The sequence below is a fragment of the Chenopodium quinoa genome, unplaced genomic scaffold (genome assembly GCF_001683475.1).
Source record: "Chenopodium quinoa cultivar QQ74 unplaced genomic scaffold, ASM168347v1, whole genome shotgun sequence".
Classification (NCBI taxonomy): Eukaryota; Viridiplantae; Streptophyta; class Magnoliopsida; order Caryophyllales; family Amaranthaceae; genus Chenopodium; species Chenopodium quinoa.
Genome location: NW_018742390.1, coordinates 6,663,757 through 6,735,640, shown reverse-complemented (window position 1 = coordinate 6,735,640; position 71,884 = coordinate 6,663,757). Strand labels below are relative to the sequence as shown.

Below are 71,884 nucleotides of genomic sequence, written 5' to 3'. Positions count from 1 at the left end.
TTGCTGCATATTTTTTCTTGAGTGCTCTTAAGCCGGGTGTTCCTTTGTCCTTTCTTCCTCTTACTAATGGGGTTTTTAACGGTAGATTCCTTCTCATTTTCAACTGAAATTTCAGCAACTTCTGCTGCTTCTTCATTATCAGCTTGTATCACATCAATAGGCTCCAATAAATTTTCAGTTTTAGAGCATTGTGCAGTAGCTTGTCCATCTGTGTTTTCTTCACCATCTCCTACTTTCTTGTCATCATTTCTCAACAAGACTTCAATTGTACTAGTACACTCAGCAATGGCTTCCTCAATTACATTACATGTACTTAAATCATGCTGCCCACGATCAACTAATTGAATGAAAGTCCTTACTTGTTGTAGTCTCCAAATACTTGAAGGGGTCACCCCACGCTTTTCAACAACATGATCATCCACCCTTGTGCACATGGCAGCCTTAGTCCACCTTTTCATAATGTATTTCTTAGGAATGTAGTTAATGTTGTTGATATGTAAGACACAAAGAGAATTTACAAAGTAATCCAACTTCACTGAAGTTCTTATAAGTACACTCAACCGTAGCATCCGACTCATCAAAAGTTACTGTATGCATAATCAAGTCCTTCTTTGGATGTCCAACATGATACTCATAGAGTGTAGACTGCATTTCAATAACCTTTACAATGCATGGAACACCATTCACAAAATTGTCTACAAATTGAAGATAAACTTGAATGGTGTAAGTTTTTCTAGCATGCTTTAACAAACCCACATATGCCCACACTAAATGGCGATTCCCTATCATGTTGTCTTGTCATGGCCATTTTCCTTGCTCCTCCACTCATCAACAACCTCAATGAATGACTTTTAAAAATCACAAAAACCATGGGAAAATTGAAGTCTACGTGAAATAGATTTATTTGTAGTTTAACTCCTTTGAGAAGAAATAATCTCTTTACTGAAAAAGTCTTTTGAAAATTCTGGACACCACATCTCTCTTATATTATGCAAATTGTTGAGCCATTTGTTATCATTGCATTTGTATTTTGCAATCATTCTGAATGTATAAAATAAAGAAGATCATTCATAATAAAATGAACATTGTATTTAATCAAAATGATGAACATACTGTGTAATTATAAAGCACACATTTAATAACAAAAAAACAATAGCATGTAGGATTATTTAAAAAAGAACATACAATATTACTTAAAAGAACATATTATACTTCTTAATAGAGTGTAAATAAAAAGAAAATACTAGAAAATAAAAAAAGAACATACAGTAAAAAAAAAAAGAACATACTGTAAAATAAAAAAGAATATACTGGAAAATTTGAACATGAACAATGAACAATGAACAAAGAACAATGAGCTTAAAAGTAAAGACCATTACAATAAAAATAAAGAACATGAACTTATAAAAAAAAATAGAGCTAAATAATAAAGAACAATTTAAAGACATACCTTGACCAATAATGTTCGAACTCAGCAATTGTATCAGTGTATTTTAGGACAATATCAAATAAGTCATTGAAGCCTTCCTTCGCCTTTAGTCCTTTGATGTTTTTCTTGGCATTTTCACCAATGTGCCAAGTGCATAATCAATGTCGACTATCAGGGAATACAATCCTAGTAGCCTTGGCCATTTGATGCATCTTGGTTAGTCATTATGGTAATTGGATGTTTGTCATTCAATGATCTTAAGAAAGTATTGAAGAGTCACTGAAAAGATTCCCATTTTTCATTGATAAGTAATCCAATACCAAACATTACATTCTTATTATGATGGTTCATACCCACGAAAGGACCACATATCATATCATACTAATTAGTACGATTTGTAGTATCATGGACTAACAAATCACCAAAAGCATTATAATCAACCTTCATCATCATCATCATCAACATCATAATAAAAGTCATACTCCATAGCCTTCCTTTCTTTAAAATAACAAATAAGCTATTTTGTGTCACAACCATCAAACTTCTTTTTTTTTTCTCACCAGCTAATGCATTGTAAAGATCTCTTTGAAGAAAGTTAAGATTAGCTTCACCACCCTCATGAACCTAAAACATCATCACATACATGTACTTTAGCAAATAATACAATGTTCATTAAAATACAGTACTATGTTTTTTTATATAAACAAATTGTACATTATTATATATATGAATAATGTTATTTATTAGTGACCAACCTTTTTATGAGATCTTATCAAGTGCCTCTTTGAAACAGGAACCCCCTACTATGATTATGCTCCATTTCAAGTTTGACAACATGATACAAACCAGTTTCCTTAACAACATCAAACTGAATAAACGCTTTGCAACCTGTATGATAATCCTGTTTTTGGTTCACAGAATCGGACTTCACTGTCTTAAATCCAACATAACTACAAACAAGAGTTCGCAAACGAATTGTCGTTTTATCCTCCCTTGTTTTTTAAGTGCTTTGTGTGTACCAAATCCATGCTTAAAAGCATATGAATTGTACTATTCACATGCTTCTTTGTCTGACATTACTTTTCTAAACAATAGCTAAAAAGTAGTAGATTATGTAAAGTCTGTGCATAGCAAAATAATAAAATGAACATTAACCTGCATAAATATAAATGAACATTGTAGTGAAAATAAAGAACAGTATAGTAAACTTAAATGAACATTAGCCAAAATATAAATGAACATTTTACATTATACATTGTCTCCAATATATAAATGAACGCTGTAAATTGATAGAAAAAAATAACATTATATATAAGATTCATTATATTCAAATTTATGATTACAAAATAAATGAATATTATATTCAAATTTATGATTACAAAAACAACATTATATATAAATTTATGATTACAAAATAAATGAACATTATATTCAAATTTAACGAACAATGAAAGAGAGATAATGAACATCATAGTCAAAATAAATGTACATTGATAAAAATAAAATTTAAAAAAAAAAAACAACAATATTATATATAAGATTCATGTAATGTACATTATATGTAACATTAAAAAACATTGAAATATAATATAATAAACATGTGTGCTGATTTTAAAGAACATCATCTTCAACGTGACACATTATAATTAAAAAAAACAAAGCAAAACATTAATCCTTCCAGAAATCAATGCAATCAAATAATAATTCTATAAATCAATGCAATAAATCATTACTCTGAAAAATAAATATAATTTTAATAAATTAAACTGTAGAAATCAATAAATAATAACAGATTATCATCACATTCAATGAAATTATAATTAAAAAAAGGATTTTTTGACTTTTACCACAAAAAAAAAATCGCGAAATTGTTTTTTACTAACAAAAATTTTAAAAGTTTTATTTTACCACCAAAAAAATTGTTTTTTACCACCTGGCCTGCCGTAAAAAACCAAACAGAATATTTTAAATTTTTCGATTTTTGTGCCAAACACATCATATTAAGGTGTTTTGGGGGGCATTTTGGTCCTATGGATCCAATTTGAGGTCAGAATCGACAAAAATTGATCGGAAATGCTTCTTTTTTGCGTTTAAAAAAACCTTAGTTTCCGTGAAACACGCAAAACGAGGCATTTTTATCATTTTTTGTCAATTCCGACTTCAAATTGAACCCATAGGACCAATATGCCCCCCTAAACCTATGAACAACATGTTTTGCGCACGAAAATCGAAGAGTTTTTCTTTAAACCATTACATTTAACGGTTTTCTTGACGGTAGGTGGTATAAAACATTTTTTAGAAATATTTTTGGTGGTAAAATACAACTTTCAAAATTATTGAGTAAAAAACAATTTCGTGATTTTTTTTGGTGGTAAAAGTCAAAAAATTCTAAAAAAAATCATGAAATTCAATTAAATTATAGAAAAATAAAACTAAATTACCTTTTCCTTCTGTAATAATGTCTTCCGTCTCGCCGAAATCATCATAATCTTGATCATCAAAAGCAAAATGGCGATTTGAATCATGGCGAAATTCACTGTGATTGGCCATGTTCTTTAGCTTCTCTCTCTTAAAGTTTGATTTCTCCCTATTTCTCTCTCTACAAATTCACTCAAATTTGAAAATTGAATTCTGAAAATAAATAACCTGCGGGTAGACAATATATATATATAAAGAAGATCCAAAAATCAAATAATTAATATTATCCAAAAAAACAGAGATTCTTTTTAAAAATAAAAAAATAAGAAAAAACCTGTGGGAAGAGGCGGATGCACCAAGCATGGTGAATTCGCCTCTAAGAAGAAAATTTCATATTTCATCATATATTATCTGATTTGTAACGTAAATGAATAAAATTTACCCGCTATTAATGTTATTCTTTTATCTTTTGTATATGGTTTGGGTTTTTAGTATGTGCATATAATATATGAAGTACAATTCTCATTAATAATATACAGGTAATAAAATGTTGATTATTATTCTTATGAGTTAGTTCTTATAATGTACAATTTTCATTTATACTATAAAAATCGTAAGTTTCAATTAGTCTTATCATTTATACTATAAAAATCGTAAGTTTCAATTATTCTTATCTCTTACATTGAAGCTAATATTTTTAGGTGGTAGTGCGACACATTGCGCATTTAATTGGTCTAGATCCGGGGCATCGCCCGGGGAAGTAACTACTTATCTATAAAATTAAGTTCTTTTCTCTAAAATTGAGTTTTTTTCCATTAAATTATCTACTCGACCCCATTAAAATTAATCAAATACTAGTAACTCTAGATGATTCTAGAACTCGTTTTAAAAAATATAAGATTTTAGAACGTGAATTTAGCCCGATCCACATTTAATTGCTTAACCTAAACTTAATGAAAGTGAAAAGACAATTTTACCATTAAGGAAAGGGAAGGAGGAGAGAGGAAAGAAGAGAAAGGTTAGTAACAGTAGGCGTAGTTTGACGTGCGCCTACGTTAAGCATGTGTGAATATGCTTAGCACTCATTGGAAGTGGGAATTGACATAATACGATTAGGGACAAGGAAAGTAGGGAGACACCAACAAGTTTTTAAGGAACTTGTAAACCGTTCACGGATCATTAAAGACAACCACGATTAAGGGACAACGATAGGCAGCAACGATTGACCCGTGAAGGTTACACCCAATTCATAATCCATGAGATTACTAACTCCATATGGTTCGGAACCACAAAAAGAGGATTGAGAATGATGGTACGAAGTGAGTCATGTAGTCACATTCACCCGTATTGGCCTATACTTGATTTTTATAATGAAAAGTGATTTATGCGATCGCAAAGGCATGCAAACAAAGATTCAATTTGTTCCAAACTATTATTATGCTAAATTGGTTGAATATTAATGCACACATATAATTCTAAAACATTTGTGATCACTTAATTAAATAACAAGATTAAAAAGGATCCTAAATCGGTTGTCCAAATTATCTTATTAGTCGTGATTTTCAATTACATATTCCCTTTAAACATGTAATACGGTGATCAATAAATATAATAAAATCAACATTAATATTGGAAGCAATTTAAAAACAATATCGTTAATCAAATCAAATAATTATAAACTTAATCATGATACTAGCAATATTAATAATAAAAGCAATTAAGTGAATTAATTACTCACTTTCTATGTTGCCTTGAATTGCTACATCATGAATAAACAGTTAGTAACTTCAACAAAAAATATAAATCAAATGAAAATTAAATTAAATAAATGTAGAGTTGATTTGGCCCAAACCCTCAGTTATTTGTACCTAGCTTTCACACCTTGGTTTAAGGATGGAACCTCGGGTCAAGTATGTGTTGGGGTTTGGTGAGTCCGACTCACCGCGGAAACAAACCCCTACCCGAGGAACCACTCGCAATAATTAAAATCATAAAGGATAAATAAATAATCACAAAGAAAAGATAATGAATATTACCCTCGAAGCGAGCTTCGCCCAAAAACCGGGGCTCTTACTTGAAAGCTACGAGCACGTCAAGCGCCGCGCCTCCGACGGTATCCACCCACAAAAGGCGAACACAACTTTAAGGTCCGCTACCTTGGGGTTAGAAAGGTCCGACCAAAACCCGAGTGTTATATGAGTTTAAGAGTTTTCCCAAAAATTATGGAATGCTCTTTAACTCCCACTCAAGCATCATTTCCAATGCCCCAAGTTGGGTATTTATAGGGAGTGATGGGAGTATGAAAATCTCTCCCATCAATGTGGGACAATAAGATTTTCACATTTTATTTTAAAGCTAAAATAAAATTATAAAGCAAACTAGTAATAAATCAACAAGTGTCAAGCATACATGAGGTTGTAGGTGAGGACCACTTGGAGATGGGGACCAAACTTGCTCCCCACTCTCTCCCTCACCTTGCGCCACATGGCAACCCCCACTTGGGCACCAAGGCACCCAAGTGGGCTTCTCATTTTGCTGCTGCCCCTAGCCTCGGCCTAGCTATCCACGCACCACAAAGTGCGGGCTGCTTGCTAGCACCTTCGGCCAGCAGGCCCCTGCACTTGCGTGCGTGCTGCTGCTGCCGAGGGCTGCTGCTAGCTTGCCTCGCACCTAGTGCGGGTTGCTAGCTGCAGCATGCTAGCACGCCACGCACTAGGTGTGGGCTGCTAGCCGTAGCTTGCTAGCAAGCCCCGTACTTGGTGCGGGCTGCTAGCTCGGCTATACACCCTAGCACTCGATGTTCAGATGCTAGGGGTATTTTGGTCATTGTTGATTTATTACTGTTTTCTCGTCTCGTCTTCTTATTATCTTCGACTCGACTTCCGACGATCGGTTTCGACGCTCTAAGCTCGAATTACCGACGTCTAAATATTTAACACTCGGGCGACGAATTAATTTCTTCCGACTTAATTCGTCGAGTTGGTTCGTATATTTTGCTTGGGTGTGACCCGAAGGGTTCAGTCAAGATTAAGCTGTAATATTAATTATATTAATATTACTGATCGGAAGCGGCCTCCACCCAGGCATTTCGATCACTTGACCTTACTGAATACATTAGCTTTCTAATAATTTTGATTCCGTTATCATAATAATACACTTGTTCGAAGGACACCATTCCTTTCAATCTCCCACTTGTCCTTCCGGACAAGTGTGCATTTAGTGTATAGCCCTTATCCTATGTCTCTTCATGTCTCTTCATGAACTACAGAGTAAGATTACTAGTCATCTCTGTTACGTCCAAAAGTGTTTCTCGAAATCCGAGTTTGACTGTTAATAAGCAGATGATTTCTAAAATCCATCTGAGCACGGCCATGCATTTTTCACAGTCTCGCTCTTCGAGAGGCCTTGTAAACAACAAGACATGTTCCCTATTGTTAGTAGGGGGACATTTCCAATATTGTAATGTAGCTTCTCTTACTAAGAGGACTCACCCGCCCGATATCTGTCTTTATAATCTCCAGTTACGGCAGACGTTTGGCGGATACCAAAGCGGACCAGTACTCAAACAAGAGATCTCCCACTACTCATGGTCAAAGGAAAATAGTTCCAATAGTAATAATGAGAAAATACTTATGACGATTTTTAAATCTCTTAAAGTATCCTCATAGGTCGATCCAGTATGGTTCTAAACCAATACCTGTGCAAATGATTTATATCCTCACAGCACAAGAAACGGTGCTACAAATCATACTACACACTAATCTCTGATGGTCATCAATCGTCCACAAAATATGACCTTGATTAGGGATAATTTTCGATTAAAATATTCAATGTTCACTTAATAGGTGTTTCTTTATCCAAGCCATTGACTTGATACCCTATTTTGAATATTTATTAAAATCGAATGGACTCATTATTTAATTCTAAACCACAATTAAATAGAGATGGAGTGATTTAAATTGCATGAAAATTTTAATTACTCCAAAACTGAATGGTTCATCATGGTGCTTTACATTAACATTGTTCAAAATTTGATTAAAACACTATAAAATGGAATTCAAAGCCAGTTCATGACATGCTTGATTCCCATTGCCTCAATGTGTTTGTTGTGCTTCACTTGAGCAAAGGTTTAGTAAGTGGATCGGCTACATTGTCATCCGTTCCAACTTTGCAAATTCTGATTTCACCTTCTGACTTCCATTCTCGAATCATGTGAAATCGCCTCTGGACATGTTTGACCTTCTGATGTTCTCGTGGCTCTCTACCCTGAGCAATAGCTCCATTGTTGCCATCAATGAACTTGCGAATCCAAACTGCCTCCTTGGCTGCCTCAGATGCTGCCAAGTACCCGGCTTCAGTTGAAGAATCAGCGGTTGTGCTTTGCTTTGCACTCTTCCAACTAAACGCTCCTCCATTGAGACAGAATATGTATCCTGATTGTGACTTGAAGTCGTCTCTGTCTGTTTGGAAGCTTGCGTCGGTATATCCCTCAACAACCAATTCATCTTTACCACCATAGACCAGGAATTTATCCTTGTTCCTTTTCAGGTACTTTAGAATATTCTTGGCCGCAGTCCAATGCGCCTCTCCTGCGTCTGATTGGTATCGGCTCGTAGCACTTAAGGCATACGATACATCTGGCCTAGTACATATCATGGCATACATGATCGATCCAATAAACGAAGCATACGGAATTCGACTCATCCTTTCTCGCTCACCAGGTGTCTTTGGACACTGCTTCTTGCTTAAGGTTATGCCATGTGACATGGGTAGGTGCCCTCTCTTGGCTCCTTCCATTTGGAATCGAGCCAGTACCTTATCAATGTAAGTACTCTGACTCATTCCAATCATCCTTTTGATCTATCCCTATAGATCTTGATGCCTAATATGTACTGAGCCTCTCCCAAGTCTTTCATTGAAAAACATTTCCCGAGCCAAGCCTTTACAGACTCTAGCAATGGAATGATATTTCCAATGAGCAAAATGTCATCGACATATAAGACTAGGAAGGCGACGTCACTCCCACTTACCTTCTTGTAGACACAAGACTCATCTGGATTCTTGATAAAACCAAACTCACTGATGGCTTCATCAAATCGCAGATTCCAACTCCTGCTTGCTTGCTTTAATCCATAAATGGACTTCTTAAGCTTGCATACCTTCTTAGGATTATTCTGGTCGACAAAACCTTCAGGTTGTGTCATATACACAGTTTCTTCCAAAATCCCATTGTAGATGGCGGTTTTGACGTCTATCTGCCATACTTCATAATTGTAATATGCAGCAATAGCAACTGGAGAAAAGGTTTCATCATAATCAACGCCGTGAATTTGCCTGTAACCTTTTGCTATCAGTCTTGCTTTGTAAATAAATACATTTCCATCTTTGTCGGTTTTCATCTTGAAAATCCATTTACATCCGATAGGTGTGTAACTTGCGGGTAAATCAACCAAGTCCCATACTTGATTTTCAAACATGGAGTACATGTCGTATTTCATGGCCTCTTGCCATTTTGCAGAGTCGGGGCTCGTCATAGCTTGCTTGTAGGTTGTCGGCTCATCTCCATCCACTACTAGGATGTCCAGATCTTCGGTTAATACAACACCGAGATATCTGTCAGGGTGAGATCTTGGCCGAGTCGACCTACGTAGGGTAATAGACTGAGCATTTTCATTGTCGGGTTGACTTTGCATATTTTGACTTTGACCAATGTCAACAGCTGCTTGGTAAGCACTTTGATTGTCAACTTGTTCTTGTTGCTCGTCCTCTCGAACTTCGTCGAGTTCGATTTTCCTCCCACTTGTCATGTTGGAGAGATGCTCCTTCTCCAAGAAGACACCATCACGAGCAACAAACACTTTGTTCTCGGATTTGTTGTAGAAGTAATACCCTTTGGTTTCTTTTGGATAACCCACAAAGTAAACCTTGTCAGATTTCGGATGAAGTTTGTCAGAGATGAGTTTCTTGACATATGCTTCGCATCCCCAAATCTTGAGAAAAGACAACCTTGGCGGTTTGCTTGTCCATAATTCATATGGAGTCTTTTCCACTGCTTTTGACGGAGCACGATTTAGTGTGAGTGCCACAGTTAAAAGTGCATGTCCCCAGAAAGAGATTGGAAGTTCACTAAGACCCATAGTAGATCGGACCATGTCTAACAGGGTTCAATTCCTCCTTTCAGATACTCCATTCCATTGAGGAGTTCCCGGAGGTGTCAACTCTGAAAGTATTCCATGTTCTTTCAGATGGTCATCGAACTCTTGGCTCAAATATTCGCCACCTCGATCCGATCGAAGCGCTTTGATTTTCTTGCCGAGTTGGTTTTCAACTTCTTTCTGAAATTCTTTGAATTTATCAAACGATTCAGATTTGTGCGACATTAGATAGACATAACCATATTTACTAAAGTCGTCCGTGAAGGTTATGAAATACCGATAACCACTCCTTGCGGGTGTACTCATTGGTCCACATACATCGGTGTGTATTAGTCCCAACAAGTCACCGGCCCTTTCTCCTAACTTGGAGAATGGTTGCTTTATCATCTTGCCTAATAAACATCCTTCGCAATTCTCAAAGGATTCTAAATCAAATGAGTCAAGAATACCTTCTTGTAGAAGTTTCTTGATGCGTTTGATGTTAATGTGGCCAAGGCGACAATGCCACAAGTAAGTTTGACTGGACTGTGTAGTCTTAGTTTTCTTTGTATTGGTATCAAATATTTGTCTAAAAACACGTGAAAGTGTCATTCCATAAATATGTTCAAGACATCAAAACAAAAGGTCTTGATTTGATGAAAATGACGTCCAACGTCGGAAATACATCAAAAGTATGGTAGATAAAACTAAATAAGTTCTACTTCTTTAGACAAATCATGAGATTACAAGTTTCTCTTGGATAGATCACTTCCATCCTACTTGCGAACTCGATTCCTCTTGAAAAAGCACCGGTCACTTAGTTCCTGAAAAAGGAGTGTGTTGTGAGTCAATTTTCCGGTATCTAATACCTTTTAAAATTGCTTATATTCAAGTGTATAAGATGATACCTGAGGTTGAGGTTACTTTTCCTTTCGCCTCATCATCCAGATACATGCCGCATTCTCTTTTGTAGTGTCCGGGATTACCACAATAGAAGCAGCGCATCTTTCTCTTGTCTTTGAACTCCTTCTTCCTTGGTCTAAGGGTAAAGTTAGCCTTCTTGCAAGAATAGGTCTTTTGGAGCTCTTGGATGACTTCCCTTAAGGAAAGTGTATCCCTATTGGCGGTGAGACGCATCTTAAGCCCCACATACCCCGAGTGAAGAGAGCTAAGAAGCATGTGAGCCGCTTGCTCGTCTTCCACTGGTTTTCCAATTAGCTCCAGATGGTTGAATAACATTGTCATGTTAATTACATGAGCTTGAAGTGGCATTCCGGGCCTAAGTCTCGCACTGTAGACTTTTCCCCATACCTCTTGTCTTTCTTTCGAGAGACATCTTTCTTGCGGTGGCTTGATCCTCATTTTGGAGAATGACCTAGTCACATTCTCCACATGACCATCATAATTGCCCCTAGCACTCTTGGTGACCCTCATATTGACTACATCCTCAAGAGCTTTGAGCATCATGTCCGGAAAATAGCCGGAGAAAACCCCTCTCCATTGATCCGGGATGGAGTTTGCCATGAGTTTAGAAACTCTCTTGCAATCTATACTCCATTCTTCATGAGCTTCATCACTCATGATCCCTTTCGAGTAGAAACTCGGGATCGGAGTGTCCAAGATATGCTCCAGGTAGCAATTACTGAGTGTCTTTCGGAGTTCATCTTCCCATTCCTTGAAGTTCACCAAATTGAGCAAAAATGGTAACTTTTCGGGAAGTTCCGGGTACATAAGGTCGTTGTCATTAGTTGAAGACATGATTCTACAATTGAAAGAATTTTAATGAAAAACCATTCAAAAATACTTAAATAAGATTGAACTTTATTCATGCAAATTTTCAATACTTATTTAACGTTTTATTCACACGTAAAATATGTCCCTATTTTGTGAAAATAAGGCGATTCCAAGATCCGAAGAAACAAAGAGTGGTTAAGCATGCTTTGGCTTGTCTTAAACACTCAATCTTCTTGGGTAAGCATTTCCTGGCTAATGGCTCTAAGCCACTCTTGGTTAGATAATCGTCGCATCTAATGCATCTTTGACGATGTATCTCTTTTGCCATGGTATGTGAGGACTCCTCACTCATACCGATGAGTTAAACCAAAACCAACGTGCACACCCGGTGTGCCTTATGCCCCTTGGAGAAGTGATGGCACCTCTCTTTGGCGTAGCCTACCATCACTCTCGTTCGGTTAGTAAGTGTTGTTTTGGAAAGGCAAGTTTGACTCAATATTATTAGGGACCTAGGATTTCTATGTTGGTTGATTTAAGTGAACTTAACTAATCATCGCAACATCAAGAAAACCTAAGCATGAATCTAACGAATAATTCACACATATATATATAAGCATAAAATATAAAGCGAAATTATAGATGCATATTGGCAACTAGCATAACCCCTTGAATTCTTCATATCTTCAAAAGGTCTTCATTTGCAATTCAAGGCTTTGTTTTCCAAGATACGCCGTCTTCAAGACTTAACCAAACTATGCAAAAAACTAGTGTCTACAACTAGGAATAATCTAAATATTAAAGTACAAAAATACTTAACGGTGCGTAGACCGTATTTAGATTTACAAAAATACATAACGGCACGTAGTCCGTATTTTATATCCTAGTCGGGTCCCACTAGTTGCCATTTCATAAAACCTGTGAGAGAGAATATATATATTTCATTCATCCATTCACTATTTGTGAATGGCCCATGCAATTTACAAATTAAAATAAAGTAAAAAATATTTAAACAACGCGCGCACTAGTAACTAATCTAGGTGGTTAATCCGATTAACACGCCTAATTAAAACTAGTCAAAGTTGTTTGACCGATTATATAATTTACGTCATTAATAATTGAAGCTCCCACTAAATTCCGCATTTCCTTAATTAATATAATTAATTAAGTCGGTAGCACCCAAATTTGTCAAAATGAAATTTTGCCAATGCCGCTCAAAACCGAGGCCTAGCCTCCCAAAATTTTAATTAAAATAAACAAAATTAATTAAAATAAATAAAACGGCAAAATAAGCAATATTACGGCTAGTCACCTCACCGCACCAAGCATACGCACAAGCCAAAAAACACGAACACACGACCCACGGCACACGGCCGCGAGCTGCTGCCACGGCACAGCCGCGCATGGCTGCTGCAGCCCGCGTGCTGCTGCCGCGCGTGTGGCCGCAAGCAAGGCGGCGCTGCCACCTTGGCTGCCACATATGGGCTGTTGTGCAGCCCGGCTCGCCAAGGTGATGCATTGCCTCGTTTTGCGTGCCACGGCCTCGGGATTTGATCCCTTTTCGCGAGACAATAATAATTAATTCTAAATTAATTTAAGAACTAATTTAGAGAGCAAAATAAAATTTTAAACAAGTCTAACTTAATAAAATTTTTAAAATGCAAATAACCAAAATAATTCCAAGAATTATTCTTAATTAAATTGGTTTAGCTTGGTGCAACATAAAATTGAGGCAATTTCTCACTTTCAATTTAATCAATTTAAATTAAACTTGAGAATTTGACAAAGTAAAGGGAAATTAGAAAAATATGAACTTTAATGTTCATAATGAAAATTCCAACATCTAAATTTTGTGAATCCTTGAAAATTATAGGCTAAATTAGAAAATAACACCTGTTAAAAGACCTAATTTTGTTTTTAACACCTTAAGATTTCGAAGTTTAATTATAACACCTGTTAAAAAATAAAAATTTTGCTTTCACCACCAGATAACAGAAACTGTGACGGAATTTTTTGGTGGGGCCCACATAGTCGTTTACCCTCCAAATTCCATCCCCTTCAATTCGAATTTATCTTCTCTGTCATTTATTACCACCCAACTAATTTTGCTTCATTGAATTTCGTCTGCAAATCTTGAACAACCAAAATTACTGCGAACATTCAAACCCTATACTGATTGTTGTGATTGAGAAATTGAGTTGGAAGAGGAGGTGTCAATATTGGAGCGAAACAAATCAGCGAGATTCCGTCAGCCATTTCCAACATCCAAAAAGCTTGGACTTTTTCGTGGATTCTGACAGCAACAGGAGTAAGATTCCAATACAGGTACCTTTCGAACCCTTTAAAGTAGTTTTCAACAAGTACTGTGTGCTGCATTATGCCATTTGTGTGGGTGTAGTAGGGTAATTTGGGAAAAAAATTAGGAACCCTAAGAACAGTAAAATGGGTTAATTTGTAATTAAAGTTGAATTTGATTAAATTAAGTATGATTTGGTGTAATGTGTGAATTATTTAGTTTAAATCATTGATTTTATTGACTGTTGACTGGTTTGTCATTGTGTTGGTTTAAATATGTTTGATTTTGTTGATTAAAGTATTGCGGTTGACTGTGTAATGGGGTTAGCTATGTTGGGTTTTATTGATTTGCTATGCATTTGTTTATTAGGTAGAAAAATGGCCGACAACGAAGATGGATTAATTGATATAGTATTTAGAGTAGGGGGTGCTTTTGTTACTAAACAAGTGTCAAAATCAAAGCATTTGCTTTGTTGGTGTGGTGGGTTATGTTATTGGAGGAGGGATGTGGTAGTGAATAAGATAGATTTGCATTATTTGAGGGTAGCTGCTGTGCATGGGTTTGTGAACTTTAATGTCCATGTCCCACCTAACTACAGACGTTGGTATAAAGAAAGAGGTAGGACCTTTAACACAGGGAGAAGGGAGTTAGTAAATGAAGAGGAAGTGAAGGGGCTGCTGGAGACAGTGAATGGGGAAGGGTATGTTGAAGTATTTGTGACTGCTAATGAAACATTAAGGCCCATACATGAGATCCAGGCCCAGTCCACTCCAGTAAAGGCTGAGAGAAAGGGGAAGAAAAGTTCAGGTAAGCCTGCTGTAGTTAGGAAGAGCCCAAGAATTAAGAAAAATGAGCCTAAGGTGAGGGAGGGTGAAGAATCTCCTAAACCTAGATCTAGACAGGGGATAGAAAGGGTTGAAGGGGTTTCTGCTGAGATTAAGGGGGTTCCTGGTAAAGGGAAGTTGTTGAGTAAGGGGAAACAAAAGGGTAAAGCTAAGCTTGAAAGGGGTTCTGGCAGTGTGAAGGTGTTGGATAAGGGAAAGGGAAAAAAAAAATCTGTAGGCAAAGGATTGATTTTTGAGGATAGTAGTGAGGGCAGTGAGACTGGGAGGGAAGATGATTTTTCTTCAAGTGATGGGAGTGAGATTGACATAACTTGGGAGCCTGGAGAGGAGGAGTATGACAGTGGGGATGAGATGTGGTTTGTGCAGAATTCTGAAGAAATTTTAGCTAAGGTAACAAGAAGTCTTGGGAAGCAGTTTGATGTACATGATGAAGGGGTTTCCAAGGATCCAAAGGCAAGGTTGACAGATAACTTGGATGTGAATGAGGTACAACTACAAGAAGAAATTGAGGGAGAATCAGATGACCTAAGGAGCTTGGATGGTTCATCTGATGAAGAGGACAAAAGTCCATGGTTTAATGACAAATCTGACTTCTCAAAGCCTGTTGTACTTGTTCATAGGCTTAGGTTTAGCAATGCTACAGTGTTGAGGAAAGCTTTAAGAGTGCATGCCATACAGAATAGGTATGAGTACTATTTTTTACACAATGATAGTACTAGGATTACTATTCAGTGTAGGAATAGGTGTGGGTGCAAGTTTGACACAAAGACAAGTAGGATGCCTTTATGTATATGCAGGGGTGGAGTGAAGCGTAGTTTCAAGATCCATGCTACTAAGTTAAAAAGACAACAGACTTGGCAAATAAAAACCATGAAGTTGGAGCATAAATGTGTGAGAAGCAGGGAGAACAAGAAGGTCACAGCAGAGTTCATTGCTGAGAGGTATCTTGAGGAGTTCAGAACTAACCCATCATGGAAGGTTAAGAAAATCAAGGATAGGGTGCTTCATGACTTGGGGGTAGAAGTGACCTACTACAGGGCTTGGATGGCAAGATGTAGAGCTAAGTTGATCATTTTTGGTTCAGCAAGAGAGCAATATGCTAGGGTATGGGATTATGGGAAGGTTGTACTGAAATACAACCCTGGGTCTGGTTGTAATGTTGTGATTGATGGCATTGAAAAGCCTGAGCCTCCCTTGTTTATGAGGATGTTTATTTGTTTAAGGCCTTTGAAGGATGGGTTCTTGAAGGGTTGTAGGCCAATTATAGGGGTGGATGGCTGCCACTTGAAAGGAGGTTATCCAGGCCAGATTTTAGTTGCAGTCTCCAAGGATGGGAACAACAGCATTTACCCCATTGCTTGGGCAACTTGTGAGGTTGAAAACAGGGAGACTTGGGTATGGTTTCTGGAATCCTTGATGCAATGCATTGGAAGTGCAGATGGGGCAGGCTTCACCTTCATGTCAGACAGGCAGAAGGTAATATTGTTTTGATTATTGTAGTCTTATTTTCTGTCCTGTTCTTTATTGTTTGAAGTGTGACAAGTAATTGTTGATGATATTAAACAGGGACTGGTTGAAGCTCTGTCTGAAGTTGTGCCTACTGCAGAGACTAGGTTCTATGTTAGGCACATTTGGGCAAATTTCAAGTTGAAGTTCACTGGATCAGTTTTCAAAGAGCTCTTTTGGAGTGCTGCAAGAGCAACAACATTTGTAAGTCTCTAGGTGACCTTAAATTATTTTGAATAAGTAAATGCATGATATTGTTCCTGTTCATGTACCTACTTCATGTAATAATGTTCCTGTTGTGTATAAAAGCAAAATAAGAGCAACAACAGCTGTGTATGTTATTCTTTCATGATAATGTTCCTGTTGTGGTTGTAGGTTGAGTTTCAGATAGCCATGCAACAGATTAGGGAGCTTGATGAGGATGCTTACAATTATTTGGAGAACATCCCCACTCATCACTGGTGCAGACATGCATTCAGTGACAGTTGCAGGTCCAACATGTTACTAAACAACATGTGTGAGACTTTCAACTCTGTTATCAGAGATGCAAGAGACAAACCTATCCTCACCCAAATGGAATGGATGAGGAGGTACATGATGAGGAGAAATAATGAGAAGTGGGAGGACTCCAAGGAAATCACAACCAAGATCACTCCATATGTGCATAAGCTATTTCAGAGGATGAGCTATGTGGCTAGGAATTGCATAATTGAAGCTGCCAGGGATGACACTTATGAAGTGCAGCTGAATGATGACCAGGTTCTAGTTGACTTGCCAAATTGGTCTTGTTCTTGCAATCACTGGCAATTAACAGGCATCCCATGTATTCATGCATTTGCATGCATAATGGATCAGAGGGTTGATGCTGAGCAGTTTGTCCACCCCTATTACACTATGGACACTTACAGAGCAGCATATGAGCCTGCAATTCAACCTATGCCAGGCCCAAAGCATTGGGAGAGAGTGAACATGAGAGAGCCTCATCCACCAGCATTCAAACAGCAGCCTGGAAGACCTAAACAGAAGAAGAGGAAGCTGGAACCTGGGGAGGGAACATCTGCAACAGGAGGGGAGCAGGGAAGAAAGAGGAGGAAAAGTCAGTGTAGGATTTGTGGTGGATTTGGCCACTATCCCCAGACTTGCAAGGGCCCACATGAACCTGAACCAACTGAGCAGAGAACTGCAGGAAGGCCTCCTTTAAATTCACCTTGGGTAGTTGAGCAAAGGAAGAAGAGGGAGATCAAAGCTGCTAAGAAGGTATGTTGTTGGATTTGTAACTTTTCTTTTAAAATTTGTGATGAAATTGGATGTTGATACTTGTTTATTGGTATTTGTGTTTAATAAACAGAGTGCAATAGGGGCTCTCAAACATCATTGGGAATAGGACTTTTCCCCAAGAGCAACCTGGCTGTGAACCATTAAGTAAGAGGAAAGGTTCACACAGTCAACAAGGGCAGCCACAAGCCAAGCATCACACCACCCCCTCTTCCAGCCAACCTGAACCCAATGCTACTGGAGTGTAGACAAGGAGGGCTAAGCTGCTGACTTCCAGACAAGGAGGGCTGACACAATGATGTTTGAATTGTTTTTCTGAACTTTAGTTGTTGGTTGTATTTTCTGAACAATCAGTTGCAATATTTGTAGCTTTACTTTTGGGTTTAGGACAAGGATCCTGTTTTGTTAAATTAATACTTTGCTTTAAGGCTTTACCAGCCAATTTTGTTAGGCACTGCAACAACAAATTTGATCAACAACTTAAATGCAATATCAACTACTTAGGTACTTACTTAATTCATTGCTTTCATAATTGTGTACATTATTTTGCTTGCAATAGTGGTTCACTGCCACTTATAAATCATTACATTACCATATTACTGTTTCATGCAATTACTAGCATTACAAGTTATACTTAATGCATTACAAACCCCCTAATAAGAAGGATCACTAATATGACCAAACTAATCCCAACAGCAAGACTAAGAACATAGTGATCCGATCTAGCATTCCTTCCATGCATCTCTCTGTTCATCTTGTTCCTGTCAGAGTTTAAAGCCTTGCATTTCATTTTCAGCCTGTCCACTTCATTCAGCAAACACCTCAACTGTCCACCAAGATCATCAACTTCCCTCTTGTAATCACTAATTTCCCCCTTCAACAGTTTCTTATCTAACAACAAATTGTTGATCACCTCTGTTTGCCAGGCTGTCCCATCTTGTTCATCCACCCATTCAAATGCTTTACAACCTTTGCTCTCAGTTACAGGATCGTAGAACTTGCATGTTCTGAACTTACGACCAGGGTTCTCCCTTGTCCAACTGGTAAGCTTTGCAAAGGGAACACCACATTTGCACTTCTTCTCCTTTGAAGGTGAGAAACTTGTAGAAGACATTTCCTGCACCAATTTGCCATCCATAATAAGCAAAACCATTCGTACTATGAAAAAAATACAATTGAACCAAGGGAATTAAACAATCACTCCTACAAATCAAAACCCCCAAATTATTTCTACAATGAACCCTAATTTCATTTTCTCGCAAATTACAGCACAATTAACACACAATGAACCCTAACTATTTACGAATTACATGACTATTGCCAGATACGACCTGAATTATACATTTAAGTCAACAACATATAGATTAATTTACGCCTTATTTTTGAAAGATAAATTAGGGTTTCTAAAGTGCTATTGACGCAATTACCTGATTTGATATCTACGTCCCCCAAACAATGATGGTAAAATCAAACAATTTCGCCAATTTGTTAGTCAGAATTCGCAAAATGTGAAGCAATTTTGTGTAATCAGCTCATCAATTCTACATTAGTGAAGGATGTCGTAACTATATAAAGCAGTTTGGAAAAAATAGTCGTTATTGTGGGCCCAGCTAACAGATCCTCTAACGTTGTTCCAATTTAGGTGGTGAAAGCAAAATTTTTATTTTTTAACAGGTGTTATAATTAAACTTCGAAATCTTAAGGTGTTAAAAACAAAATTAGGTCTTTTAACAGGTGTTTTTTTCTAATATAGCCAAAATTATATCTTCCAACATGAAGATAACCAAATTTCTATCACAAAAATCAAAACTTTATGTTTCCAATCAACTCAATAACATGGAATTTAGTGGTTTTTAAAGTTTCAATCACTTATCACAAATAAAGATTGAATCTTTAACACTTAGGAAGCCTAAAAAAAAACTTTCACACTAAAAAGCAATTAGTTTGCAATTATGTGAAAATAAATCAACCTTTAAGCATCAAATACTACCAAGTAAGTGTGCTTTAAGGGGACATAAAAATGCAGAAAATCATGCAAATAATAAACCATATAATCAACAATTTATGCCATTAATTTCAAGGTTAGAAAAGACTTAAAAATTTTCATCAAAAACGAAAAACCCCTCAAAAAAGGCATTTCTGGTCAGAATTTGGCTAAAATCACAGTTCCCTCGGGATAAAAACCTTTCCAGAACACGTTTTCCACCCAAAATTCACTAGTCTTGGGCGAAAATCTGGGTTCTGGGCCAAACTCGACATTAAAAACGGGATTAAAATAAATCAAACCGAGCTACTAATCTAATTAGCAACTTAAACCAGAAAATTAAGAAGACAATATATATATAGAAAGAAGATCCAAAATCAAATAATTAATATTATCCAAAAAACAGAGATTCTTTTTAAAAATAAAAAAATAAGAAAAAAACCTGTGGGAAGAGGCGGATGCACCAAGCATGGTGAATTCGCCTCTAAGAAGAAAATTTTATATTTCATCATATATTATCTGATTTGTAACGTAAATGAATAAAATTTACCCGTTATTAATGTTATTCTTTTATCTTTTGTATATGGTTTGGGTTTTTAGTATGTGCATATAATATATGAAGTACAATTCTCATTAATAATACACAGGTAATAAAATGTTGATTATTATTCTTATGAGTTAGTTCTTATAATGTACAATTTTCATTTATACTATAAAAATCGTAAGTTTCAATTATTCTTATCTCTTACATTGAAGCTAATATTTTTAGGTGGTAGTGCGACACATTGCGCATTTAATTGGTCTAGATCCGGGGCATCGCCCGGGGAAGTAACTACTTATCTATAAAATTAAGTTCTTTTCTCTAAAATTGAGTTTTTTTCCATTAAATTATCTACTCGACCCCATTAAAATTAATCAAATACTAGTAACTCTAGATGATTCTAGAACTCGTTTTAAAAAATATAAGATTTTAGAACGTGAATTTAGCCCGATCCACATTTAATTGCTTAACCTAAACTTAATGAAAGTGAAAAGACAATTTTACCATTAAGGAAAGGGAAGGAGGAGAGAGGAAAGAAGAGAAAGGTTAGTAACAGTAGGCGTTGTTTGACGTGCGCCTACGTTAAGCATGTGTGAATATGCTTGGCACTCATTGGAAGTGGGAATTGACATAATACGATTAGGGACAAGGAAAGTAGGGAGACACCAACAAGTTTTTAAGGAACTTGTAAACCGTTCACGGATCATTAAAGACAACCACGATTAAGGATCAACGATAGGCAGCAACGATTGACCCGTGAAGGTTACACCCAATTCATAATCCATGAGATTACTAACTCCATATGGTTCGGAACCACAAAAAGAGGATTGAGAATTATGGTACGAAGTGTGTCATGTAGTCACATTCACCCGTATTGGCCTATACTTGATTTTTATAATGAAAAGTGATTTATGCGATCGCAAAGGCATGCAAACAAAGATTCAATTTGTTCCAAACTATTATTATGCTAAATTGGTTGAATATTAATGCACACATATAATTCTAAAACATTTGTGATCACTTAATTAAATAACAAGATTAAAAATGATCCTAAATCGGTTGTCCAAATTATCTTATTAGTCGTGATTTTCAATTACATATTCCCTTTAAACATGTAATACGGTGATCAATAAATATAATAAAATCAACATTAATATTGGAAGCAATTTAACAACAATATCGTTAATCAAATCAAATAATTATAAACTTAATCATGATACTAGCAATATTAATAATAAAAGCAATTAAGTGAATTAATTACTCACTTTCTATGTTGCCTTGAATTGCTACATCATGAATAAACAGTTAGTAACTTCAACAAAAAATATAAATCAAATGGAAATTAAATTAAATAAATGTAGAGTTGATTTGGCCAAAACCCTCAGTTATTTGTACCTAGCTTTCACACCTTGGTTTAAGGATGGAACCTCGGGTCAAGTATGTGTTGGGGTTTGGTGAGTCCGACTCACCGCGGAAACAAACCCCTACCCGAGGAACCACTCGCAATAATTAAAATCATAAAGCATAAATAAATAATCACAAAGAAAAGATAATGAATCTTACCCTCGAAGCGAGCTTCGCCCAAAAATCGGGGCTCTTACTTGAAAGCAACGAGCACGTCAAGCGTCGCGCCTCCGATAGTATCCACCCACAAAAGGCGAACACAACTTTAAGGTCCACTACCTTGGGGTTAGCAAGGTCCGACCAAAACCCGAGTGTTATATGAGTTTAAGAGTTTTCCCAAAAATTATGGAATGCTCTTTTTAACTCCCACTCAAGCATCATTTCCAATGCCCCAAGTTGGGTATTTATAGGGAGTGATGGGAGTATGAAAATCTCTCCCATCAATGTGGGACAATGAGATTTTCACATTTTATTTTAAAGCTAAAATAAAATTATTAAGCAAACTAGTAATAAATCAACAAGTGTCAAGCATACATGAGGTTGTAGGTGAGGACCACTTGGAGATGGGGACCAAACTTGCTCCCCACTCTCTCCCTCACCTTGCGCCACATGGCAACTCCCACTTGGGCACCAAGGCACCCAAGTGGGCTTCTCATTTTGCTGCTGCCCGTAGCCTCGGCCTAGCTATCCACGCACCACAAAGTGCGGGCTGCTTGCTAGCACCTTCGGCCAGCAGGCCCCTGCACTTGCGTGCGTGCTGCTGCTACCGAGGGCTGCTGCTAGCTTGCCTCGCACTTAGTGCGGGTTGCTAGCTGCAGCATGCTAGCACGCCACGCACTAGGTGCGGGCTGCTAGCCGCAGCTTGCTAGCAAGCCCCGTACTTGGTGCGGGCTGCTAGCTCGGCTATACCCCCTAGCACTCGATGTTCCGATGCTAGGGGTATTTTGGTCATTGTTGATTTATTACTGGTTTCTCGTTTCGTCTTCTTATTATCTTCGACTCGACTTCCGACGATCGGTTTCGACGCTCTAAGCTCGAATTACCGACGTCTAAATATTTAACACTCGGGCGACGAATTAATTTCTTCCGAATTAATTCGTCGAGTTGGTTCGTATATTTTGCTTGGGTGTGACCCGAAGGGTTCAGTCAAGATTAAGCTGTAATATTAATTATATTAATATTACTGATCGGAAGCGGCCTCCACCCAGGCATTCCGATCACTTGACCTTACTAAATATATTAGCTTTCTAATAATTTTGATTCCGTTATCAGAATAATACACTTGTTCGAAGGACACCATTCCTTTCACTATGGACTCTTTGAGTGCTTAAGGGATGTATTATGGAAGAATAAGAAGGCTAGTGTTTATGCTAAAGAGGGAGAATAGAATGATTTTTGGTGTAAGGAGAAAGAGAATGATTTTTGGTGCCCCGAACTGTAGAAAGGAGGCTCGTATTTATAGAGGAAATGAGTAGGGGATCACATGGAGCCCAAGAAAAAATAAAACCCTAATTTGAGGCGTCGTGACATGGTTTGTGTCTGTCGTGACAAGGTCAGAGGGTGCGTGACACGATACAGATTACCGTGTCGCGGTGCACTATTTTGCCCTAAAATGATAAAGCAAGTGCAGCTGTGTACGCTGAGAAAACACGGAAAAATCCCGTGTCACGGCATGTGTGTCGTGAAACGGCAAACGATGCCGCTACACGGCAATGTCCACCGTGGTGCGGCACGTGGCGCCGTGTCACGGTGTACAATTTTTCCAAATTTGCGTCCATGTTCATAAGCGCGTGGAAAAACACCATGTCACAGTATTAGTACTGCGACACTATGCTGAATACAGTGTCACTGTACCAGGTACCGTGACACGTCAGCAATTGCCGTGACGCGTCAATTTAGTTATTACGCGGTAATTCCAGTTTTTTACGCGTTTTTAAAACTATGATAACTTTTGATTAGTAACTTGGAATAACGCATATAATATATCATTGGAAAGATTATCAAGTATAATTTCCAACCCAATTGGAATCAAGTCAAATTAATCTGTAGATTTTAAGATATGGAAGTTTTAGTGAAAGGGTATTGGTTTTGGGCCGAATTTAGTATTTTGCTTATATCTTCTTCGTTTTAAATCGGAATTGAGCTTATGATATATCGTTGGAAAGATTATTTCAAGGCCTATCCAACCAAATAATAAATGGACCAAAATTATAGGGCCATAAAATTAGTTTCTCTCAATTTTACGAAAAGTGGAAAGCAAGTTATGGTGTGGGGAAACATACTAAGAATTAGGTTGGTTTATGAAATATGTTGAATAGAAATATGGATTAAGCACTCTAAAGATTAGATACGCAATCCGATCAATAATGGAGGTGAAAGGTGTTTTGGGTAATTTTACCCCGCCACGTGGTCCAATCAGAGGATGACACGTGTCAGCCCCAAGATGGCCCAAGGTGGACCTATCCCTGCTTGACACGTGTCACACCAGAAACCTGGGAGGAATGGCGGCCTTCAGGCCCAAATCCCGAGAAAGCTGCAATGCGGCGCAGTCCACCAATGATTAGGGTTCAGTGACCTAATCAGGGGCATAAATATCGAGGACCCTATAAATAGGGAGATTCCCCTCTTTTGGAGGGCACGTTTTACCATTTACTACAAACTGTCCCTGTGATAGAGACATCTGAGCTTGGAATCCGAGCAGAGACCCACCTAAATTTCCGCACCTTTTTCTCTCCCTTCAAGTTACTAACTTGTTCGTCGGAGGTGGAGCACCACCCAACCGGTGTCTCCGTTTGTTTTGCAGGTACAGCTCACGCCGGATCAGTCTTCATGTTGTAACTCTCCCGAGGGACAAAAACACCCCAAACATTTGGCGCCGTCTGTGAGGAGAGTACCTCGAAGATGGTTCAAGAGTCTGTACCACCTCCTAACCTTTTGGGCGATGGCCCAGAAGTCTTTACAGACCAGGAGGATGAAGATCCTCAGGTCGAAACCTATACAGCCGATGATGGCTCTCTAATAACCAAGCGCATCCGGCCTAGAGAGACTCTGGAGCGGGGTGCCTCCCAGGCGGGTACAAATCGACCCCCTGGACAGCCGGAAGGGGAAACCCATACGGCGGCTGGATCAGCACCCGTCACCCGAGACGAACTCATGAGATTCATGACGAGTTTCAAGGGTGAAATTAAAGAGCTAATCACTAAGAGCCGGGGTGGCCCAAGTAGAGGCCAGTCGGCCAAGAAGACTCCTCTAGAAAAGGGGAAGTCAGTCAGAGATCGGCAACCCACTCCTCATCCAAAGGAGAAGGCAGTCGGGACCATTGATTGGTCCAAAATTCTTCTTCCTAAGAGGAATACCAACAATACTCGCCGGACTCAACAGCCGGTGGGAATTAAAAAATCAACTCTTGATGCCCGGGAAATCATCAACCGGAAGAGAAATCAACAGTTGTCTGAGTCGGCTTCCACGTCGAACTTTCCTGACAGCTTCAACAACACCTCTTCAGGGAATGCACTTTCCCTGCACGAGAGCCAGACAGGCGGTAATACCGTCCATTCTTGCCCTCAAATGATAGGAATTGTACCGTATGTACCATCTCCGGTCTACGGTCAGTATCTCCCTCACTTCATGCAGCCGGCCCTCTTCGGAGGTCAGGCGGCATATCACAATGTCCAGCCACTGGACTGGCAGCTCCGTCTGCTTCGCCTGGGTGAACAACCTTCTGCGTTCACCCGGGAGATAACCGAGGCGGCACAGCCGACCAAGGTTAAGAATGTATTGGTAGGTACCTATGATGGTACCACCAACCCGGAAGATCACCTCATGGCTTACACCAACCTCATGTACTTACAAGGGTTGGATGATGCTGCTTGGTGTCGATGCTTCCCGGCTACATTGAAGGGCATTGCCCAACAATGGTTTGGCAACCTGCCAGCCGGGTCCATTAATAGTTTCAGGAAGCTTGCCTTCCTGTTTGCTTCCAACTTCTCAATGAACATCCCTACTAAGAAAACGTGTCCTCCATTAAGCAGGGGGAGAGAGAAGGGTTGCGCTCCTATGTCAGGCGGTTCAATCTGATTAGAATTCAGATTCAAGGACTGCTTGATGAGGTAGCTTTTACAGACTTTTTCAAGGGTCTGAGAGACGGGTCGACTTTTAAGTTCGACCTAGTCAGAAAAGGGGCTTTCACTTTACAGGCGACCCTAAGGGAGGCGGAAAGCTATATTCAAGCAACTGACCTCTGTTCGCCTGGTAATCAGTCAGACTCCAAGAAGTCTGACAAACAGAAAGACAGCCAGCCTGCTCAGCCGACCAAAAATAAAGAAGAGAGCAAGAAAAGAAAAGAAATCTGGGCGGTTAGTGACTCTGACCAGCCGTCCCAGAAGAAAAAGAAAGAATTTAAGCCGTATGTTCCTAAGTACGAGTTTAACAAGGACTGCAACTCCATCCTCATGGAAATTAAGGACCGACTGTCCTTAGAGAAGCCGAATCCAATAAAAGGTTCCATTCAATCAAGGAACAAAAACAAATTCTGCCAATACCATGAGGAAGTTGGCCATGACACCAACGATTGCTTCAGCCTTCAACGGGCGTTGGACCGTCTGGCTGACAAGGGGATGTTAAAGTCCTACATTTCTAAGTCCCCAGCCGGGGCAAAGAAGAAGAACAAGGGTCAGTCCTCCAAGACTACCCCCCAGCCTACTAGTAGCTCGGATACTGATAAGGAGTCGGTCTACACAATAGAAGGCGGGATCTCATGTGGTGGCCCTACCATCCGGGGCACCAAGAGCCATCTTCGAAAGATGGACAAAGATGATGATGAGCAGGCGTCTGCAAGCTCCTCCTTCCCAGACGTCTTGATCACTAAGAAGGACAGGGGCAGCGTCTGCCGTCCGCATGATGACCCGGTCGTCATTGAATGTAAGGTTGCCAACCAGCTAGTTGGACGGATCCTTTTTGACACCGGCAGCTCATCGGACATCATCAGCCTCTGGTGCCTGCAAAAGCTGAAATACAATGTCAGCAGCATGCATCCGGTCACCCACCCCCTGGTTGGTTTTGGGGGCGGGATGGTCTACCCAGCCGGAAGAATTGACTTACCCATCCGGCTGGGAGAGAAAGGCCAGGGACGACATATTGTCGTCAGATTCTTGGTCGTTGAGGAGTTGACCGCCTACAACATTATCCTTGGTCGGCCAACTCTCAACGAAGCAAAGGCGGTAATCATCCCGTCTCTCATGCTCATCAAGTACGATAGGGATGACGGCTCTGTTGGTTCCTTAAATGGGGATCAGAAGACGGCCTAGGAGTGCTATCTCTCAACCGTCAAAGATAATGTGGCCCCAGGCAGCCAGGAGCCAATAGACCTTGACAATGTCAAGGATGCCGAGCCAGTACCTGCCCCACCAGCAGTCGGGAAGAAAAGAAAGGCACCTCTGCTGGTGGAGGTGAAGAAAGAGAAAAAATAGCAATCACTGACCGGTGAACGGTCAGACGAGCTTCGTCCCCAACCGGCTGGTTAAAACATTGACCTCGCTCTGGATGACAGCCGTCCAGAGCGTACTGTAAAGGTTGGGACGGTTGCTCATGCTACTCTGGGTGCAAGCTTGCACCTTCTGCTGAAAGAATTCAAAGACATTTTTGCCTTTGAAGTGGAAGAGATGCCAGGCGTCAGTCCAGATCTCGCTGTCCACAAACTCGCCGTGGACCCCAAAAAGAAGCCCATCCGGCAAAAGAAAAGAAACCACGGCGAGGAAAGAAGTTAGGCAGCAGCTGCCGAAGTCAAAAAGCTGCTAGACGCCAGGTTCATTCGGCCTTGTAATTTCCCCAACTGGGTGGCCAATGTGGTCCTTGTTAAAAACCCGAATGGGACCTGGCGTATGTGTGTTGATTACACAGACCTCAACAAGGCGTGTCCAAAGGACAGTTACCCGCTTCCAAAGATCGATATTCTGGTCAACTCTACAGCCGGTCACGCCTTGATGAGCTTTATGGATGCCTACTCTGGCTTCCATCAGATACCCCTCTGGAAGAAAGATCAAGAGAAGACGACCTTCGTCACTGATTTGGGGTTATTCTGTTATACTGTGATGTCGTTTGGCTTGAAAAATGCGTCTGCCACTTTCCAACGGATGATTAATACGGTCTTCATTAATCAAATTGGGAGGAATGTGGAGGCGTACATTGATGATATGATAGTCAAATCCAAGCAACAGGTGGATCACCTTGCTGATCTCCGAGAAACATTCACCACCCTCAGGCGGCATAAGGTCATGTTAAACCCCAAGAAATGCGTATTTGGTGTTGAGTCTGGTAAGTTTCTCGGATTCCCGATTGATAAAAGGGGGATAGAGACTAACCCCGAAAAGATACAGGCGGTGATTGACATGAAGTCACCCCGTTCTGTCAAGGAAGTTCAGGGACTCACTGGTTGCCTAGCCGCCTTGGGGAGGTTCCTCGGTCGGTCAGGCGACAAATGCCTTTACTTCTTCCAAGCAATCAGGAAGAAGACCAGGTTTGAATGGGGAGACAATGCTGAGACGACATTCCAGAAGTTAAAAGAACATTTGCATTCTCTACCTAGGCTGGTCAGTCCCTTGCCTAGGGAGACGTTGTACATGTATTTAGCCGTCTCAGATCACGCTCTCAGTGACGTTCTCCTTGCTGAGCGAGACCACATTCAGCTCCCGGTTTACTTCATTAGCCATGTTCTCAAACATGCTGAACTCTGGTACCCCATGGTTGAAAAATTTGGCCTTGCTTTGTATATGGCATTCAAAAAGCTGAAGCCTTACCTTTTGGCACATCCGGTGGTGATTTACATCGACCAGCCACTCAAGCGGCCAATGTCCACCTTCGAGTCATCTAGGAGAATGTTGAAATGGGCTATTGAAATGCAAAGTCTTGAAATCACTTACGAACCAAGAAAGGCAGTGAAAGGTCAGGCGTTTGCCGACTTCATTGTTGAAATGACCCGTCCGGTGGCTCCGGATAATCTTGATCAGGTTTGGAAAGTGTATGTAGACGGGAGCTCTACAAAAAACGGCTGTGGTGCAAGTGTAATCTACGAGTCTCCTGAAGGGGACAGATATGAGTATGCCCTACGGTTCAAGTTTCAGGCCTCTAACAATGAGGCGGAATATGAAGCCCTGCTAGCCGGTATCCGTATGTGTAAGGCGGCAGGGGCAATGAAAATTGACGCCTACTCTGATTCACAGTTGGTCGTTAGCCAGTTTGAGGGAATATATGAGGCAACTCATCCGGCTATGATTAAATACCTTCAGGCAGTCAAAGAAGAGGCTGTGGCACTTGAGGAATTCCGTCTGAATCAAGTGCCTAGGTCGGACAATAACCAGGCGGATGCATTGTCAAAACTGGCATCTTCCGCCTGCCATGATACGCCTCGATCAGTCTTCTGGGAAGTACTTGAAAAAAGAAGCATCTATGAAGACCCCATTGGAATTCTTGACCGAAGCTCTACCTGGATGGATGGCATCCGGGACTACCTTTCAGACGGTACACTTCCTGATTCGCCACAGGAGGCAGCCGTCCTGAAGAAGCGAGCTGCAAGCTTCGAGTTGAGAACGGAGAACTCTTCAAGGTGGGGTTTCTGAAGCCTTTGTTGAAGTGTGTCACCCCAGAAAAGGGGAAGGAAGTTCTCGAAGACTTGCACTCGGGATTCTGCGCCTCCCACATAAGCGGCAGGTCCCTAGCCGTCAGAGCCAGACGACATTATTTTTGGCCCACTCTTGAGGAAGACGCCAAGGAGTTCGTGAAGAAATGTGACAAGTGCCAAAAATTGGCAAACTTATTCACCGTCCGGCTACCGAGCTGACAGCCATCCACAGCCCAATCCCGTTTGCAAAATGGGGCATGGACATTTAAGGCCCTTATACGCCTGCTCCAGGCGGAAAGAGCTACATCTTGGTGGCTGTGGATTATTTCACCAAGTGGGTGGAGGCTGAGGCGGTTAAGAACATCAAGACCTCAGACGTAATTTCCTTCATCTGGAAGAACATTATCACCCGGTATGGGGTACCTATGTCTATGGTGTTCGATAATGGTCCTCAGTTTGAGACGCCTCACCTCAAAACTTGGTTAGGAGATCAAGGGATCTCAAGCTGTTTTGCATCAGTCGGCCGACCCCAAGCAAATGGCCAAGTTGAGGCCTTCAACAAACTAATCTCAAACGGCAATAAGAAGAAAATTGAAAGAGCCAATGGCTTGTGGGCAGAAGAGTTAATCCATGTCCTATGGGCCATCCGGACAACATCAAAGGGGCAACCGGTGAAACCCCATTTCTCATGGTTTACGGTGCTGAAGCCGTCTTGCCCATTGAACATTACGAGCCGACTCTCAGAGTCATGCTATATGATGAAGAGGCAAACTGGGAAGCAATGCGCCTAGCATTGGATTCACTCCCAGAACGCAGGGGCAATGCCGCCTTGCGTCATGAGATTTACCGTCTGAGAATGACCAGAGCTTACAACAAGAAAGTACACAAGCGTCCTTTCAAAGTTGACAACTTAGTGTTACGGAAAATGGAGGCAACCGGTAGGGACAATGAGTTGGGAAAGCTAACCCCAAATTGGGAAGGACCCTACCGGATCTATGAAGAAGTAAGAGATGGCACCTACCGCCTGGAAACCCCAGACGGCAGGCGCCTGCCCAGAACTTGGAATGTAGACAACTTGAAAAAGTACTACTTCTGAGAATGTAAGTTTTTTGTAAACAGTGAGTCAATTAATGAGAATTCAGACTTTGTTTGCAAAATTGTTTTGATTATCCGCCGGGGTAATACTCAGACGGATTCTTCATTTACCTAATTAAGTTTGATACTTAGTAAAGGTTACATTTGTTTGACTGCTTGGGTAATACTCAGATGGATCCTTTGTTTATTTAACTAGGTTTGATACTTGGTATGATTTAATAATTGTCTTTCCGTCTGGGTAATACCCAGACGAGCTTATTTGTTTAAAATAACTAAGTTCGAAACTTAGTGTAAATTTAATGTTATAACAATGATCCGATTAAAAGCTAAGCACAAAAACTCTTAGTGGTTATTCAACCGTTCCCTAAACAAGACCAAAGGCTAAAATAGCCGGCTGGTTGCTTATTTTATAAAACCGCCTGTCCCAACATGGACAAAGGCGTCCGGCGACACCTCTTCGGGTGCAATCGTCGCAGAGAACAGACTATTTGTCAGTTCTACGTACCTATGCAGACGGAAAAAATTGAACGACCGAATTGGTCAACTCATAGCCGTCTGACCAGAATGATTTATGAAGAACGACCAAGTTACCGAATACCGGATGCCCCTAGGCATCAGTCGGTCACCGGCAGAAGTTCTCACTTAGGTTATTTATTCCAAAATTGCACTTTATATCCCAATTGGGGGAAAGGAGGTGTGCAATGGCTATGCAATCTAAAGACAGGAAAAACTGTTTGGGTAGTAACTGGAACGCCTGTTGGTGTACGGCTGTGCACTTGGTTTGGGGCAATCACTACTGTGATTGATTGACTTACAAACGTATCATGCTCTTTGCAGCATCAGACGTTCCCAAGTCAATCAACCAACTCCATTTGAAACCAACCACACAGTCGTCCAGGGGCAAGGATAGCCGGCTTTTAATACGTTAGGCAAAAATTCGCCGCATGCTTTTGATAAGTTAGGCAAAAATCAGGCATATACACAAAAATGCAAAAATTGAATTCCAAACACAAACGCAAAATGATCAAAACCGACTCAGTCGGTGCATTCATTAAAAGTCCACTCAACCAAACGGTTGTAGTGAATCAAATGTTAACCGGACCCCGTCCGGGAGAAGATAGAAATTGTTGATTAACCCGGATCCTCAGCCGGTAAATACATGAATACTCGGCACATAGGCCGGAAAAGCAAGTTTATGGCATACTGCCGCTGATTAAAGAAAAAAAAAAGAGAATTGGCATACTGCCGCTGAAAATCACTTCTTTCCCACAAGCAGCTCCTCCTGGTCCTCCTTCTCTTCCTCATCATCTGAGGGAATCTCATGCGCTTCACCAGAACCAGGTAGCTCAAGCGCGGGAAGCTCAGTGTTGGCGTTAGCCTAGGCGTCGAAGGACTCAGGCTCTGGCACACCTTTCTCCCTCAAGTACACCACGTCCTCGGCGTACCTGTGAGCCAGTGCCCAGATGCCATAATCCTTGTCTGGGTCTAAGGCAGCCCAGGCGATCTTCATGCGGGCATCATTGTCAACATCACTTTCAGCAACCAGGCGGTTTTGCTCTGCCTCCAAAGTCGCTGCAAAGTTTATCTAAGCTTGAGCAGCCTCCTTCTCCAACTTCTCAACCTTGGTCTTCAATTTGGTGTTCTCTTCAGAAACAACCTTGAGTGTGCCAAGGTCCGCCTGGGCCTTCTTAAGCGCCTCATCGGCCTTCTTGAGCGCCTCCTCAGACTTCTTGAGGCTCTCCGCCGCCTTTTTCTGGGCTTCCTCCGCCCCCTTCTGAGCCGTCTCAGCGTCGCCCGCTCGCTGGTTGGCCGTCTTCAGGTCCGCCTCCAGCTGCTAGATCCTCGACGCGTGTGTCATTATGATTGCTTTAGTTTCAAGTTCATTTATGATAGTGGAGTATAAAGCAACATTATAAGCGTCTGTGGCGGACTTCTTGGCCCTTTTTACCTCTTCCCGTTTGCGGGAATAAGGACGCTTGAGCACGTCTACCCGCAGCAGAGCCTGCAAAAACAAATCAAGTTAGTATTGCAGGCGGAGTAAAGCACCTGGAAAAAGTTGTAAGTATCTTACCTCAGCCAGAAGGGACAAGATGCGTTCCAGGTTGAACGTCTCTATCCCAGGGATAGCGTTTTTGTCCTTCTTGCTCACCGCCTCCAGCATGGCTTTAGCATGCTTCTAGACGTCTGGTCAGCGGAGAGATTGATCTGCACCATAATCAATAGGTGATGAGTGCAAAATTAAGGCAGCACCTATCTGTTTCCGACCTTCTGAGGATGACGTCTGTTGGGAGTGGGATTTCACTCGCAAAGGCCACCCTAGCTCAGGCGGGGATTCAAATGGGTTCTTACCTTCAGAGCCGGCCAAGCGGGAGCCGGCCAAGCGGGAGCCGCTTGCAGGCGTGGTGAACCCCCGGTTGCTGATAAGGGGTTGACGAGGTCAAGGAACAGACTGCCGCCTATCCTCTCGGTTCGACCCCCTGTCCGCATCTTTTGGTTCCCGGCTGAGGTGCCAGGAGTTAAGGCGGAAGCTAACTTTTTGGTCTTATTAGGGTTGGAGGCGGAGTCCTCCCTGGCTCGTTTGAGATCTTTCTCAAACGTCTTTCCTACCTCTCCTCCCTGTGAAAATAACCAAGTTAAAGTTAGCATCCGGAGAAAGTAAACTTTGAGGCCAACCTAAAAAAGAGTCAAGCGTTCTTTACCTTGGCCCTGACTGCGGCCGCCTGTTTTTCCGCAAGCTCTTTGTGGATGGTTGCAGAGGACCGTTTGGGTGTCTTCTCCGTCTGCAACATGCTTAAAGCTTCTTCTGCAAAAAGAAAAAAGTTTATTAATACATCATCAAGCAATTCTGATACAGAAGTACTACAGGCGGATGTGAACTCAGGCGCATACGTTTGGTAAACATGTTTCCTAGCCCGCAGGCGGCTAAGAAACACTCGTCCCTAAACCAGGCGCTCTTAGGGATCTAGTTCTTGGGAACTTTTATTGTCTCCCCGGTTGACAGGGTTGCATCTGTGAGGCCGAAAAAATCCGCCTCAATTATTTTGTCAAAGTCCTCATCTGGGATCCGGGGAAGAGCGCACTTCTGGCCCATCAGGTCGGGCTTCTTATTGTACTGGTGGAACTCGTAGTTTTCCCGCTTGCTGGGAGCCGACATCAGGTAGAACCTGTGCTTCCAACCGTCAAATTTGGAGACCTTGTCTAAGGTCATCATGTATTGGGGATACGTGGTTAAAGTGTACCACGCCCTCCAGCCGTTTGGGCTTCGGCAAAGATAATGCATCTTAGCAAAAGCTTCCCAGACGGGATGGAGTCCCTGGAGCTCACAGGCGCCAACACACCCCAAGATGTTTGCCCAAGAATTGGGGGTAAGTTGCCAGACTCCGAGGCCGTAGCCTCTCAAGATTGCCTTCACCGCCTGGTGAAGGGCAAAGCGAAGACCGGCCTTGAACGCCGCCTCATATTAGCCGAAGTAGCTGTTGGCGTTCTGTTGATCGTCTTTCCAGGCGATGGTGCCATCCTCAGGCGGCACTTTGATTCTGTACTCGTCTCCTAACGGGTGCATATGTGTAAACCTCTTCAAGTTGTCCTCCATTTGTCTCCTATCTTTGGCAGAGACGTGAATTTTGAAGGGGTCGTCCTTCTCACTCCACTTCTTCCTATCCTCCTCCTCGCTATCCTCAAGCGGTGGCAAGTCGTCACTGCTCTCAGAAGTGGAGGCGGAGCTGTCACTCTTTGTCTCCCCCTCAGTTTTTGGCAAAGGAGCTGAGATGGCTTCGTCGCCGTCTTGGTCGCATTCTTCCAAAAAGGAATCTGCGGGAGTCGAAGGGGCACGCGGAGGGGATCTCTCCAGAGCCGTCTGGTTTCTCTGACCAGATGCATCTCCCTCAAGCGTTTGGCCGCCTGAGCCCTCGCTTCGGTAATCCGGATCGACAGCCGTCTGCATAGTCCGAGCCATTGTGTCCTGCACAGACACATAAATGGTCGGAATCCAAGCAAAAGGGTGGTCCCAACACCCCGAGACGGCATTCCCATTCCTAGACTCAGCCGTCCCCGGTGATCGGCTGGATTCTAACCTAGGTTGTGTCGTGTGTGTTGGTGATGCATCCATTTATTGCAAGAAATATGTACAAGTGGTGAAACAAGAAAAAGAGCTGAGAGAGGCAGAGACGGTACCTTTAGATTTGATATCTAAAGATAGACGGGTCCGAATGGGTTGACGAAGAAAGAGTTTTCTCGCTTGCGCTTGACTCAAACGGATGACTTCTGCTCTCTCAAAGTTGTCTCTCTTGAAAATTTTTGTAAACGTACAAAATGATGAGGGTAAACGGCTATATATAGAGGGTAAATGCGGGGGCATTTTCGTAATTTACCCGGAAGGCGAACGATTACTCTTTGGTGGTAAACTTACCACCAACCGGAGCGTGACGCGTGTCACAGATGCCACGTGGCGTGCCACGTCACATCTGTGAGGGGCAAATGTTTAGGGTAATTTTACCCCGCCACGTGGTCCAATCAGAGGATGACACGTGTCAGCCCCAGGATGGCCCAAGGTGGACCTATCCATGCTTGTCACGTGTCACTCCAGAAACCTGGGAGGAATGGCGGCCTTCAGGCCCAAATCCCGAGAAAGCCTAATTGAATCAATTGTTCATGTCAAGTGGTGCAATTCCTAAATCAATTGTTCATGTCATTAGCAATTACAATGCAATCTAGCATAATTCTCAAGGCCTAATTGAATTACACACATGCAAACCTTCACTAATCACTTTAATCTCAACAATCAATCAACACAATTCCCAAATTAATCACAATTAATCAATCATACAAGTTTCACCCAATTCCTAGCCAAACAACTATTCAAGAATCATCATCTATCAACTAACAACTATGGAAATCAAGAATCAACAAAATATCAAGAACAATTACACTAATCAAGCATCAAACATCAAAATTAAACCAAACAAACATGAAATTAAACAAAGCAATAAGGTGAGATAGAGTTAAGAATGCTCATTGATAATAGATAAGATCTTGAACACAATTGTCACCCTTGTATCTTCAATCTCTCAATCACCATTGAAATCCTTCACTTTCTCTCTCTAAAACTACTCCTAATCTAGCCTAATCTAGAGAGAAAAGCTCTCAACCTAAGAGAGAGAACTATTCTAAGACTAAAACTAAGCTAATGAAATATTATCAAAAAGTTGGTTTCAAAAAGGAATTACAAGTCTATTTATAAGCAAAGAAGAAACCGGCAAATCCCGCGCCCTCTCCCGATGAACCCGCGGTCGCGGAGAAATGGGTACGGAACCCTCTGCGGGCTATCTGGGCAACACCCGCGCCCGCGGCAGTATAAACCCGCGCCCGCGGCTAATCCCCTGCTCCCAAAGCTCAATCAGGGGGCCGCGGTCTCTCTGAGACGGAGCACCCTCTCCAAGTTTCCCGCGCCCGCGGAGATCCCGCGGGGCAACCGCGGGTAGTTCTTGCCAAAATCTGGCCATTTGTGCTTCTTGAGCCCGCGCCCGCGGCTTCACTGACCCGCGCTCGCGGCCTGCTGGCAATACCTTGGAGACCTCTCTGAGGCCTCTCCAAGGCCTCTCTAAGGCCTCTCTAAGCCCTCTCTAGCCAAATGCTTCTTCCTTGCTTGGTCATTAAGGTCCCAACTTGATTCCTTTGCAAAGGTGATTCTCCAAGTCCTACACAAGCAAATAAAGAAAGGAAATAAAAGGGAAAAAGAGCCAAATAAAAGGAAAACACGAGAAAAACACGAGAACCATAAAGAAAAGAGGAGAAAGAGAAACTAAAGGAAAAAGGACCAAAAATAAGAGAAGAAAACATGAAAAAGGCAAATAAATAACCCTAAAAGACTACCCTATGAGTGCCATAAATGACACTCATCAGCCGCAATGCGGCGCATTCCACCAATGATTAGGGTTCAGTGACCTAATCAGGGGCACAAATCTCGAGGACCCTATAAATAAGGAGATTCCCCTCTTTTGGAGGGCACGTTTTACCATTTACTACAAACTGTTCCTGTGATAGAGACATCTGAGCTTGGAATACGAGCAGAGACCCACCTAAATTTCCGCACCTTTTTCTCTCCCTTCAAGTTACTAACTTGTTCGTCGGAGGCGGAGCACCACCTAACCGGTGTCTCCATTTGTTTTGCAGGTACAGCTCACGCCGGATCAGTCTTCGTGTTGTAACTCTCCCGAGGGACAAAAACACCCCAAACAAAAGGCTGTTCATCATCAATGGTTTTGGGGAGACATTTTTAGGTGTCTATAGTAATAATGTTTAAATAAATTTACTATTAATCGTAATTTAATTTCAAACTTAAATCAAAATATCAAACAACGGATTACATCATTTTTATCTTTATCACAATTGCTAATTTCCCATCATTTTTCCACATTTTTACCCTCATTATTTCTATCCCTCTCGCTAATCAATACTATAATATGAAAATTAGATAATACACCCGGGTGCACCATGCTTATGGTGCACCTTGGTAAACAAAAAAAGGCGGAAAAAACATATAGTGTTTGATAAACAACATACCTATATACACCCAGGTGCACCATGGTGCACCCTGGTAAACAAAAAAAGGCGGAAAGAATATATAGTGTTTGATAAAGAACATACCTATGTTTGACAAAGAACATACCTTTAATATGTTCTTTGAGTGTGATCAGTGTGTTCTTCGAGTAAAATTATATGTTCTTTACATTATAACTTATGTTATTTAACATATGTTGATAAACATATATGTTTTTTTGGTTTAATAATACAAAGTATGTTATTTGACTTTGGCGTGTATGTTCTTTAAGGTCGTAGTGACGCCCAAATTCTATTTTTATTATCATATGTCATATTTAAATTACTTTTATTATCGTATGTTCTTTGAGTTTGATTAGTGTGTTATTTGGGTATTAACTATATGTACTTTACAATATAAATTATGTTCTTTTAACATACTCGTATGTTATTTTGAAATTTGATATTGAAATCTTAAATTATTTTTAATTGAAAATAATATTAGAGTAAAAAAAAACTAAATTATTATGGGAAGTTGAATTTTTTTTGGAGAGATAGAAAACTATTTTTTGAGGAAATGATATCTTTGGTAAGGATTTTTTAAGAGGTGATCAACATTGGCATGACTCGCATCCCAACCCGATCCGGCCCGAAATAGGGTGGGTTTGGGCAAATCTAAAAATGCATTTTTAGTTAAAACTCGAACCGGACTTGAAAATAGCCCGAAAATCCACTACTTTTCTACGGGTTTGGGCACGAGAAATTATGATATGGCCCGGCCCTACTCGATTTTTTATCACCTCTAAATTTTTACCGTTAATAATGTGTAATTTTTCAGAAAATTTAATTAAGATTTTATCTCGTTCTTTTTATTATATCTTTATGTTCTTTGGTAATGCATGTTTTTGTCAAATACAAATATGTTCTTTGTCAAATACATGTATGTTCTTTATGAAACACATGATGTTCTTTCCGCTTTTTTTTTATTTATCCGGGTGTACAATGAGCACTATACACCCGTATATATAAACCACGGATTATTTTAAAAGATACACTAACAATGACAGAAGTGATCTTCTAATTTCCCATACTAAACCGCTTCTGAAGTTTGAAGCTAACACCCCCTTTACAAAAATGCAAGTGGCAAATTCTCATTTATCCTAGCTAACACCCCCTTTACAAAAAGACACGAATGGGTCCTCACTCTTCACACAATAAAAATATCCCTTTATTCTCCCCACCTTAAACATGGGGTCCGCTCAAGGCTATTTTCGTCAACTTCTTCTAAGTTTAAATAAAACCAATAAAATTAAAATCAATCCCCCCCGAAACGTCCAGTCTTTTTGAGACACCATCGAATCAATCTTCACTCTCTCTCCTAATCTAAACCGTCTATTTTCTCATCCAACGGCTTTCTTTTAGTCAGGTTGTAGTTTATTCGACAGTAGTTTTCTTTCTTCTTCCACTACTAAACCCTAAAAAATGGATATTTCTCTTTCAGCCTCCTCTTCTCCCCTGTTCTTCTTCTTCACCCTTTTTTCTCCCTCACAACAAAATTAATTTTCCAAAAATCCTAAAAATATTTCAAGATTATCCCATTTCTTTTAGTAAAATCTCGACCCCATCTATACAAAATTATCTTTTTTCGAACAATATTCGTTCACTAATAACTGGGTAATTTAAATTAATTTTTTTTTTTTTGATAATTTATCGTGAGTGTTATGATCTAGATGGCCGATTTGGAAATTTTTCGGTGATAATTTGGTGTTAATTGAAGTGAATTTAATTGGGTTGTTAGTTGTTACATGACCCATGTGCTGAAACAATCGTCATAATCGAAGAGTTGGTTGGTTGATCGAATCGTTGATTTGACTCAGTGAGTTAACTCGGAGAGAACGAGGTTTGAAATCTGGCGCCGATGCCGTCAGTAGAGATGCGGCGTTCGACGAGGGTGTTTGTTCCGAAGGCGAAAGACGGTGAATTGGTTAGGGTTTTAAGGTCAGGGCGTCGATTGTGGGTGGACTCTGCTGATGTTAAGCAGCACCGAGGAAGTAAAAATGGGGACGATTGGTTTCCAATGATTTCCAATGATAGTGGCAAGTTTAAGCAACAGAAGATTAATGGTTGGCATGATAGCTCTGATCCAATGGATGTTGATCATGATGCGAAACTGATTCCGATACAAAGACTGCAGCCTGTGACGGAGCCGGAAATTAATCATAGATTGCCTAGTTTAAGAGATGGGAGTTATTGTCTTAAGAACAGAATGTTTAGGAATGTTTATAGTAGGAAAAGAAAGCGTTATAATGTGAGGAGTTTGACGGGTTTTGGTGATTCTGATAGTAAGAAGTTTGGTTTGCATTTTGTGAGAAGGCAAAGGAGAAAAATTGGGCAAACTAAAAAGAAGCAAGCAGATGATGTAATTGAAGGGTATTATGATCAAGGGTTGTTGTCGGTTTTCGTCGATTTGTGTTGTGATGGGTGTTCGTTGTTTTCAAGTGTTTTGAGTTCACTTCTTAGGTATTTGAGTAAAGAAAGAGTTGGTTTAAGTGAGGTTTCAACGTTCCTGGTTTCCAGCCCTGTTTCGCCTGTTTTTGCATCGTCTGGCATTCATTTCTTGTGGGTATGTACTGCATTTTTGTTTTTGTTTTGTTTGAGAATATTTTGAATGCTTAACTTTATGATTGGTGTGAAATATTGTTGCTACTTCATTTTAGCGTTGATTGGATGTGTTTAGTGATGTTTAAATGTTTATTTTTATGCCTGTGTAATTGTTGTTATCTTTCAGAATTGTGTGTCAAACAAGATCAAAGGTGTATGCCGAATTTCTGGGGTGAGGCAGTTTATAGCAATGTTTACACTTGACTATACAGCTGCTCCCTTGTGTTTTCTGCACCTACATGCAACAATGTTATTTAGGTCGGTGCGCCTGTCTTGTTTATGTTGGTACGATTTTGACCGAAAAAATGAGAGTACTGATGAAACCCTTACATTCGTCAATGACCAGAATGAGAGTCCCCCTGACAGATTAGTTGCCCCTGCTAAAGATGAGTCCAAGGATATGAAGTCTATAAATTCATCTCCTGGGGCTAGTAAGTTATCCAGTCGAAATGTGCAAGGTAGGATAGGGGTTCTTACAGGAAGTGCTTCAAAGAGGCGGAGGCGGTCGTTAAGGAGTCGGAGGGCTAGAAACCCGTTACCTTTCGTTTTGCAGAAATCGCCTGGACCATTAGTATCTAATTATGTTTCCAAGAAAAAAGCCCACCCTGCATTACCTTTAGCTTGTAAACAGGAGCTTCGGAGGTCTGTTCGAAAGAGTTCTGTGATTGAAATTCCTGTGCAAAAGCCGGACCTATCAAGCTTGAATGTGGATCCTGATTCACAGTGCTGTACTGCTAATGTCCTGATTGTAGAAGCAGACAAGTGTTACAGAGTTGAGGGGGCAGAGGTCAGATTAGACACCTCTGCATCAAATGAGTGGCTTCTTGCCATTAAAACAGATGGGACAACAAAATATTCTTTAAAGATTCAGAAAGAAATGAGACCCTGTACAACCAACCGTTTTACTCATGCTGTGATTTGGGCATCGGAAAATGGGTGGAAACTAGAGTTTCCTGACCGGAAAGACTGGGCAATGTTCAAGGAACTCTATAAGGTATGTGGGGAAAGGAACATTGTACCAACGTCCCCTGGTGTAAAAATTATCCCTGTACCTTGGGTATGTGAAGTGACCAATTCGTGGGATCTCCCTGGTGCCTTTGTTAGACCGGAGTCATACATTCGAACAGCCAATGATGAACTATCTAGGACTTTGTCTAGGAAGACAGCGAACTATGATATGGATTCTGAGGATAAAGAGTGGCTAAGCAAGCTCAATAGTGAGCTGGAAGCATCAAATCATCTTTCTGAAGAGAGCTTTGAATTAGCAATTGATTCTTTTGAGAAAGCTTCTTATTGTAACCGGGAGGATGTCAATGATGACATAGCAGCTGCTAGATTGTGTTTGGATGTAGTAGCTATTTCGGATGTAGCTGAGCAGGTACATAGATATTGGATGAAGAAGAGGAAGCAAAAACATGCCCCGCTGATTAGAGTTTTCCAGGTACATGCTGTAACACAATATTTCTTTGTACATGTATTTTGACTAGTATGTGCTCAATACAGGTTACTTCCCTTTTTACAATGAGTCAAGCTTTTTAGTTGTTCAGCCTGTGATTAGATTGTGGTGAATTTTAAATATCTAGCCAATTGCTCAGTAATTTGGATGTGTTTCTTTCATTATTTGTCTCGTCTACACTAGCAACAATGACAAAATCTGTAATTTCAAATACTCCTTGTGTGTGTGTGTGTGTGTGTGTGTGCGTGCGCGCGCGTGCGTCCATGCTTTATTACACCGGGCTCAAATTATATTGATCATCCCAAAAGCAATCAGAGTGAACCTGACTGTGTTATTAAACCTATGATTATCACTTAAGTGCAGTTCTTGCTCATAATTTAAACATGGATGCAGCACATAGCAGTTTTTCTGCCTCTGGAGGATAGTCTGCTGTTTGAATATATTTCTGCAAACTAATATTTCATCCATTAACATGCTAATGATTTTGGATATTCCCCTCCGGCCCTCTGTACTCTGTAGTGTCTGTACCCTTGGGAAATTATAAAGAAGAAAAAGGGATTCATGCTTGTCACGTCGTCAGTTTGGCTTAGCTACACTGCATCCACCACCCCACAGCCCACCCCCCTGCCCTTGCGCGAATTAAAATACGTAAGTGAAACATTGATGCGTCAGTTTGGCTACCTCCTCCCTCCCTAATTCATAAAGATAAAAAAAAAGTTTGATGTAAACCTCTCTCGACTGTTAGGCAAATAAACAAATGCGAGCTAGTTTTTCTGCTGCAAATTAGCAACTTTTATCTCATGATGTATCCTCTGTTCTGTGTTTTCTTACATGGAGTTTTGTTATGACAGTTAAACCAACCCACGAGAGCACAATTGATCACAAAACCTGTGTTACGCAAGAAGAGATCCCTGAAACGGCAGACTGTTCAACCTATGCATCGAGGTCGAGGCAAGGATAGTAATGTTCTTCAAGGTATTAAAATCACTTCATTGCTACTGGCACTTGAATTTTCTAGCTTTTGTATGAGAACTCTATTGATTTTTTCAATGTTTAAATTTGATTAGTGATAGCTGCTGAGCATAATGCTGCAGAGGAACAAAGCGCGGTCCTTAGAATACAGGAAGCAATAGCTTCGGCAGACAAATCTGTGGAGCTAGCCATACTTAAACGTCAGAAAGCACAGCTCCTGATGGAAAATGCAGATCTAGCAATGTATAGAGCTACAATGGCTCTAAGAATCGCCGATGCTGCTGCTGAAATTTTAGACACCCAGCAAGCTGCTGATCATTTCCTTGAGTGAAGGTTAACAAGATTATAGGTCTTAGAGATGCTAATTTTAGAGGGCATTTTTTTCCTTTTTTTTAAAAAAAAAAAATAATAATTTCTTTATCTGCATAAAAGAATTGCAGCCTTCGACTGCGGCTGTGTTTTTTGAGGCATTTGGTTGGCCTTTGGAAATGTATTGTATTTTTGTATAGTATCAATTTTTTTGTTGGGGGGCTGTTTTTTCATCTTTTTATGTACATTTTGTATCTTTGTTATGACGCCCTGTAGTCTATATGTACAATGGATTCAGTTGGTGTCTTTGAAAAAAAGAAGGTAATGATCATCGAAAAAGTAAAAAAGTTGGGGGGTAAAGTCTGGTTCGTTTCTTTGTATATTTTTCATCTAGCTTTAGAAAAAAATAATACTAAGCTAATTTTCACCGACCTGTGAGTATGTTTAGTTTACCTTATTTATGTACTTCCTTGCAACAATAGATTTTTTACACTAATTTTTTTTTTTTTTTTTTGGAAAATAAGATTTTATTACTAAAGAGAAAGTTACAACTTACAAAAGCTAAGTTATAACTACCACCAGAACACCAAAAGACCTGAAAACAACAGGCCAACCCCACAACCAGCTCTAGATCCAAACTTCAATTTTAGTTTCAATTGTGCTCTCACTACTGTTTATCGATCTATGGTTCTCTCAATTTCAAGGTTCAATTGCAAACTTCAATTTTAGTTTCAATTGTGCTCTCACTACTGTTTATCGATCTATGGTTCTCTCAATTTCAAGGTTCAATTGCAATTTGGCTCACAACTTTCGGCTTGTACTATTGTTTATCCATTTACGAAATCTTCCCTTAAGCTATTGGGTTTGTTATTTGATCCTCAATTAAGCCTTGCTCGATGTTTCTTTGACATCTTATGGTTCATCTCTGTCAATCAATTAGTGTTTGCTCTACTACTATTGGTTGTTTGCTTGCGGCTGTCGCTGGATCATCAACATCAATTTATTTGCGGCAATTTCCAAGTGCAAATGTTTGAGCAAGGTGGATTCACACCGGATTTTTTCACCTCTGATCGGCAATTTCCACCTACACCACTTTGGTATCTTTGTTCTCGTCTCCGGCTCCAATTCATCTCTCTGTATTTTATTTACTGGGCATTCCCTTTTTTGTTGACTTTCTTCCTACTTTTTTACCCTTTTATTCCTTATAATTTCCTTCTAAATTATTTTCTATTAACCCCATACCTAAACACCAACTTTCATCACTGTTTTCCGGAGTTCTCATCTTTCAATTCCTTTGACTCTTCCTTTCTTGGTTGTGTTTATTTCTTTTTAAGGAGTGACAATTGTTCTTTACTGGACTTTGGTTATGATCCACTCTTCCGAGTTATACGACTTTTGTGGGGTGACTTTGTCACTTTCCTATGACTCTCTGATTATGTTCATCTATTTTTTATGTGTTCTTTCTTTTTATCTTCTATTTTTGGTTGTTCTACCTATGCTTACTACCTCTTATGTACAACAAGGTCCTTCTGCTTTTAGACTCCCCCTTTATACCCTTATTAGTTGTTTTATTCAATGTTTGATCCTCCTCCTTTGGTTCATTCTCTTGCTAGTTTTCTTTAGTACTGCTTTTTTTGTTTTAACTTTAATGTTTCTAATACTATATGATGATGTTATTTTATTTGTTTTTCTGATTTCTCTATCTTTCTTTTTATTTTTGTATATTGTTTAAAGTTTCTCTTTAATACTTTACTTCCTATGAGCATTGCCACTAATGGGCATTTTTTATTTCTCTATCTTTCTTTTTATTTTTCTATATGTGTTTAAAGTTTGACTCTTTAATACTTTACTTCCTATGAGCATTGCCACTAATGGACATTTTTTGGGTTGTCCAATCTCTCTCTAACCACTTTCTCACTCCTCTTCCCCATGGGCCTTTTCTTGGTCATTTTTTGACTTATCAATGTTTGGTGGTCGGCCAACGTCAAATTCGAAAGGCTCGTTGTTATTCACTGTGGCACTTGTACTCGGTCCGGACCTTGCTCTATGAAGCTGAGGGCGATCTTCTTCATAATACCTTCTCAAAACTTCGGCACGAGTGTAATTGTGTCGTTCATCCTCGACAATCATGTTGTGCATAATGATACAAGCTTTCATTATGTCGCTCAAAATGTCTTCGTCGAAAGCAAGTGAGGGTTGTCGTAATATGGCAAACCTAGCCTGTACAACTCCAAACGCACGTTCAACGTCATTCCGAGCTGCAACTTGTTTATCTGCAAATAACTTGTCCTTCTGGAGTTGAGGATATGTGATACCTTGTATAAATGTTGCCCAGTTCGGATATATACCATCTGTTAAGTAGTATCCCATGTTGTACTCATGGCCGTTTACCATAAAACTAATTGGTGGTGCCCGACCTTTCGAATCATCATCAAACACCGGAGAGCGGTATAGGACGTTAAGATCATTACAAGAGCCGGGTATTCCAAAAAATGCATGCCAAATCCATAAATCTTGATCCGCAACAGCTTCAAGGATAAGGGTTGCGTTCTTGCTACGACCTGCGTATTGTGCTTTCCAAGCCATAGGACAGTTCTTCCACTCCCAGTGCATGCAGTCGATGCTATCGATCATGCCCGGGAATCCACACATTTCATTTTGGTGAAGGATTCTCCTTAAATCTTCATCTGTTGGACTTCTTAAGTACTCGGCCTCAAAATGCTTGATCACCCCTTGAGTAAAATGTTGCATTGATTTTCTAGATGTTGTTTGACCCATGCGTATGTATTCATCTACGGCATCCGGAGCAACACCGTACGCTAACATTCTTATTGCAGCGGTGCATTTCTGCAGAGGTGATAAGCCAAGCCTACCAGCTGCATTCCTACGCTGCTGGAAGAATGGATAGCCCTCAACCACTTTATTCATAATCCGACAGAATAAAGGTTTGTGCATTCGAAATCGACGACGGAATTGATTTTCGGAATACACAGAATTTATTGCGAAGTAATCATTGTACAATTGCAAATGCCCTTTCTCCCTTTCTCTATCTCCCCTACGCTGCGGGACAGTTTCATCTTCATTTACAATTTCGATCTCGGATGGAGGTGGTTGAGGAAGCATTATGTTAGGTAAGTGATTTGTGACAAATTCGTCAACTAGATTATCAAATTCCGCATATTGATCTGAATCAGAAGAATTTGAGCTTGAGGTTGAGCTTATGGAAAACATTTTTTGTGTTTGGCTTTTGAATGTTTTGGTGTTGTGGATCAATTTATGGATTTCACACCTTTAAATAGGAAAGCTTTTCAGTGCATGTCCTTTAGCTGAGTGTGAAAAGACTACTCAATGTATAGTAAAAACAAAATACATGACTACTCAATTCTTAATGATCAATACCAATGCTTGTCATACGGTTCAAGTTATGTATGAAATGACTACTCAATGCTTGTATAAAACAAAAACTACAATTGGACTTGACTACTTTTTGGGATTTGACAGTTCAATGGTTGATAAAACCAACCACTTGACTCATAATTGTATAAGACAAATCTACACACACTAGCTAGTACTTGACTCATAATTGAACAAAATATATGAAAATGTAATATAAATTGATTAATTTTTGGATAAAATTAATAATAAAAATTAATTCATTGCAACATAATAAACAAAATACCTTTTATTTCATTGCAACATAACTTGAAATCATAATGCATAATAAACTACTCTACTTTCCACCATACACTTCTTGAATTAGTTCCTCCTTCCACGCTTCTTCAGCTGGTGTAAGTGGCGTCGTTTTTGACATAATGGCTTGCAACATATCAAATTTCATCTTCTTCTCTTGTAATTTGACCTGTTTGTTTTTCCTCTTTTCCTTTTCCCTTTCAAGGTCCAACCTTTGTTGTCGTAAATTTGCCTCAAAGCTTCTAACTTCAGTACAAGCCTGTATCTGTTCACCAATACTTAAAGTTGCAGTATCATGAGCAATAGCTTTTCCCTTACGCTTAGCCTTTGCTTTTTTTACCCCGTCGGGTCTGGGTATACCTCCTGATGAAAACCCACCAACGGGAACATCTCCTTCAGCTTCACTGTCAGTTCTCGATCTCTTTCCACTTCCACTGCTATCCTCGGTGTCCCCTTCCGAACGCACTTGAGAATCCTGTCGTTCCTTTAGTGACAATGCCCATCTAATCTTTGGCCTCCACTTGGGGTCATTCTTTATCATTTCCCAAGCATGGGGAAAAACAAAATTGTGTGGTGGTTTGGATGATATATGGAACAACTTCGAGGCCTTTTGAATTCGATCAACTTCGTTGAATCCACTTCCAGTTAACGGACCCGCTTCATCGTAACAACTTGTCCATAACAGTACATCTGCCGCCATCCTTCTCCAACGGTTCTCCAAACTCTTCGCATTTCTGGGTGGTAGTATTTCTGGCTGCCTAGCTTGAACCATGTCGTACGCCACAGATATTTGTCGCCAAAGTTCATCTGCTTTCATGCCCGTACCCACTATCGCATTTTCACTGTATTTTAAATATAGCCCAATAAGAGCTTCATCTTCTGTGACTGACCAAATACGACTAGCTTTAGCGACTCGTTGGTTGGAACCCGCCGGCATTCTTTGAGTCGACGGAGGGTATTGAGGTGTCTCAGGCACATTTTCTTCTTGGCTATCATCGTACTGAGAGTTTTTTCCTTGGTAGACAGGAGGTGATTGCTCGTAATCAGTGTTTTCAGTTGGAATTTGTGGAGGTATTTGTTGTTGTGGAGGATTTTGCAGAGAGGTGTTGCTCATTCTTTGTAGGAAAAGTTGAAATTGAGGTCGATTCATGAAATTCTCATCTAAATCATTACAATTTTGAGAAAGTAGTGAGTAAAAGGGGTTATTGGGATCCATATCTATTTTTTTTATTAATTTCAAAAACTAACACAATAATAACAATAATAATAATAATAATAACACAAATAATAATAATAATAATAATAATATTAATGACAAAAATAATAATAACAACAATAATAATATTAATAAAAATACTACTAAAATAATAACAATAATAATTATACTTCCAATAATAATAATAATAATAATAATAATAATAATAATAATAATAATAATATTATTATTATTATTATTATTATTATTAATATTAAAAGGATGACTAATTATGAGGGAGAAATTGAGAGAAAATGTAAATACAACAAATTTATGTGAATTTTGGAAATATGAAAATATAGGCAAAATGGGTCTCTATTTGTAGGGAATTTTTTTTCTAGCCGTTGGTAATTTTTTTTTTTAATTTTAAAAGCACAAAATAACGGTTACAAAAATATAACCGTTGCAATAATCAGGAATTTCCTGATTGGTCCAAGCTCCCTGACAGGACACGTGTCAGCGCCTGATTGGGCGTGCTGACGCGCCTGTCAGGGGTGCATTTAGTATTTTTTTTTGCTTTTCCTTTCCTCAAAACGCTGCGTTTTGAGATGAAGCGCATCACACGCTTTCTCAAAACGCTGCGTTTTGAGGCGTGGTGAGCAAAAAAAAACGCTATTGCCAGCGTCGTACGTGGGGCCCACTCATTCTTGGTCTAATTTTAATTTTGCCCAAACTTTGATCAAAAAATGTTTTTCCCATGGGCATTTTTTATTTAGCCCATTGATGGGGACTTTTATTTTTGGATTAAAACCCAAAAACTCCCCATGGGCATTTTTCTCCCCATTGGTGAGAGTGCTCTATTGAGGGTTTCTTGTGTTTTTTTTCCGTTTATGAATTTCTTTTCTCCCCTTTTCCCTTGGGTGTTTCTCTATGTTTTTTTCTTTGATTTTTGTTCTTATGATTTCATTAGTATTTATACTAACTTCCCATCTTTATATAGATACCTCCTCTTTCTATGGTTCCTGCCACGTGGCGCCTTCAAGTTTTAATTTGCAAGTTGCTCTTAAGTTACATGGTTGTATTCCTACTCCCACTCACTCCCCTATTTCAGGGAGCTCTCTTTCTCTCTCTTAGTTTAATTTGCTTCTCTTACGTGTCTTACTTATTTTTTTTTAAGTTTTAATTATTTTATGTGTTGTATTTCTATGATTTTACTTTTTATAATTTTTCACTACTCCTGTCAAATCTACTTGCTACCTGTCATTGCTTTGGATTTTTTGCATTTTATCTATTTTGATTATTCACTTCTTTTACCTTCCTTTGATACGTGTCTCTGCCCCATGTTTTGTTGGTTTTTTTTTTACTGTTATTTGTTTTCTTTTCTTTTTTCTTTTTTCTTTTTTCTTTTCTTTCTTATTCCCCTTGCTCTATGGTTGTTTATGTGCCCTATAAATACTTTATGTGACTTCCTCGTTGCCTTCAAACCTGTTTTCCCTCCTTTTTTCTTTCCTCCTTTTATTGTGTTCCTTTTTCTCTACTGCTCATGTCTAAGTCTGCTTCTACTAAGTCCTATGCCAACATTGTCTCATCCTTTACTAATAACCCTCCCTTATTGGGATCCCAACCGACTGCTATGGGAGATAAAATTCTCCCTAATCTTGGAGTTGTCCATACGCCCTCACCCGACCAACCCTTTTCTGATGGAAATCAAGATTCGACTTCTACTGCCCCTCCCCTTCACCCAGGGATTAGTGTGCCTCCAATATCTATGGTTCTACCTCCCCCACCTCCAGTAACTCAGCCCTCCTCTCCTGTTAGGTCTTCCCCTCCTGCTGTTGACCCTAAGGATACCCCCCATTTTCCTTTTACCCCAACTCCTGGTCCTCTCATTGTTGATTCTATGACTAATACTTGTCTAGTTGGGAAATTATTTGGGGAAAGAGTTTATAAACATATTATTATTGGGAAATTAAAAAGTGCTTGGATGTTTTTAAAAGGTCATGTGAATTTTGAGCCAATGGGCAATGGGTGGTTTCTTATCACTTTTTCTAACAATGAGGATAAATTGAATGCTTGGAGGGGAAGACCTTGGTTTGTTCAAGGTCTAAACTTTGTTCTCCTTGAATGACCAAGGATTTCTGCCCAATCTCTACCTCCATCTCTTCTATAGATCAATGGGTTAGCATCTATATTCTGCCTCACCACTATTGGTAAGTTGATTAAGCTGGACCAGTTCACTGAATCCAAGAAAAAAGTCAAATGTGCTAGAGTTTGTGTCAATATCTCTATTTCTAAGCCTATTCCCGGCTCTGCTTTCTTAAATCTTTCTGATGTTATAAAAGAAATACAGCTCGTTTATGAGGGCATGACTGAAGTGTGCCCTCAATGTGGAGTGGATTCTCATGCTTTGGATTCTTGTCCCAAAGTTGCTCAATCTGTCATGCATGTTCTTATTGAAAGGCTTAAGAATAGTTCCATCTCTTCCCCTACTTCTGATAAGCAAGGGGATGACTCCTCTTTAGTCCCTTCTTCTTCCAAATGGGTTAAGGTGGTCCCTAGGAAGAGATCTTTTCCTTCTAGGAAAGCTCGTAATCCTGGCCCTATTAAGCTCAAACCTGGTTCTACTGTTATTAACCCCAACCAGCCTATTTCCTCTGAGATTCCCTCATTTCCTTCAGGTTCCATGGTTGTGCATGTCCCTCCCTCTTCGTCTGTCCCTATGGATAACCAGTACTTAATGCTTCTTGCCCATGAGTCCATAGAGGATGTTATGAGAGAGGCCACCCCTCTTAATCCTTCCGTTGCTACTGATGCATCCCCTCTTCTGATAGAAGATGATAGTTCTCCTTCTCTCATGGACCAACTATTGGATGATCATGATTCTGCTGCTCAAGATGCCTCAACTCCTCCTGTTTATGAGTATGGCACAAACTCCAATCAGCATACAGGTCTTTCCTCTGATGATGATGAACAACGTTTTTTTGATGCTATGGGGGTCGATGTTTCTGCCTGCTCCTCTGAATCCTCTGGTAAGAGGAGGAGGACTGAAGATGCTGAAGACTCGGCTTCTTCGAGGCTCCCTAAAAAATGATCTGGTCTTCTGTCCAATTTTTCTACCTTTACGGCCTGCCTTTACTCTTTTGTTGTCTGTTCACTCTCCTACATAGTATTTGTACTAGTCTTAACTTTTATTTAGGTGTACTTGTATGTACTAGTTTTGATGCTTGTTTTCCCTCTGTATATAAGCATCTTTCTTTTTTTCTTTTCCTTTGTACTATGTTACTATTTTCTATTTTTATGATGTATCACCATATGCTATCTCTATATCAAATTATAATAATATATGTACATATTTTAAGTTATTTCTTGTTATTGGTCCTTTTTCTTTTTGTCTTTGTTTTCATCCTAGTTTTTTTTATTACTTATTTCTGGGTTTCTTTACCCTCTGCCCTCTCTTTTTGCTGAATGCTTTCCCACTTTTGGGATTCAGACTGATATGTGGTTTTCCCACTTTGGACATTTGTGGATTTTACTCTATCCACTAAGGTACTTTATTTTTTCTGCTTATCTCCCTTTTCCTTATGTTTCATGTCTACTGATCCTATGCTTATTTAGCCTTCCCATCTTTTATTATCGGAATTCCTGCCGTGTTGCGGTTAAATACTATGAATATTTTTTTTGGAATCTTTTTAACTGAGCTAACTTACTCTTTTTGAGCCACTTAGCTCATATTTGCATGCCCTCCTCTGGTAATATTAGGACTAATGCCCTTTTTAATTCTCCCCCTTTGCATTGTTGCTCCTTGTCCTTATCTCTTTTACAAGTTACAGTGCTTTTGCTTTGTCCTTTCCTTGCTATTTTTGTTGACTGTTTCCAAGCTTAATGGGTAGGGTATTATTGGTTCTTCTTCCTTTGGACTAAGTTTCCTCTATATGAATTACCTCCAATTTGTTCTCTGTATTCCCTTATGTACAGGTTTAGCTACTCCCTTATACTTTTCATGTCTCAGGATGATGTGATTTCTCATGCTTTCAGGTCTTCTACACTTGTTGGTCTGATTCCTAGTTCTTACAGTCTGTCCACACTTTGTCCTTTATTTCTTACTTCTTGTTGTATCAATTTACATTTAATTTTCGTTTCTCTTTTTTCTAGTTGTATTTTCTTTTTGCTTTTTTCTGTTCATTTTGGGCAGTTCTTATCTACTCTTTCTTTGTTTCTTTTCAGTTTGTTATTTGTCTTTCTTATTTTCATCTTCTGCTTTTGTTGTTTGGTGTATTTTTGGTTTCCTTTGTTATTTTTATTCTCTTCAAATCATTTATACACTTTCTTCTTGTTTTGCAGGAACTGTCTAGGCTGTCTACGCTTTTTGGCCTATTTTATTACGATTTTCCCCTTTCTCCATTTGTTTGCTCTTGACTATGTTCCTGATTTTTTCATAGGAACTTATGACATTGGTTTCCATGAAACCTGGGATTTTTTGTTCTTTTGTTTACAGAGTTATATGACTTTGTTCCTACATTCTTGTAGTATGTTTTTTGTTTTTTACTCCTCTTATACTTCTTTATGAAGATTATTAGTTGGAATGTTAGAGGGGCTAAGCGTTCACGGGCTATTAGTGAGATGATTTTCCTAAAGAAAAAAAGCAATCCAGACATTTTTATTGCAATTGAGACTATGAGCTCCCCTTCTAATAGTCATAGATTGAGTAAAACCTTAGGTTATGAATTTGTTCATATCATTAATCCGGTAGGGCATTGTGGTGGAATGTGGGTTTGCTATAACTCTCCTAATATCTATGTCACTGTCTTACATTTGTAGCATAGGATTGCATCCTTACTTATTCATGATTTAGCACTTCATTTTGTTTTTATGCTTTATTCTTTATATGCCCCTGCTCAAACCTCTTAAAAAATGATGTTCTGGTCGGAGCTCTATGACCTTGTTTCAAGTTCTCCCCTACCTTGTTGTATTATTGGGGATTTTAATGACTTATATTTACTTAATGATAAGCAAGGTGGAAAACCCCCTTCCCTTCCTAGATGTTTTAGACTTCAATGTTTTGCTCAATTTACGCAAGCTATAGACATCCCTGCTATGGGAAATTCATTTTCGTGGAAGCGTCCTTTTCAATCCCACTTTATTTATGAAAGATTAGATCGTTCCTTTGTCAGTTCTCAATGGACTTCTTTATATCCGGATGCTTCCCTTTTATATGAACACTTTTCCATTTCTGATCATTCCCCTATTGTTTTGATATGACGCCTAGACTTTCTTCTTTTCGATTTCAGAATATCTGGACTTCAGATGTAGAAGCTTATAATATTATTGTTAAAAATTGGAAGACTCGACATACTAGCTCTCGTTTCTTTTGCATTGTACAAAAATTGAAGCGTACTAAAACAGACTTAAAGCATTGGCACCATTCTAAATATGCTAATGTCCAAGCTAAATTAAGTTTGAATCAATCAAAATTGATTTTTGTAGAATCTTAATTACAACTTTTTCCAGACAATGCTCATATACGTCAACACCTTATCAGCTTATTCGTCAACGTGAAAAGCTTCTTTTGTTTGGTCAAAAATTTTGGGGTAAATTTGCACGCAAATTATGGTTAACCAAAGGTGATCGTAACTCTAGATTTTTTCATGAATCAGCTATGTTTCGCTTTAGTAAAAAACAAATTTTTCGTCTGCAAAACGATGATAATCAATGGGTTGATAATCCATCTGATATTATAGACCTCTTTTATACTGAATTCTCTACTAGATTTAAATCTCCTTTTAACCATGATCGAACCATTTCTTTACGTTGCATTAACCCAATCATCTCTCTAGATGATAATCTGCAACTCACAATGGTTTTTACAGACGATGAGATACGATCTGCTTTTTTTGACATGTCCCCTTATAAAGCTCCTGGGTCAGATGGTTATGGCCCAAAATTTTTTCAATTTTATTGGAACATAATTGGTCAAGATATTTGTAAAGCTATTAGAGGTTTTTTTTTTTACAATTGTATTCTTCTTAGGGAATTAAATCATACTATTATCACGTTAATTCCTAAAGTCCACTCCCCCTCGAAGGCTAGTTAGTATAGACCCATTAGTCTATGTACTACTATTTATAAAGCTATCTCCAAATTATTGGTTAACAAATTGAAGCATTATTTAAAGAAGATTATAAGTCCTCACCAAAATTCTTTCGCCCCTGATCATGCCATTCAGGATAATATTTTGTTGGTCCATGAAATTCTAAACTTGTTCAATAAATCCAAAAGTAAGAAAGGTTGGTTGGCTCTGAAACTAGATATGGAAAAAGTCTATGATCGCATTGAATGGGATTTTTTATAGGCTACTCTTTCCGCCTTCGGCTTTAATGCTACTTGGATTAATTGGATTAAATCTTGTGTTACCACTGTGTCTTATTCTCCAACTATCAACAATGCCACTACTGCTCTCATAACACCTTCTAGGGGGTTACGGCAAGGAGATCCTCTCTCCCCGGCCCTCTTTGTTATTTATATGGAAGTACTAACAAAAAAATTAGTACTTCTTAGTCAAAACAAATCTTTAGGCCTCGAGGTTAAAATTGCACCAACAACCCTTAAAATACCTTGCTTACTCTTTGGGGTTGATAGTCTTCTTTTCTGTAAAGCTACTTCTACAGCCGTGTCTTCTCTTCGGAATACTTTGGATGAGTTTTCCATGTTATCGGGTCAACTTATTAACTTTAATAAGTCTTCTATGGTTTTTTCTAAATATGTATCTAATAATACTAAATCCTCTTTGGCAGGTTTCTTTAATATGACACCTAAATCCTTCCTTGGTCGTTATTTAGGGGTTTTCTTTAACTCTTCCCGTCATACTAAAGATAATTTTCAGCATCTTATTGCAAAAGCTGATCAGAAAATGAATTCTTGGGCCTCAAATTTGGTTTCTAAAGCTGGAAAGGTGGTTTTAATTCAAAGTCATCTTGAGGCTATCCCCTCATATGCCATGACTACAGCTCGTTTACCTTCTTCTGTTACCTCTTCTCTAGACAAAATTAATCGTGATTTCTTTTGGAAGCAATCTCCGTCTAAGACTTGTATACCTATGGTTGCTTGGGACACTATTTGTCAACCTAAAAGTAAAGGGGGTTTAGGCCTGCGTAAGTCTGCTGCTGTTAATTCTACTTTCTTGGCTATGTTAGGATGGAAAATACTTACCGATCCTACTAATTTGTGGGTTCAATCAGTTACAGCTAAATATCTTAGACAATCTCATTTTTAACTTATCGTTCTCAGTCTAGAGACTCTTGGATTCGGAAGAAAATACTATAAACACGACCACTCTTGATTAGAGGACTCCGTTGGAAGATTAGCAATGGTACTTCAATATTTTCATTGAAGGGTATAATCTAACTGTTATTAATATTTTACAGGGAAAATTCAGGTGTCCCTGGAAACTGCATCTGCTCATGGACGACATTAAAAAGATTTTGGAGTCTTTCTCAGCTTTTGATTCTCAACATATATATCGTGAAGGAAATCGAGCAGCAGATTATGTTGCCTCTCTAGGCTATTCTACCCCGACACATCAAGATATTGACCCATTCATGGATAGCAAGTTTTCTTATTTTTTACTTTTCGATAAATTAGGTTACAGTCTTGCGAGAAGACATTCCTAATTTTCCTGTATCTTACCTTTTAAAAAAAAAGTTTAGGGTTTAGGTTTATTTATTAATAAAAAAGACCATTTATTAATCATAAGTGGTCTCTCCTTTCTTAAAATACTTAAATAAATAAAAATAAAGAGACCATTTATTTAAGAGAAAGGGTCTCTCTTTTTTTTTTAAAAAGTGAATAAATACAAAAAATGAGACCATTTATATAAGAGAAATGGTCTCTCCTTTCTTAATTGAATAAAAAAAAAAAGAGACACCATTTTATTACGAAAAGTGATCTCTCCTTCATTTTTATTTCCCTAAGATTGCACCTACGAAACCATTTGTTTTGGGTGTTTTGTCCATCGGGAGAGTTACAGCTCAGAGACTGGTTACGTGCGTCCTGTACCTACAAAACAACGGAGACTTCCGGTGGGTGGAGCTCCGCCTCCGACTATCAATTTAGTACTTGAAGATAAACGGAAGAAAGTGCGGAAAAAGAGGTGAAATATTCTCGGATTCCGAAATCAAGCGATTTTTTGATGTAAGAGAATATAGGGTACGCTGTAATAATTTTAGATGCCCCAAATATGGGGGAAATCTCCCTATTTATAGGGTCATTGAGAAATGTGTCCTTGATTAGATCACTCTGACCTAATCATTCTGGGCTGCGCTGACTTACGACTTTCTCGGGATTTGGGCCCTCGAAGGTCGTCTTCTTCTCCCAAGTTCTAGGATGGACACGTGTCGAATGGAGATTGGCCAAATTCGGAACAACCAGGGTATGACACGTGTCGAGGTTTGATTAGACCATGTGGCATCGGTGACACATGTCACTCCACCATAGGTGGAAAATAAAAGTTTATTTTTTGCTGTGAAAATTTTAAATTTTCACATTCTAGGGAAATTACAAAATTACCCTCAAATTTAATCCTCTATAAATACTAACTTTACCCCCCTAGTTTTGGACGTTTCCAAAACATTCTAGAGAGATAAAGTCAAAGTTTGAAAGAGAGAGTCTGCCTTCCGTGTATGTGTGTGTGAACACAAATTTGGTATTTTTCCCGCCTACATCAGCCGGTTCTCAACCGCCTTTGCCCCAAGCAAGAAAGATCAACTTCAGTAGTGACTCAATCTGACATCGCCGTTTGCTCCTTTCAGAGACAAACGTAAGGTACCGCCTAGGTCAATTGTCAGTCGGTCACCTAGGACGGCTGAGTCTAGGACTGCGAGTGTCGGCTCTGGGTGCATGGAGCAATTTTATACTCCTAAACCGACCATCTATGTGTCTGTGCAGGACACGATGGCTAGAACAAAACAGACAGCCGCCGGACGGCGTCGGAGAGACGGTACTTTGGAAGTGTCGTGGAATGAGGTAACCCGGTTGAGGGGTCTTAGGGCAATGAAAGCTCTCGGGAGTATTCCCCATCAGGGATCCCAAGAACCCCCAGCGATACAATCTTATATGTGGGTAGAGACGGTGAGGGGGTCGTCTCCCAAATGGAAGTCGATCAAGCTGACCCTACATACATAGATGGGGAAGAGTCCACCTCAAGGTCAGCCGGTGACGGGGGAGACGGCGAAGATTCCGCCTCAGGGTCTAGCTTTGAGGATGATAGTGACACACCCCTCTCCCCGCTTCAGGATAGCGAGGTTGAGGAGAGAAAAAAGTGGGAGGATAAAGACGATCCCTTTAATATTCACGTTTTCGCTAAAGACAGACAGATTATTTTAAGCGGTATTGCGGGATTTTTAAAGTGACGACCCCTGGGAAAAATTTATACCATCCCGGTGCTGCCTACGCTGGGCATAATCTCCAGGGAGGATCACCAGGAAAACGCTGATGCTTATTTTTTATGCTACAAGGCTGCATACTTGGCAGGCCTTCGTTTCCCGCTTCACCATGCAGTTTGAGCCATAGTTAGAGCTTATGGCCTAGGTGTCTGGAAGCTCTCCATAAACTCATGGGCCAACATTCTTGGGTATGTTGCCGCTTGTGAGATGTAAAATTTAAACCCAAGCTGGCAGGCTTTTACTCATATGCATTATCTGAGTCACAACATAGGCGGTTGGAGGGCGTGGTACACTCGCACCACCCTTCCTAAATAGCAAATGACATTGGACAAGGTGTCCAAGTATGACGGTTGGAAGACACGTTTTTACTAGCTGTATGCCCCAACCCACCGAGAGAATAGGGAGCTGCGCCGGTATAATAAGAAACCCGACCTTCTAGGTCGTAAATGTGCCCTCCCCAAAATATTGGGATATGACTACGATGTGATCATGGAAAGCAAGTTTATTGAGCTCCATCCGGAGACTCTCTCAACCGGGGACGTAATAAAAGTCCCTAAAAATTGGATTCCCATGTGTGCATGGTTCAAAGATGAAGCGTTCTTGTCCTCTTAAGGGCTCAGCACCCTGCTTTCGAAACGTACGTTTGACCGGCATCCGGTTTAATGTTGCTTGTACTTCTGCTATTTAATCATCATTTTTATTTATTGTGTTTGTTATTTTTGCAGAAGACCCTTTGAAAATGGTTGCTGAGACTAAGGAACCCCAAACGGTCCTCTGCTCAAATCAGAAGAGACCTAGCGGAGGCTAAGGCTGCCAAATTGAGGGCAGAGGTAAATACCTTTTCCTTGGCCTAACTATTTATCAGGCGCAACTGGATGCTTAACATGTACTTTTACGTTTGAGGGTGGGAACTTCCCAAGTCCTTCACCAAAAACCTTTTCAAACGGGGCCTGAAGGAGATTGCCTCCATTCCAGTCAAAACTGTTAAGTCTGCAAAAGCGACTTCAGGTAAGACAGACCCTGAGGGGTCTCAGGGAAGCACCGCCTCCACATTGGGGGGAGGAAAAATATTGTAGGAGGCTTTGGAGTGGGCTTTGACTTGGTCCCATCTGACCTTTTTGCGCCTGTTGGTGAAGAAAATCAACAAGCTCCTAAAGGTAAATTCAATTCCTTCAAATCCCCGCCTGAGCTAGGTAGGCCGTCGCGAGTGAAATCTCACTCTCAACAAACTTCTTCGTCAGACAGCTGGTATCAAACTGGTGCCGCCTATATATCTCACTCACCTTTGACATATAGTGCAGATCAATCCTCCCGATGGCCGGATGTTTAGTCGCATGCGCGGGCCATGCTTGCGGCGGTGCACAAGAAGGAGAAGGATGTTATCCCTGGAATCAAGACGTTCAATGTTGAACGGATCCTGGCTCTCATGTCTTAGGTACACTTAATTCCTTTTTTCTACAATTAAGCATAAGGTATCCTGCATGATTGACACTATCTGTGTTTACAGACCATGCTCAGGGTTGAGGAATTCAAACGACCATATGCCTGGAAGAGGGAGGAGGTAAAAAGAGCCATTAGATCAGCTAAGGATTCACATGATGTCGCTGAATATGAGTGTACAATTAGTGAAATTGAATATAAAGCCATCTTGATGTAACATGCAGAGGAGGTTAGGGGTCTCAAGCAGGCTCTAGATGAGGCAAAGGAGAAGCCCACCACGGCTGAATCCAAACTCAAGAAGGCGGAGGAAGACCTCCAGACCTTGCAGTGTGTCTCCAAAGAGAATTCTAACCTCAAGGCGGAGGTTGAGAAGCTGAAACAGGACACGGAGCAGGTCCCGAAAAATCTCAGGGCGACCGTTGAGGCGGAGCAGGAGAGCGTGATCGCTGAAAATGAAGAGGACGCTGACACCCGGATGAAGATTGCTTGGGCGGCCCTTTACCCCAATCAAGACTACCGCATGTGAGCTCTAGCTTTCCAATATGCTGAAACCGTAGTTTATATAAGGAGAAGAGTGAGCTGGAGCCCGAGTTCTTCACTGCCTGGGCAAACAGAGGATTAGAGGAGCCTGCCAAGGAGCTCCCTGGGGAAGGGGAAGCCATTGATGTCAAATGTGATGAGGAGAACCCCAACAAGAGACAGGCGGCTTCAAACTAGGGGGTCCAGCATCCAGAGAACTAGGCAGCCCAACCTCATCCTTGAAGTTTTAAGCGGCCGTATGCCAAGTTTTAGAATATTTAGATCTTTCTGGCCTACGTGCCGAGTACTGTGTAGTTGGGTAACAAATTTAATTTCTCTTCCTCCAGGATGTTTATCTGGTTAACAATACTTATCCGGCTTTTTGCAAGTATTGAATGAAAATATGCCGACTAAGGCCCTGTTTGATTCCCCTTAAAAAAATAATATTAAATAAAAATAATTTCAGTTCAGTAAAAATAAGTTTAGTTCAGTAAAATTAATTTCAGTTCAGTAAATATAAGTTTAGTTCAGTAAAATTCAGTTTTCTTTTTAATACCATATGAGATGAGTTTGTTGAAGGCTTCAACTTGGCCGTTTGTTGGGGTAGGCCAACTGATGCAAAACAGTGTGAGATCCCCTGATCTCCCAACAAATTTTTGAGCTTAAGCATATCAAATTGTTGTCCATTATCAAATACCAAAGACAAAGGTACCCCTAACCGGGTGATAATGGCTTTCTATATGAAGGAGGTGACATCTTTTGTCTTAATGCCTTTGACTGCCTCTACTTCCACCCACTTAATGAAATAGTCCACAGCCACTAGAATATAGCGTTTTCCACCTGGTGCAGGCGTATACGGACTTAGAATGTCCATGCCCCATTTAGAAAACGGGATTGGGATGTGGATTGCCGTTAGATCAGTAGCGGGGTGATGGATGAGCTTGCCAAATCTTTGAAACTTGTCACATTTTTACACAAATTCCATGGCATCTGACTCTAGAGTGAGCCAAAAATAATGCCGCCTGGCTCTGATTGCTAGGGATTTTCCGCCTGCGTGCGAGGCACAGTATCCCGCATGCAACTCTTCGAGAACTTCTTTCTCCTTTTCCGAGGTAACACACTTTAGTAAGGGCTTCAGAAAACCCACCTTAAAAAGCCCTCCTTCTCTTATCTTGAAGTTTGTTGCACGCTTTTTCAGCACGGCTGCCTCCTTGGGTTAATCAGGAAGCGTGCCGTATGTGAGATACGCACGGATGCCATCTATCTAAGTAGAACTTCGGTCCAGAATTCAATTAGGATCGTCATCAGATATGCTTCGCTTTTCCATTATTCCCCAAAAGACTGACTGAGGCGTATCATAAGAGGCAGAGGATGCCAATTTTTACTGAGCATCCGCCTTATTGTTCTTGGATCGGGGCACTTAACTTAGATGAAATTCTTCAAGTGTCCCCGCTTCAGCCTTTTGCGCCTACTGATACTTGGTCATAGGTGGATGGGCGGCTTCAAACTCACCAAGGTATTGGCTAACGACCAACTAAGATTCTAAGCAGGCGACAATTTTCGTTGCCCCTGCCGCCTTACACATGCGGATACCAGCTAACAGGGCTTTATATTCCGCCTCGTTGTTTAAGGCCAGGAACTTGAACCGTAGTGCATACTCATATTTATCCCCTTTTGGGGATTGACAGATTATGCCCTCAACACAGCCATTCATAGTAGAGCTCTCGTCTACATGGACCTTCTAAACCTGATCAAGGTTATCCGAAGCAACCGGCCTTGTCATTTTGACAATGAAGTAAAAAAAAGCCTGACCCTTCACTGCCTTTCTTGGTTCGTAGGTGATTTAAAGACTTTGCATTTCAATAGCCCATTTGAGCATTCTTCGGATGAGTCCAAGGTTGATATTGGTCGCTTGAGGGGCTAATCTTTGTAGATCACAACTGGATGTGCCAAGAAGTGGTGTTTCAACTTCTTAAAAGCCATATAAAGAGCGAGTCCAGATATTTCAACCATGGGGTACCGAAGTTCGGCATTTCTGAGCACATGGCTAATGAAATAGACCAGGAGCTGATTGCCGTCTCTCCCAGCAAGGAGAACAGCACTAAGGGCATGATTTGAGATGGCTAGGTACATGAAAAGCGTCTCCTTTGGCATAGGGTTAACAAGCCTTGGCAAGGAGTGAAAATGCTCTTTCTATTTCTGAAAGGCCGCCTCAGCATCATATCCCCATTAAAATCTAGTCTTCTTCCTGATTTCCTGGAAGAAGTAAAGGCATATGTCACTTGACTGGCTGAGGAATCTCCTAAGCGCAGCCAGGCAACCGGTAAGCCTCTGATCTTCCTTGACAGTTCCGGGTGACTTCATGTCAATTACCCCCTGTATCTTCTCGGGGTTAGCCTCTATTTCCCTTGTATTAATTAGGAATTCGAGAAACTTCCCATACTTAATACCAAAAACACACTTTTTCGGATTTAACATGACCTTATGTAGCCTGAGTGTGGTGAAGGTTTCTCGGAGATCAGCAAGGTGATCCGCCTGTAGCTTGGATTAGACTATCATGTCATCAATATATGCCTCTACATTCCTCCCAATCTGATTAACGAAGACTATATTAATAATTTGTTGGAAAGTAGTCGGTGCATTCTTCAAGCAAAACGGCAACACAGTATAGCAGAATAACCCCTGATCAGTGACGAAGGTCGTCTTCTCTTGATCTTTTTTCTACAGGGGTATATGATGGAATCAAGAGTAGGTATCCATAGAACTCATCAAGGCATGATCGGCTGTAGAGTCGGCTAGACTGTCGATATTTGGGAGCGGATAATTGTCCTTTGGACATGCCATGTTGAGGTCTATGTAATCAACACACATACGCCATGTACCATTCGATTTCTTTACAAGCACAACCATTCGCAACCCAGTCGGGAAAGTTACATCGCCGAATGAACCCAGCGTCCAACAACTTTTTTGCTTCGACAGCTGATGCTTGACTTCTCACCTCGCCATGGTTTCATTTCTTTTTCCGGATGGGCTTCTTTTTTGGATCCACTGTCAGTTTGTGGACTGCAAGATCCGGGATGATGCCTGACAACTCCTCCACTTCAAAGGCAAAGATGTCTTTGAATTCTTTCAGCCGATAGTGCAAGTCTGCATTATGCCTTTAAAAAGCAGCCGTCCCCACCTTAACCGTCCGCTCTGGATGGCTGTCGTCCAGAGGGATATCAATGTGCTCACTAGCTGGCTGGGGACGGAGATCATCTTACCGCTCCCCGGTTAGTGATTTCTATTTCTTTTCCTTCTTCACCTCCACCAGCTTTTCAGTTTTTCTGTTCTTTTCGGCTGTTGGAGGGGGTGAATCAAAGTCCTTGACATCGTCAAGGTCTATTGGCTTCTTCAGCTAACCGACTGTTGAAGCAGTTGGCTTGACGTCTGAGAGACAGCACTCCCTTGTCGTCTTCTGATCCCCATTGAGGGTGACAACAGTGCCATCATCCCTTTCATACTTCAAAAGCATGAGAGCTGGGATTATTACGGCCTTGAACTCGTTTAGAGTGGGTCCGCCAAGAATTATCTTGTAGGTGGTCAACTCTTTAACCACCAGGAACCGAAAGATCATGTGTCGTCCGTTTCCCTTCTCGGCCAGCCGGATGGGAAGGTCAATTTGTTTGACTGGGTACAGGAATACTCTCCCAAAGCCAACTAATTAGTGGGAGACGTCGCGCAGATCGTCCCGCTTGTAATGAAATCGGGACAGACACTTGTAGCTGATGAGACCAGAAGAGATACCCGTGTCTATGAGCATCCGGCCAACCAGTTGGTTGGCGATCTTACATTCAATGATGACTGGGCTGTCATGCGGTCAACAAACTTTTCCCTGATCCTTCTCATTGATGAGGACGTCTGGAATTTTTCACTTGAGAACGCCTGTCTCTCATCAACTGAATGGATCATCCTCTTCAGATGATCCTTGGTTCCCTAAATGGTCGGGCCACCACTAGCGAATCTGCCTCCTATGGTGTAGACCGGATCTTTTTCAGTATCCGAACTACTAGTAGGTTGGACAATTTTTTACGACTTCCCTTGATTCGTCTTAGAAACCGCTTTAGACTTCAAGACATAGGTTTTCAGCAAGCCCTTATCAGCCAGACAGTCCAACATCCGCTTGAGACTGTAGCAGCTGTTGGTGTCATGGCCCACTCTTGATGGAAGTGGAATAATTTATTCTTGTTCGTGACTAAACGGAACTCTTCATAGGATTTTGCTTCTCAATGGTCAGCCGGTCCTTCACCTTTGTAAAGATGGTGTAGCAGTCTTTATTGAATTCAAACCGCGAGACATACAGTTTGAATTCTTTCTTCTTCTTTGAAGACGGTTGATCAGGTTCCTCAACCGCCCAAATCTCTTTTCTCTTTTTGCTCTCTTCAGCTTTCTGAGCCGGTTGAGAAGACCGACTCTCCTTTTGCTTATCGGACTTGTTTGAGTCCGACTGATGGCTGGACGAGTAGAGGTCGGTAGCTTGAATAAAACTCTCCGTCTCTATCAAAGCCTCTTGAAGGGTGAAAACCCTCTTACGGACAATGTTGAACTTAAAGGTCGACCCGTCCTTCAAACCCTTAAAAAGTCTGTATAAGCTACCTCATCAGACAACCCCTGGATTTGAATTCTCACCATGTTGAACCGCCTGACATAGGAGCGGAGCCCTTCCCTATCTCCTTGCTGAATGGTGCTTAAGTCGAGACTTCTCTTTTTAGCAGGGATGTTCATCGAGAAGTTGGAGGCAAAAAGGAAGGCAAGCTTCCTAGAGCTATCGATGCACCCGGTTGGCAAGTTGCCAAACCATTGTTGGGCAATGCCCTTCAATGTAGCCGGGAAGCACTGGCACCACATAGCATCCTCCAACCCCTTCATGTGCATGAGGTTGGAGAAGGCCATGAGGTGGTCCTCCAGGTTGGTGGTACCATCATAAGCACCTACCAACACATTCTTAACCTTGGCCGGCTGAGCGGCTTCGGTTATTTACTTGGTGAACACAGAAGTTTGTTCACCAATTTTGAGCTATCGGAGCTGCCTATCCAAAGGTTGGACGTTAAATGCCGCCTATCCCTCAAAGAGGTCCGGCTGCATGAAATTAGGGGAATATGGACTATTGACCATAGGGGGTACATGGTGCATTCCTGATCATCTGAGGGATAGAGTGGACGGTGTTACCGCCTTTGTGGCTCTCATGTAAGGATTGGGTATTCCCTGCTAATGTATTCTTGAAGCTGTCTGGAAAGCTCGAAGTAGAGGCTGACTCAGACAGCTGCTGACTTCTCCTTCGGGTGATGATTTCCCGAGCATAAGGATTAGATTTTTTTGTTTCCCACCGGTTTTCACCCCGGCAAGTGTTTCTTGTATTCTTTTGGGGTAGAAGAATCTTGGACCAGTCAAGGGTCCTGGCTTCCTTGTCCTTTGGATGCGGAGTTGGCTACCTGTCCTTGACTAACTTTCTCCTCTCTTGAGGAGTCTTTCTTGCTGAATGACCCTTGCTTGGGCCAGCCGTGCTCTTGGTGATCAGATCCTTGATTTCACCCTTAAAACTAGTCATGAATTTTGTAAGTTTGTCCCGAGTAACTGGGGTGGATCCACCTTCCGTATAGGTTTCCGCTTCCGGCTGACCATGGGGGTCAGCTTGTATCCGCCTGGCTTGCACTCTGTTCTAGAGTGTCTCTGGGACGGATGCGCTTGGTAATCAGAGAGCCATCCTTGGCTATGTAGGTTTCGACTTGAGGGTCATCATCCTCATGGTCAGTAAAGACCTCCGGCTGGTTTACAAGGTGGTTAGGAGGTGGTATTGACTCTTAAACCATCCTTGAGTTACTCTCCCCACAGACGGCGCCAAATGTTTTGGGTGTTTTGTCCCTCGGGAGAGTTACATCTCAAAGATTGGTTGCGCGTGGCCAGTACCTACAAAACAACGGAGACTCCGGGTGGTTGGAGCTCCGCCTCCGACGATTAAGTTAGTACATGAAGATAAACGAGAGAAAGTGCAGAAAAAGATGTGAAATCTTCTCGGATTCCGAGATAAGGTGATTCTCTGATCTAAGAGAATGTAGGGTATGCTGTAATAATTGTAGATGACCCAAAAATGGGGGAAATCACCCTAAAATCTCCTTATTTATACGGTCATTGGGAAATGTGCCCTTAATTAGGTCACTATAACCTAATCATTCTAGGGTGCGCCGAATTACGGCTTTCTCGGGATTTGGGCCCTCGAAGGCCGTCTTTTTCTGTTAAGTTCTAGGAAGGATACATGTCGAATGGAGGTTGGTCTATTCGGACCAACCAGGGTATGGCACTTGTCGAGGTCTGATTTGACCACGTGGCATAGGTAAAATTACCCAAAACACCATTTATTTAAAATATTAGGTCTCTTGATACAAAGAGACCACATATTTAATTAAATGGTCTCTTTGGCCAATTTTATAGTAGTGATTCTAAATTAAAAAGTCTTCGTTTTAAATTATTCCTCCATTGTTGCACACATTGGAATTTTGCAAGAACGATAACATCTACTTTCTTGAGCTTTAAAACAATAACAAAATTTAAACGCAAAAGAAAGAATTCAAAAGTAGCAAGAAATAGTGGAAATTTTTTATAACACTTCATTTTCCCTCTTACTTGTTCTAATGAATGACCAATACTACTAGGCTTAGCAAATTTCCTTGTTGAAACTATTAATGGTCAAAAACGATTTAAACACACTAGTTTAATCATTTCTAAGATCCTAGTTGTTATCATAATAAGACAAAACACTAGATTTCTAGACCCATTTCAAGCAACATGAAAGAGTCTAATTATTAAAAACAAACAAGTAAACGAAGTCACCTAACATTGGGGATTACAATATTTGAAAAACATAAAATGGGGTCTACATTATTTGAAAACATAAAATCGAGGCTCGAAAGCCCGAAATATAGCCAAACTACTCTAGTTCGATGATGTCTTCAAGAATTTTCTAAACTAACTAGTTTTGCGCAAATCTTTAAATCACAGTTTTATAAGTGAATAATAATAATCATCAGTTTTTTTTATCATTAATAAAACCAATTTTGCAACTTAGGCGTGAAAAAAATAAACATGAGTTGAAGAACAATTTCATGCTTTTATCAAAGTTCAAAATTTCAGTTTTAATGCATAATTGTTGTTCTAAACCCTTCAATTTACATTTAAATCTATGGTTTACGTGAGCATAAATGAGAAATAAAGTTCAAGCACAAATTCAAAATATGCTTGTACATGCTCATAAAGGATCAATACTTTACCACTTCCCATGAAATTTGTTGCAATATATTATATTGCTTAAACATGTCACAAAAAAAAAAACAAACAAATTTATGAAAACAAGTCGAATAGAAAACCCCAACTTCAAGCTAGGATTCTTCATTCAATTTCTCCATTTTATTGACCAAGATCAAAGTCCGGTAAAATAAAAGGAGCAAGATTTACTTTCCTTAGCTTAAAACGAAAACCAAGAAATGGAAAGAGATCAAAATTGGAGAAAGAGGAGAAGAAGAAAGTGAGTTGCATATCCCACTTTCACTAATTCAAATGTTGCGCGCAACGCATCAAGTTGCGCGTGGCTTCCCAGGGCAACTTAATTTCTTGGGCGCGCCTGGCCTGTGCGACCTACTAAGTTGCGCGCAGAAACTAGTCACTGAAATGACCACTATTCAGATTTTGATCCGTTTAATCAATTTTTAACGGTTTTTTTGTTCGTCATTAGACATAATGGCATGCGAGTTATCAAAATCTTTTTAATTGCTTTGGATCTAGTAGTTTCTTTTCTTCTTTGATAGTTTTTTGCATCATTCTGCATGCACACCGTGCTTTGTGCCTTCCCTAAGCATAAGTTTTGGATGTTTTTTGTAAGAGTGTCTTAAGACATTCTGCAGTGGTGCTTTACGTAAAAGCTCCCATAGACATGTTTGCCATTTTACTGTACTAACTTTAGAAATGTTACCTTCTTTTCTTTCTTTTTGGCGTCCACAACAAAAAGGATGGCATTATCATAAAGCGTAAAATTGTAAGGTGTTATCATACAGCGTATAGGTGTTGCATAAAACTTCACCTCTTCCCAGCTTAACGAGATCTACCTCTCGTAGTTTAAAGGAAGAATTTCTTTACTTTAGGCATAAGCTCACGAGTCGACAGGCGCGCCGAACCATTCAAGAACAAATACTTCTTGATTGGAAGCAAATACGGTATTTAGTGAGCTTGCTGGCTTACCGGACAGTTAGGGTGTCGTCCACCCCCTGTATAAAGAGCGACGTGCGATGTCGCATTGATGTAGGCATGTGCCCTAGTCCTGAGACTCTTGTTCTCATCCTTTGCACAAAAGTACTGAGAGAGTTTCCGATTTTCTTATCTCTCACTGGATTTGGATAAATTCCTCCAGTCCTGAGACATGTATTTCTATCTTGTGGACATCGAGTATTGCATTTTGACAAGCGAATTGTCAAGAACTTTATTCACATGTTAGGCTACAAAAGTCGAAACATTCTTTTTATTATCTTTACAAATTGTTAAAATTAGGCTTAAGGTTCAATGACATATCAAGGGACTTTAAACCGACGATGACATGATTGAGAGGACATCATCCCCTTTACTCCTTTTTTAAACCGATTTCTTCTCATGACGTGAAATCACCCAGAACACCTTTACTTGTAAAAGCGTTCTACATTTGCAAAGGATAAATCTAGATTATTTAGCACACTAAGACTATAAAATACTTTTTCTTTCCATAATAGCTACTTGTCTCGAACACTTAGCGAATCAAGGATCAATTCGACGTCTTTAAATATTACTAAAAGATTCTCTATTCGTAGGGAACTTCGCAGAATAATTCTCGGATTTATTTCCTTGACTAAATTTATCATCGTTTATTCTAGACTCCATCAAAGTGGGGGATAACAATAGACGCCTAATTTTGGCCTCTTGTCCCGAAAGTAAGTGAGATGATGTTACAAAAACCCGTTCTTCATGCTAGATCAAAGTTGAAGTGTTTATGGACTACGAAATACATTATGAAGTAATTTAAAATCCGAAATTGGAAAGTATACATTCATATCTTTCCAATGATATCTCACTCCTTAATCCAAATTTGCATTCAAAATTTATGGAAGTTTTTAAAACGCGTTTTTGTATAAGGCAAACCGCACTCAGCGCAACTCAGTAAGTTGCGCTCGCCTAGCGCGCGCGACTCATGCAGATGCGCGCGGTACCCATTGCAACTCAGAGAGTTGCACGTGCCACTTGAAGCTGCGACCCTAAAACCCTAAACCTAGATCCCTATGTCTATAAATAGGGGTCTTCGTTCAACCCGAAAGAGGACCGAGAATTGGAATTCTAAGCCCTGAATTCTTAAAACCCTAATCTCTATCAAACCCTCTTACTATCACACTACTTTTTCCTCTTTCTTCCCAACTAATCTCCAACCATAATCCACCCATTGAAGCTCTTGCAGGTACGAAGAAGAAAGAAAGTCCATAAATGTATAAGATGGAGATTTAGCATAAAAAAAGAACGATTAATTTCCTGAGCACTTAGATAAATCACATTTATCTTATTGTTTAAATAACTTTAACTCATTAATTAGTGTTGTTTTCTCACATTTAAAAAAAATTAATTAATTAATTCACATAGTACTCTTTCGTTAATCGGGACTAGAATTTGTTAATTAATTAATTAACATATTACTCTTTCGTTAATCAAGAATAGAATTTGTTAATTAATTAATTCACATAGTTATCACGTTGCATGTATTGTTTGGTTATGAAATTGTGAAAAAGGAAGAGCTAGTAGAGGTTGTACTAAGAATAAGATAGCGATTCTCCTCTAAAGGGAATGTTATCTTAGTACCCTCGCTCCCGAACTCATTTCTGGTTTATGTAGACCAATTTGGGGATGGGTAAACTTACGATTCATGCTAATTATCCCTTGAACTCTATTTGGAAGAAAGGCATGAACGTGGTTTATGAGTTTTCCTAAAACTCATTGGCGACTCTTACTTGTTTCTTTCAAAAAGTGTGATGAGAGGATCAATTATAATTCAAGGTCCCTCAAACAGTTAGGAATTCAAATCCTAATATACCCTAACAAGTGTAAAGTCCTAGGCTTTTAAAGGGTCATAGCCATTTAAGGAGAAAGATCCCCTACGATGGGAACACCCTACTTACACCTTGTAACACCTTAGATTGTTTGGGGTCATTGGCGATGTTGCCAAATGACCGCTTGTATGTCGATTGGGTTTTATATGTCTTGTATGCATTCTTACACATTTGTTTTTCCTTTTCCTTTCCTATTTCTTTATTTTCATTTTCCCTATTTTTTTCTACTTTTTAACAAAAAATGGAAAAAGACAAAAATATTTTGAGGCTTTGTTTTCATCTTTTTAGTTGTTTAGCTTTTGTATTTTTGACATAATACCATCCGAGCCTTTTAATTCAAATGAATAATTTCCTATGCCATATTGGTGTGCATGTTTTGAGAGTATCTTCTGTTGATTCTAGGATTGGTTATGCTAAGGTAGTGGTTTAGACCTTTTGGGGCCTTGTAGCCGGATTCCATTGGTTTGTGGTAAGAAGAAGTAGCTCCCTTTAGTGATTTGAAGATAATAGTGAGTTTTTGCTACAACCATGTTAAGTTTTATTTCTTCTTGCTTTCAACATTTCTTGATTGAGCGGCACATGGATCCTTGACTATAGTACTATTTATCTAGAATTTGACTTTCATCTCCCTAGATCGCGAACGAGCCATTTAGTAAGGACAAAGACATCTCATCGACGTGGTAATTTTTACTTTTCTAGGACAGTTTTATTTTCTTTGTTTTGGTTTTACTTTTTCTTTCTTGCTAACCATTTGAGCCTTTTACCCTTCTTTTCAAGCAACATATTTAGTTTTTTAGCCTTTTGTTTCATTGCTTTTCCCATCATTGGTTTTTGTGAAGCATTTGGTCTCCATTATTGGAGTTTTGGTGGATGAGAATAATTGTGTAATTTTGGTCCTTTTAATGTAAGCAAGTTTGTGTTGTAAATAATTTAAAAATTAAAAGCAAATACAAAGTTGAAAAAGTTGTCCACAGTTAAAAGAGGCGAGGACAATGAAATAATGTGAAAATTTGAAAAAATTAAAAAATGAGAAAAATCAAAGCTTTTTTAAAAGCTTTGAAAAAAGTGAAAAAGTGTGAAAAATGAAAAAGTTCAAAAATATTTTGATGTGAGTGTTTTCTCCATAAGTATTGCGGACAATGCTATATTTTGGCTTGGCGGGGGGGGGGGAAGCGTTCGTACGCTTTTTGTAAATATGATCGTGATTTTGGCTTTGAATAAGCTTGAAGGTGTTGGTGTTTTTGTTTGGTGATTACTTGGTTTTGGTGTTGAGATTTAGCCAAATTTTGCTTCACAATTTAGGTATACCACCAAATTTCAAATTTTAGCCTTTCTTCACCCTTTTCTCGCTTAGTTAATAACCCTTTTTAAGACCTTTTGACCTTTGTGGTTGAGTCACAAGTCAGTGGAGGGAGATGTAGGTCAAGCTTATAGAGCGGTATGCAATAGTCGAGATGTCGAGTAGCCTCAAACATCTTTCTTTTCCGGTTCCTTCAAGGAACCATTGAGATGCTCACTAAAGGCAGATTTAAAGCTAGTTGGGAGAACGCGGTAAGATTGCTTGGGATGAAGGTGAATTGTGCCTCATTAGTTCTCTATGCTTAGCATATCTTATGTTTCAATCAACCTTGGATATCTTGGAGCATGCATATTCTTATTGTATAGAAAGTTAGGGGGAGTTTGATAAGTGTCATTTGTGGCACTCATTTAGGATGATTTTTCATTTGCTTTTGTATCACTTTTGTCTCCTTTTCTCTAGTTTTTACTTGTAATTTCTCTATTTTACATTTTTTTTAGTTGTTTATTTACTTTCTTGCATTTCTTAGTTTATTTTGCATTTTTCCCTTTACTTGTTTTCTTTGCCTTGATATTAGAAAATTGGTGATGTTTGAGAAGTCATTGGCGTTCTCTCGGGACATTAAAATCCAAAGATGCAACTCGGTTCCTCCTCTTAGAGCTCAAAAACAATGGAGTGCATAAGATAAGTCTTCAAGGCCGCGCTCTCATGTCGCGTGGACATCAAAAGTCGGTGTTGAACCCACCGTAAAGGACTCAATAACTGCCTCCCCAAAATGCATCATGTGGAACGCACGAGAGCATCATTGAATGCACGAAGCCTATCTCCCCTGCTCCCAGGTGCGGCCGTGCGCGAGGGAGGAGCGACCGCGCAAGTGCTGGCATGGCTGTGTGTAATGAGGGTATTCTCATCGTAGAGGATGTTTTTCCTTAGATTCCCATGGCCCTTTAAAAGCCTAGTACTTTACACTTGTTATGGTGTATTAGCATTTTAATTCCTTACTCTTTGGGGGACCTTGAATTATAATTGATTTTATCATCATGCTTTTTTTTATAAGAAACAAGTAGGGAGACACCAATGAGTTTCAGGAAAACTCACAAACTTCGTTCATGCCTTTCTCCCATGTGGAGTTCATGGGAAATTAGCACGAATCGTAAGTTTGCCTATGCAAAAATTGGTCTAGATAAACCAGAAATGAGTTCGGGAGCGAGGGTACTAAAATAACGTTCCCTTTAGAGGAGAATCGCTATTCTAGCCCTAGTGCGACCTCTACTAGCTCTTCCTTTTTCACAATTTCATCACCAAAAAATATGTGCAACGCGATACCTAAAACTAAGTTAGTTGATTTTATTTACATGAATTAATCACTTAGGAATTCAATCTTAAAGTCATTATTCTTTATTTAATTCAAATTCGTGAAAGGAATAAAAGTACACAAAATTCGCCTTGGCTTAAGTGATTAATCAATCAATTAATTATTCAATTCTAATCTTATTTAACGCAAGATACTATGTGGAATTAGTTAATTAAAAATCCTTTTAAAGTGATCAAACAACATTAATTAATTTATTAAAGTTCTTTTAAACAAGAAAATAAATATGATTTATCTAAGTGCTCAGGATTTTACCAGTTTCTTTGCTAGATCTCCGTTTAGACACTTATGGACTCCTTGTTCAGGAACCTCCACCGTAGTAACAAGTATAAAAGGGGGTGGATGTTTAGGACAAGAGGGTTTGGTAGCACATGAGTTCACAAAGTTTCTGCCAGAGTTAAGGTTAACTTCTCTCTGTTTAAGCCTCGTATTAAGCTCTATTTATAGGGAATGGGTGCTATTAGGGTTTTAAGCATTCTGCCGCATCAGCTGTCGTGCGCATTGGATGAGTTGCACACGACATCCAAGCACAATTGATTTAGTTGTGCCGCTATGGGTAGCGCAACTGAATGTCTATC

The 71,884-nt window shown here is 40.0% G+C and overlaps 4 protein-coding genes across 5 annotated transcripts; 2 read left to right on the top strand and 2 right to left on the bottom strand.

The window, feature by feature from the left end:
* The first annotated feature begins 13,589 nt into the window (after positions 1 to 13,589).
* LOC110701282 lies at positions 13,590 to 17,743 on the top strand. Its single transcript, XM_021878907.1, has 5 exons — positions 13,590 to 14,037; positions 14,378 to 16,329; positions 16,420 to 16,563; positions 16,735 to 17,616; positions 17,708 to 17,743. Exons 2-5 carry the CDS (start codon positions 14,386 to 14,388, stop codon positions 17,741 to 17,743), a joined length of 3,006 nt encoding a protein of 1,001 aa, XP_021734599.1. The 5' UTR covers positions 13,590 to 14,037; positions 14,378 to 14,385.
* Positions 17,744 to 17,956: 213 nt separating this feature from the next.
* LOC110701272 lies at positions 17,957 to 18,787 on the bottom strand. The gene is made up of 2 exons (XM_021878895.1): positions 18,314 to 18,787; positions 17,957 to 18,088 (listed from the first exon to the last, which is right to left on the bottom strand). Exons 1-2 carry the CDS (start codon positions 18,785 to 18,787, stop codon positions 17,957 to 17,959), a joined length of 606 nt encoding a protein of 201 aa, XP_021734587.1.
* A 19,115-nt stretch (positions 18,788 to 37,902) lies between these two features.
* LOC110700482 lies at positions 37,903 to 42,639 on the top strand. 2 transcript variants are annotated; one of them, XM_021878030.1, is made up of 5 exons: positions 37,903 to 39,433; positions 39,599 to 40,912; positions 41,447 to 41,575; positions 41,779 to 41,902; positions 41,995 to 42,639. In XM_021878030.1, exons 1-5 carry the CDS (start codon positions 38,729 to 38,731, stop codon positions 42,228 to 42,230), a joined length of 2,508 nt encoding a protein of 835 aa, XP_021733722.1. In that variant the 5' UTR covers positions 37,903 to 38,728; the 3' UTR covers positions 42,231 to 42,639. The 2 variants fall into 2 exon arrangements, with proteins under 2 accessions (XP_021733722.1, XP_021733731.1); XM_021878039.1 differs by lacking the exon at positions 41,447 to 41,575 and having other exon boundaries at positions 37,915 to 39,433.
* A 1,483-nt stretch (positions 42,640 to 44,122) lies between these two features.
* On the bottom strand, positions 44,123 to 45,439 carry LOC110701262 (protein ALP1-like). Its single transcript, XM_021878884.1, has one exon. The coding sequence runs from the start codon at positions 45,437 to 45,439 to the stop codon at positions 44,123 to 44,125; it is 1,317 nt and encodes a 438-aa protein (XP_021734576.1).
* Positions 45,440 to 71,884: the final 26,445 nt, after the last annotated feature.

Excerpts from the sequence above, each read along its gene's own strand:
- LOC110701282 (XM_021878907.1), top strand. The coding sequence starts at position 14,386 with ATGGCCGACAACGAAGATGGATTAATTGATATAGTATTTAGAGTAGGG. Across the intron at positions 16,330-16,419 it reads TCATGTCAGACAGGCAGAAG|GGACTGGTTGAAGCTCTGTC; the intron begins GTAATATTGTTT and ends GATATTAAACAG. Across the intron at positions 16,564-16,734 it reads CTGCAAGAGCAACAACATTT|GTTGAGTTTCAGATAGCCAT; the intron begins GTAAGTCTCTAG and ends TTGTGGTTGTAG.
- LOC110701272 (XM_021878895.1), bottom strand. The coding sequence starts at position 18,787 with ATGGTTTTGCTTATTATGGATGGCAAATTGGTGCAGGAAATGTCTTCT. Across the intron at positions 18,089-18,313 it reads TTGCTGTTGGGATTAGTTTG|TGCCTAACAAAATTGGCTGG; the intron begins GTCATATTAGTG and ends TTGTTGTTGCAG.
- LOC110700482 (XM_021878030.1), top strand. The coding sequence starts at position 38,729 with ATGCCGTCAGTAGAGATGCGGCGTTCGACGAGGGTGTTTGTTCCGAAG. Across the intron at positions 40,913-41,446 it reads CGCTGATTAGAGTTTTCCAG|TGTCTGTACCCTTGGGAAAT; the intron begins GTACATGCTGTA and ends TGTACTCTGTAG. Across the intron at positions 41,903-41,994 it reads GGATAGTAATGTTCTTCAAG|TGATAGCTGCTGAGCATAAT; the intron begins GTATTAAAATCA and ends AAATTTGATTAG.
- LOC110701262 (XM_021878884.1), bottom strand. The coding sequence starts at position 45,439 with ATGTTTTCCATAAGCTCAACCTCAAGCTCAAATTCTTCTGATTCAGAT.